The sequence below is a fragment of the Crocodylus siamensis genome, chromosome 12 (genome assembly GCF_052110815.1).
Source record: "Crocodylus siamensis isolate JL-2025a chromosome 12, ASM5211081v1, whole genome shotgun sequence".
Taxonomy (NCBI): Eukaryota; Metazoa; Chordata; order Crocodylia; family Crocodylidae; genus Crocodylus; species Crocodylus siamensis.
In genome coordinates this window covers 21489480-21560436 of record NC_143406.1, presented here as the reverse complement: position 1 = coordinate 21560436, position 70957 = coordinate 21489480, and the positions used below count along the sequence as shown (strand labels likewise).

The 70957-nt window shown below is 49.8% G+C and overlaps 2 protein-coding genes across 2 annotated transcripts; one reads left to right on the top strand and one right to left on the bottom strand.

The window, feature by feature from the left end:
* Positions 1 to 28589: 28589 nt before the first annotated feature.
* Positions 28590 to 52608, top strand: DNASE1L2 (deoxyribonuclease 1 like 2). The gene is made up of 8 exons (XM_090023144.1): positions 28590 to 36828; positions 38525 to 38613; positions 40009 to 40092; positions 45483 to 45583; positions 46425 to 46537; positions 48255 to 48409; positions 49086 to 49182; positions 52096 to 52608. Exons 1-8 carry the CDS (start codon positions 36682 to 36684, stop codon positions 52147 to 52149), a joined length of 840 nt encoding a protein of 279 aa, XP_089879270.1. The 5' UTR covers positions 28590 to 36681; the 3' UTR covers positions 52150 to 52608.
* A 141-nt stretch (positions 52609 to 52749) lies between these two features.
* ECI1 (enoyl-CoA delta isomerase 1) lies at positions 52750 to 68166 on the bottom strand. Its single transcript, XM_090023143.1, has 6 exons — positions 67312 to 68166; positions 64784 to 64911; positions 62935 to 63081; positions 58158 to 58279; positions 56681 to 56859; positions 52750 to 53325 (listed from the first exon to the last, which is right to left on the bottom strand). The coding sequence occupies exons 1-6, from the start codon at positions 67757 to 67759 to the stop codon at positions 53159 to 53161; spliced, it is 1191 nt and encodes a 396-aa protein (XP_089879269.1). The 5' UTR covers positions 67760 to 68166; the 3' UTR covers positions 52750 to 53158.
* Between the last annotated feature and the right edge of the window lie 2791 nt (positions 68167 to 70957).

Sequence of the window (70957 nt, the reverse complement as noted above, 5' to 3'; positions counted from 1 at the left end):
AGGCAGGGCAGTCCCTTTGGGTTGATGAAAAACCAATGCAAAGTACCCATTAAGCAGGTTAGCTTTTTCCTGGGTGTTGGTTGTCAGTTGTCCCATTTGGTTTAGCAGGGGTCCAATGTTACCCTTTTTATTGTCCTTGATACATGTGGCCAGTTGGAGTTTGGTTGCAGCCTTGGCTTTCCTGGTTCACTCCCTACAGTTATGGACCAGTGCAGAATAATCCTCCTTTGTGGTGATTCCTATTTTCCCTCCTTTATAAGCCTCTCTTTTTGTACATAGGAGGTCCACGAGTTCCCTGCTGAGCGAAGGGGGTTGCTGTGCCCTTTTGCTACCTTTCATCTGAGATTGGATAGACATCCCTTGTGCTTCCAGGATCACTCCCTTAAGGAGTGGCCACTCCTCTTGGACTCCTCTCCCTGTCAAGTCAAGGCCGTAAGGGGCCATGACAACAAGCCTCCTGAGTGTATCAAAGTCAGATTTTCTAAAGTTGAGGACTTCTGCTTTGCTGACTGACTTGCCAGCTTTGCGATGGATAGTGAGAGTGATCAACTTGTGATCACTGTCTCCCAGGTTTCCTTCAATTTTTAGATTGCTGACTAGATTAGCCCCTTTATCGAGGTCTTGTCTTACCAATCTTATCTCCTTCTATGACCAGGTGAAATTGTCACTCATCATCTGGATAAGAGAGAGGAAGTCAACATTGTGTACCTTGACTTCCAAAAGGCCTTTGATTTGGTATCCCATGATGTTCTTGCTCAGTGGCAGACCAATGGGGGAGGGGAAGATGGGAGGGGGCCATGGCCTGGTGGGGGGGTGCCAGAGCTCTTTAGAGCTCTTATCACACAGGTGGCAGCCACATTTTTTGTTTAACCTGCCCAGCCTCCCCACAGGTTGGATGCTTACTTACCTGTTCTGGCTGGCAATTCTGGCCACCATCCCTCCCCATGTGTCCGGTGTGCTGGGACTTTCATTTCCTTCCTGGCCAAAACAGGTAACCAAACAGGACCGGGGCAGGAGCGGAGGAGTTCCCAGTGCAAAGGACCGGGCCGGGGGGGGGGGCGAAGAGCGCAAATGCAAGCATTGGCCCCCAAACACTGGAGACCCATGGTAAGTCACTATTCTCACAGGAAAATTGGAGGATCATGGGCTTAACTGCTCGACAGTTAGGTGAATAGGAAACTGGCTGCAGGGTAGGAACCAGAGTGTTCTAATGAATGGATCTGTGTCATCCAGGTGAGAAGTGGCCAGTGGCGTCCTTCAGAGGTCTGTGCTTGGTCCAGTTCTTTTCAACATTTTTATCAATTATTTGGATATGGGGATAAGGAGCTCACTCTCCAAGTTAGCAAACAACACCAAGTTATGGGGGATTATGGTCACGCTTGAAGATACGCTTCTTTAAATATATAGGAGGTAAAAAGAAGGTTCCGGGTAATGTGGGGCCCCTGCAGGACACATTTGGAAATTTGGTCGTCACACCAGATGACAAAGCCAACATATTTAACAATATCTTTGCCTCTACTTTCCTAAGCAGAGACTGGAACAGTCACCCCTCCCCTGGGCCCCCCTCAGGCCCCTGGGGAGGTGCACCTAGGCCAAGGGTTAGTGAGGAACTAGTTAGGGAGCTTCTGAAGGGACTGGATGTATTCAAGTCAGCCGGTCCAGACAATCTTCACCCTAGAGTACTAAAGGAATTGGCTGAGGTCATTACAGGACCCCTGGCATGACTTTACAAGCACTCATGGTGCTCTGGTGTGATGCCAGAGGACTGGAAGAGGGCCAACGTGGTTCCCATCTTTAAAAAGGGGAAGAAGGAGGACCCGGGAAACTACAGGGCAGTTAGTCTTACCTTGATCCTGGGCAAGATTTTTGAGAAAATTATTCTGGCACATATCCACGAGAGGCCAGGAGGGGAGGTCATGCTTAGGGGCAACCAACATGGGTTCATCAGTGGCAGGTCCTGTCAGACCAACCTGGTGGCCTTCTATGATCAGATCACCAAATCATTAGATGCAGGGGTAGCAGTGGACAGTCTTCCTGGACTTTTGGAAGGCCTTCGACACTGTCTCTTACCCCGTTCTCATTAAGAAACTGGGGGACTGTGGTGTCGACACCCACACAGTCAAATGGGTCACCAACTGGCTGGAGGGCCACACCCAGAGAGTGGTAGTGGATGGGTCCTTCTCAACCTGGAAGGACGTGGGCAGTGGGGTTCCCCGGGGCTCGGTCCTCGGGCCCGAACTGTTCAACATTTTCATCAGTGACTTGGACGAGGGGGTGAAAAGCACCCTGTTCAAATTTGCTGATGACACTAAGATGTTGGGGGATGTGGGCACACTAGAGGGAAGCAACAGACTACAATCGGACCTAGACAGGTTACAAGGGTGGGTGGACGAGAACAGGATGGGATTCAACACAGACAAGTGCAAAGTGATGCACCTCGGGAAGAACAACTGGTACCATACCTACAGGTTGGGGAACTCCCCTCTTGTCAGCACGGAGGCGGAAAGGGATCTGGGGGTCATCTTTGACTCCAAGATGAACATGGGCCGGCAGTGTGGGGACGCAGTCAGGAAGGCCAACCATACCTTATCATGCATCCAGAGATGCATCTTGAGCAGGGCCAAGGAGGTGATTCTCCCCCTCTACGTGGCACTGGTCAGGCCGCAGCTGGAGTACTGTGTCCAGTTCTGGGCGCCGCACTTCAAGAGGGACATGGACAGCATGGAGAGGGTCCAGAGGAGGCCACTCGCATGATCAGGGGACAGCAGGGCAGGCCCTATAAGGAGAGGCTACAAGACCTGAACCTGTTCAGCCTCCAAAAGAGAAGGCTGAGGGGGGATCTAGTGGCCTGTTATAAACTAGTCAGGGGGGATCAACAGGCATTGGGGAAGTCACTGTTCCCCCGAGCACTGCCAGGAGTCACCAGGAATAACGGTCGCAAGCTAGCAGAGGGTAGATTTAGGCTGGATATCAGGAGGTGCTACTTCACGGTTAGGATGGCTAGGATCTGGAACCAACTTCCAAGAGAAGTGGTGCAGGCTCCTACCCTGGGGGTGTTTAAGAGGAGGTTAGATGAACATCTTGCTGGGGTCGTTTGCCCCCAGTACTCTTTCCTGCCATGGCAGGGGGTTGGACTTGATGATCTGCTCAGGTCCCTTCTGACCCTAGAAACTATGAAACTATACAGAAAATTGAAATTGTTGGTATACCCTTACATTTGTTTGAATCATGTGATCAGTAACCAAAGAGCCTGATCCGCAATGACCAGAAAGTAACTCATTTCAAACACTTTCTTGGGTGAATTCTCCAGCTCCTCCTCACCTCTCTTTCATTTCATATATTGTTCTCTGAATTTAGGCTCAACGCCCATTCCAGATGCTATTTCTGTTGCTGTGTTCTTGGCTGAGGCCAATCCAGCATTCCTGTGTTTTCGGAAAAAGTCAATTAGTCCTTTGATGTGTGCGACAGCCACATCAAGCTTCATTTCCCTGGATTGAAGTGTCTTACTCACAGTGTTCATAGTTTCATAGTTTCTAGGGTTGGAAGGGACCTGAACTGATCATCAAGTCTGACCCCCTGCCCTGGCCAGAAGCAAGTGCTGGAACAGGGCAGCGGGAGCGAAGTCAGGCTTGCTGACCTCCCCACCCCGGCCCTTCTGTCTGCTCTGTTGCTGCTGCCTCCAGGAAGCAGGGTGTTGGACTCGCCCCCTTCCCTCCCCGCCGCTCTGTCCCCTGTGTCCCCACCATCATGGCGTGGGCTGCCTTCTGTCAGAGTGCTTCTTTGCACTCTAACTGGCTATTTGTCAGCCAATCAGAGCATGAATAAAGCGTTATGGGCAGACAGACAGATATAGGCTTCTATAATATTAGTATTCACCATACAGTTCCAAAAAATGTCATGGCTTTTGAACTACATTTCAACATATCTCCCAATACCAGATTTAAGTTGTGGCAGCCACATGGAGTGAAAAAGGCTTGGCAGTTGAATTGGGGGATGAACACCTGTACACCTTGTTTCTGGCCTTCATATTTGCCCCATTGTTGTATCCCTGACCCCTACAATCACAAATATGGAGACCAAGTCCATCCAGTGCAGCTATGAGAGAATCTGACAGTCTTTGTCCACATTTGTCTTGAACCACAAGAAAGGCAATAAAATGCTCCTCTTTAGAAGTCACATCAACATAAAGCACAAGAGACATCTACGCTTGGTGACTCAGATCAGGGGTACAGTCAAGAATAACTGCAAAGTATTTTTCAGTCTTCACTTTTCCAAGAATTGTTTTCTTCACCTGCATTGCCATCATAGAGATCAGCTCATTTTGAATATGAGGCCCAAGGTAATGGTAATGGATTTCTTCTTTTTTAATGCATTGGACATGTTCTTGCATCATAGGATTGAATTTAGCAATCATCTCAATTAATCCCAGAAAGTTGCCATTGCTATGTTCATAAAGCCTTGCATTTGTTCCACAAAATGCTAAATTATGCTCGGCTAGGTACTGCACAATTGCTATAACATGTGTCAACACTGATTGCCAATGTTCCTTTTCCTTGTTTATTTCTCATAGTGTATACTCATCCATTGTCTTCATTGCAGACAATCAGGGTGAGTGTTGGTGGGGTACAAGGTGAGTCCTGGTAGTGTTGGCAGTGGCACCTGCTGCCACTTCTATCTCTGCTGTGTGTGGCTGGAGGTGCTGATCTGGCCCGATGCCACCTGCCCACCCCCAGCAAGAGCCAGCTGGGTCCTGCCAGAGGTGGGGCAGGTGGCGTCAGGCCAGATCACCACATCCAGCCACATACAGAAGGATAGAAGCACTGGGAGCTGCTGGCCAACGCATGCAGGGTCCCGCTGCCAGACTCTGTGTGACAGGAGTATGCACCTGGGGAGCTCTAGGGTGGAAGTGTGGGCCTCCTCCCCAACACCCACCTAGGTCCTTCAGATCCTAGCAATGTTGCCACCACTTGCTTCCCTACTGCACATGGTGCAGGGTGCCGACCCAACCCAATGCCATCACCTCAGGCAGGACCAGGCTGGTGCTTGCCATGACTGCGCTAGGTGGGGTGTTTGGCATCTGGTTGGGTTGGCATCCTGTGCCATGTGTAAGCCCACAACTCAACACTGATGGTCCTGCAGTTACCTTTTGCAGGCAGCTGTGGGGCTGTGCATGGCTGGGGTTGGGGCAGGAGTGTGGCGACCCCACCCATAAGCCCCCCGACCCCACACATAGTGGATATTGCAAATGTGAAACACAAGCAGGAGAGAGGGGTGTCACTGTCAGGAGCCACCAGCCTTTTGCAGGTGGCTTTGGAGCTCTGGGTGGCAGGAGTGTTGTGGGGAGGGCAACCCTACAGTGGCACAGCCAGGCCCTGTGGGCATGCACCACATGCAGCAGGTATGCTCAGATGGCAACTGGAGCCACTGGGGGACTCAGGCAGCAGCAGGCAGCTACTCCTGCAAGGATCCTGGAGTTGCCTGATGCTGACAGTTGCGGAGGTTGTGGGGAGGGGGCAGGGGTGCATATGTGGCTTTCTCTTCCCCCCCACCCCCCCACCACATAAAATTGTCCAGATGTCATTAAAGCACTGTCCTGCTTTTTTCCTCTCTTGCTTGCTGTCCTTTATATATGTGTATATAGTTGGGTTCCAGGTTACTTGTGGAAATTCCTGGGTTTTTGGGGTTTGATTTCTAATGTGTGCTATAGGGATTTGTTAATCTGAGGTTTTGAAATTTGTACACAGGAAATCTCAGGATCCCTGCTGGTGAAGCAACTGGTACAACCTTGGCACAGGAGCCTGGCCAGGGCCAGCACTGGGGACCTACCTGGAGGGCAGAGGAGGTGGCTGGCCTCCTGGCCATTTGGGGCCAGGAGGACACACGCCAGCAATTTATGGCAGGCCACCATAACAAACACATCTATAGAGCAATAGCTGCCCAGATGGCAGAGCGGGGGCACTGGAAGATGTGGTGGCAGTGCCGTACTAAGGCCAAGGCGTTGCAGAAGCAATTTACTGCTGTCCGTGATGCCAACCAGCATTCAGGAGAGGAGTGCACGACCATGCCCCACTATGAGGAACTGGCTCTTATCTTGGGGCCCACAGCCACTGAGCTCCCCCCCACCTGCTACTCCTTTGCCACTGGGCAAAGGGCAGCAAGAGGAGCAGGCAGTGCAGGAACCCAGCTGGAGTTCCCAGAAGCAGGGCCATCCTCTAGACCTGCTGGCCTACCATCGCCGAGTGTCAGGAGCAACAGCAGCGAGGGGCAGACACTGCCAGTCACAGCCAGTGCCACTACCATGCCTGAATGGAGCCCCAAGTGAGAGGACCCCTTCCTCCTGCTGAACAGCAGTAGCAATGAGGAGGGACAGTCCAGGGTGTCAACTACGTTGGCGGAAAGCATACCCTGGCAACCTTGCCACCATCCCTCAGTCCCCCTGGAGGCTGGGTCTAGCTCTGCAACCTCAACCCAGCCACCTGTCACCAAGACCAGGTAAGTCCTACACATGCCATGGGGAATTGGGAGCTTATCCCCCAACCTGCTCCTCTTCAAGGCTTGCATGTGCCTCATGAGTGTCCTTGCCACCTCCCTCCCTGCCTTCCTCCTCTCCTGACCCCCACCCCTGCTCCTCAATCAGCCATGCTGAGGCCTACTTCCCAGCATGGCCAAGACAATCCCCCCACCTTGCCAGCACTCCCTGCTGGATGGAGCTACCCCTGGTGATGAGGGCAGGGGGAGGAGTAGGACTCACCCCACAAGTCCCTGGGGCCCCAGCTCCACAGCACTGGGGCCACTACCTGGGGACCTGGCTCTCTTAGAATACACCCAGAGAGTGGTGGTGGATGGGTCATATTCAACCTGGAGAGGGGCGGAAAGTGGACGAGGGGGTGAAAAGCACCCTGTTCAAATTAACAGATGACACCAAAATTTAGGGAAAAGTGGGCATGCTAGAAGGGAGGGACAGGATACAACTGGACCTGGACAGGTTACAAGGATGGGCAAATGTGAATAGGATGGGATTCAATACTGAAGAGTGCTGGGTACAACACTTGGGCAGGATGAACCAGCAGCATACCTATAGGCTGGGGAACTCCCTTCTTGAAAGCACAGTGGCAGAAAGAGATCTTGGAGTCATTATCGATTCCAAAATGAACATGGGCCCCAATGCGAGGACGCGGTCAGCGAGGCTAACCGCACCTTGTCATGTATCCACAGATGCATCACGAGCGGGTCCAAGGAGCTGATACTCCCCCTCTATGTGACACTGGTCAGGCCACAGTTGGAGTACTGCGTCCAGTTCTGGGCACCACACTTCAGGAGGAATGAGGCCAGCATCAAGAGGGTCCAGAGGAGGGCTACTCACATGATCAGGGGGCAGCAGGGCAGGCCCAATGAGGAGATTCATAGATATAGGGTTGGAAGGGACCTAAGTAGATCATTAAGTCTGACCCCCTGCTCTGGGCAGAAGAAAATACTGGGCTCATATGACCCCAGCTAGGTAACAGTCAAGCCTCCTCTTAAAGACCCCCAAGGTAGGAGCCAGCACCACTTCCCTTGGAAGTTGGTTCCAGATCCTAGCTGCTCTGACTGTGAAATAGTGTCTTCTAAATGTCCAGCCTGAACCTACTCTCAAACAACTTATGGCCGTTATTCCTTGTTACTCCAGGAGGTGCACGGGTGAACAGGGTCTCTCCCATTCCCCACTGGTAAGTTTGTAGATGGCCACCAAAGTCCCCTCTCAGCGTTCTCTTGTGAAGGCTGAACAGGTTCAGGTCCCTCTTCTCATAGAGGCTTAGGAACTTGAACCTGTTCAGCCTTCACAAGAGAAGGCTGAGAGGGGATCTAGTAACAAGGAATAATGGCCACAAGATGATTGAAAGCATGTTCAGGCTAGACATCAGGAGGCACTACTTCACAGTCAGGGTGGCCAGGGTCTGGAACCAGCTTCCAAGGGAAGTGGTGCTGGCTCCTACCTTAGAAGTCTTTAAAAGGAGGCTTGATAACTACCTAGCTGGGTCATTTGAGCTTAAACTTAGTAGGGGTCATAAGAGCCCTGTATTAATTCCTGCCCAGGGCAAGGGGTCAGACTAGATGATCTGCTCACCATCCCTGATTCAATTCAGTCGAATCGGAATCTGAAGATTTGATGCTGTGATGGGGCAATGCCCTGAGAGAAAGCTTACACCAAAAAAGAGAGCTCCCGAAACAGAGGGACACTGATGAGAAACAGAAGCCCAGCAGGAGTGAAGCCATGGTGGGGAAAAATGCTGTGACAACAAAAGTAAAAAAAAAGAACAATGGGTCCAGGAAGAGCCGGGATCAGCTCTACCCCTGGCATGGACCCACTTTATGGCAGCATGCTGATGCTGATTTACCACCCGGCCCCTTAAGGAAGGGATAAAAGCTCCACTGGGATTGGAGCCAGGGAGATCAGAAGTGAGGCTTCCATTGGGGCCAGAAGAGCCCTGAGGAGGAGAGAACTCGAGAGAGAAGCAGTGGTGGCTGCCCCAGGAGGGGGCACCTGGAGAGGAGACAAGCCTGCAGGGGCTTACCTGAAGCCGAGTCATGGATCCCGGATGTCTTCAGACTTGACTGGACTTCCAGGGACCCTGCAAAGGGAAAAGAGAGCCAGAAGTCCGGAACACAGTACAGACACAGCTGGGAAGTAGAGATGTCCCTGGAAACAAGGTAACCCGGGGATGGCAAAGACCATAAGTCATTTTTCACTATAGCCTGGAGCCCAGGCCGAGTGAGGTCCACGTCCTATTTATTCTGAAGTCAAAAGGCCAAGACAAAAATTACCACTGTGGCTCACCCTAGTGGTGGGCAGAAGATAACAGCTTAAGGTCGGTGTGAGGTGGGGTGTAGGGGAGGTGGAGCCCCAAATCAGGAAACTGGACAAGCAAAGTTAAGGAGGGTCCCAGGTGTAGGAGTAATTTAGTTGGGCTTCTGACCTATTTGATTAGAAAAAAAGACAGAGACCAGAAGTGCTGATACTTCTTATTTCAGTTAAATGTTCTGAGATAAGGAATTCTGTACGCCTTGTTTTTGTCTTGATATTACTCTGCATACGGATGTTAAGTTTATTTTTCTCTCTGAGAAACCAGAAACTGATAACTATTTCTATAAGCACAATGTTTCACTCTCCTTTAAGTAAACAGCCTGTATGTCTGTGTGTGTGTTAATGATCAGTGATTTACTGTCCAAGGTCATATTTTTTTTTATCTCTTTGTCTGTCTTAAGTATAAATATGCTTGTAAACTTAGAGAGTCTGAGAAATCCTTTGAAACAGACAAGTGGGTGATTCCCCTTGCTGTATGGAATTCTCCCTGTGATCACAGTATAGCCCAAAATAAAGAAAAGCTGGCTCTATCAGTTCTGATTCAACACAACAAGAAGTTTGAGTTCTTCCACACAGGGAAGGTGAGACATAACAATCTTACTCCTGATATACTTGTTTTCCATCAAAGACATGGCAGGTGAGAACCCCCTTAAGGCCTTTCAAGATAAATACATTAACATCAAGCTATCCAATTCCCAACAAAATGGCGAGAACTTAAAGTTCCATAAGTGCCAGACGTACCAGCAAACACCACGGGAATTTACAGATGCTGATTCAGAGAATCAGCAATTTGGGCATAGACACAGCATTAAAGTTTTTTTCTACATACCTTGAGGTAGCACAAGTGGCTCATGATCACTGTGATGCTGTGGTATATGAAGTGTCCCACAGGAGCATGGGGGGATCCTCCCTGTGCTGGATGACAAACTTGGAAGTGGACCGGAAGTAATTCCGGTCCACTTCCGGGTCTACTGGGGAGCGCATTGGGACCCCCACACGCACACCTTCCCCACTCAGCAATCAGCCACAGGGGAACCCTGGCTGCACCCCCCTGATCCAGGAGGTACCAGTCACTGAGCTGAGGGGATGTGGAGGGGGCCCCAATGCACTCCCCAGTGGACACAGAAGTGGACTGGAAGTGCTTCTGGTCCACTTCTGGGTCTGCTGCTGAGCACGCTGGGGAGCCCCCCAACGCTTTTGTGGGACACTCCATGTGCCCCAGCATCACAGTGATGATGAGCCCCTGCTACCTAGAGGTACAATGAAACACATTTAAAGCTGCGTTTATGTCCAAATCTCTGAATCTTTCCAAATCAATTCAGAGGGTTCCAATTTGGAGAGATTAAAGGGTCCTCTAATTCAATTTGAATTCGGAGATTCAGCCACCGAATCAGGCCAAATCTCCACCAAATCGAATCAGGGACTGAATCTTCACACAGCCCTACTAGATACCAATCAATTCCCCCCTCCCAATGTCTTTCCTAATGAATTACAGCAGGAGGTGCGTGTGAACCAGCCTCCACAGTCTCTGCCCCTGCTGGGAGTCTCCTGCTAAGCCCCCCCCCCCTTACCCCACAGCTGGGCATGTTCACCCCAAAACCCTGCCACTTGCACCCACCTAGGCTCAGGCTAGTCTCCCAGTATGCAAACCCATGGTGATCCCAGCGACAAGCCACGTGAATCCTCCCCTTCCATCCCTTTCCCTTCCCCCCATGTTACACATATATGGGGTTTTAAAAATATAACTGATGTGCTACTAGAGATGTACTTGGTTAAGAGTAGTGGCAGAAATGTATAGGGTTGAGATTAGTGGCAGGGTGTTGCTTGGCTATTGCATCTGGTGGTGGTGGTGAGCTCTTACTTTTTTGGCTTTTTAGGACTACATTTCCCAGTATTCCTAGGCTGACAGGGCTTGGAACATTTTCCATGGGATGCATCAGTGTTTTCCATGGGGATGAATGGTGCTGCTCCCCCCACCCCACTTCCTTGCTCATGTTCCTCCTTGAATCTGTTTGTGTAGCGCAATGTACGGCTTTTGGAGTGGTGTTGTGAAATATTTTTGAAATAGTGGGTTGCTGCTGGGCTTGGGGTGCAGCATGCTCCCCTCTACACCAAGTCATTATCTGCACACACACACACACACACCCCCAGCTGGCCAGGAGAGGTATAGTTAACCCACAGGGTGAGACAGACAGACAGACAGACAGACAGACAATGTAAATTGTAAAAGAATTTATTCTAACCTAACCAAAACCTAACCAGCCTGTGACCAGGGAGCCAACAAACAGGGACTGCCAAGAAGAGCAGTTTCCAGGCAGTTGCTGGAGGCAAGAGGAGGAAGAAGAGAAACCAGGCCAGGCACTAGATCCTGCCCAGGAAAGGTAAGTGATCCAGCTGCCTGTAGCTCTGGCTTAGCTGACTGACTGTATGTTTGTGCTCTGAGAAGTGAGTGTTGATTGCTGCTTGTTTGATTGCTGTGAGATAGCTGCCTGGGCCTGAATCAGCCTGGCCCACAAGGGTATAAAGAAGATGCCCCAGGCAACCAGGGACCCTGTGACCAGGGAGCCAGTGAACAGGGACTGCCAACAGGAGCAGTTTCCAGGCAGTTCAGAAGCCAGTTGGTGGGTAGGAGTACACTCCCTCTGTAGGCGTGTGCTGGCATTTGCACAAGGCGGGCACGCAGAAGGAGCCAGGTCAGAGACTTCACCAGTGGAGAAAGGAGGACACTTCACTCTGCAATAATGGTGAATACACAGCAGACTGCCAGGCCCTGGCCCAGCTGGCATTGCCTGCCTGGGGCTCCTCTGTGGCCTCCAGCCCAACGGAGCCCACGGGAGGGGGCTTGAGCCACCCTCCCTGCCCATCTGTGGGGGCTGCCTGGTGGGGCCTTGGGAGTTCCCTTGCCTGTCCCACATGTGCCCACTTTCAAACCTTGGAGGAGCAGGTGAGGGAGCTGTACGCTGAGGTCAGCAGGCTGTGGGGAATTAGGGCGGCCGAGGACTAAATTGACAGGTACTTCCGTTTTGTGCAGGGTCAGGAACCTAGAGGAGAAGCCACCTGGGAGGGACCTGCCACAGAGGTATGACAAACAGTCACCTCCAGAGCCAGGGCTACTCATGCTACCTCAGTGTCAGCTCCCCAGGTACAGCTGGGGAACAGGTATGATGCCCTGGAAGTCGTCGAGGAGGAGGTAGGAGAGGATGCCTCCAAGGGAATTGATGCCACTCCAAGCATGACACAGTCCAGAGTTACCAGAACACCAAGAGGAAGAGACACCAGGTCCTTCATTGGCAATTCCATCCTGAGAGGAACAGAGGGGCCCATCTGTCACTCTGACCCCATGGCACGTTAGGTTTGTTGCCTTCCTGGACCTCAGATTCTGCATATCGCGGAGCTGATCCTGGACCTCATCTGACCCTCTGATCAATATCCTATGGTCCTCATCCACATAGGAATGACTGACGTGGCCAGGGGCAACCCAGACCACATCATGAGTGACTACAAGACTCTAGTAGCAGAGCTCAAGGAGAAATGGGCACAGGTGTTTTTTGTTCTATCCTTCCAGTGAGCAGATGCGGATGTTATCACGAGACATGCATTGGCAAGGTTAACTGGTGGCTTCTGAGCTGGTGTTACCAGGCAGGCCTTGGGTTCTTGGACCATGACTCACATTTCCTTACAGAGGACATGCTCGGCTGGGATGGGCTTCATCTCTTCACAAAAGGTAAGCATGTTTTTTCTTCCAGACTGGATGATCTCATATGGTGAACTTTAAACCAGGTTTGTCGAGGGACAGAGATGCAGAGGAACATGAGAAAACTTCACCGTCAAGCCAGGTGACGTACACAGGTAGCACCCAGGTAAGTGACAGGGGCCAGGGCAGACTTAGGAACAAGCGGGCAGCATGGGCACCTACAGGAGGCCTCAAATGCCTCTGCATAAATGCTCATGGCATGGGGAAAAAGCAGAAGAAATTCACCCTCCTGCTAGCTAGCAAAAACCCAGACCTAGTGGGGCTCATGGAAACCTGGTGGGATTCTACCCATGACTGGGCAGTGGAAGTTGAGCAATAATTTCATAGATTTAATTTTCATAGACATTAGGGCTGGAAGGGACCTCGGGAGATCATCGAGTCCAGCTGGGGTCAGGTTGTACAGGTTGTACAGGTAAGAGAGCAGGGAAAAGGGGGTGGGGAGGTATAGCATTATATGTCAGAGAGCAATACACATCCTCAGTGATCAGGATGGGGTCAGAGGAAGGGTAAAATAAAGCGCTCTGGGTAAGAATGCAAGGGGGGCATGGGAAAAGGGCCTTGAATGTGGGACATGGGAAAAGGGACTTGAAAGGGACTACTACATACTGCCTCACCAGGGGGACGAGCTGGACCTGGAATTCTCAGGTCAGCTCACAGAGGCAGTAAAGTCAAGGGATGTTGTTGTCAAGGATGACCTAGACTACCCAGACATCTGCTGGGAGAAGCAGTCAGCCAGGTCCAACCACTTGTGTATGTTCCTAGCTGGGATACAGGACCTCCACCTAACCCAGGAGGTGCATAATCCCACCAGGAGAAATGCCTCACTGGACTTGGTCCTTGCCACAGGAGATGACCTGGTGAGGGGTCTGTGGGTACTCAGCCACCTGGGTGACAGTGATCATTGCCTGCTGAAATTTACTATCCAGCACAGGATGGTGAAAGCAAGCAGCAAGGCAGAGGTCCTCGACTTCAGGAAGGCCAACTTCTGTAAGCTCAGGTTAGTAGAAGAGGCATTGAGGTCTCAGAGCTTCAATGAGATGGGAGCCCAAGACGGCTGGTTGTTCCTCAAGGAGACAATCCTCTGAGCTAAATGGGAATCAGTCCCAGTATGCATCAAGGGGGCCAGGAGTGCTAAGAAGCTTCCATGGCTCAGAAAAGGCATCCATCTTGAGAGCAAGAGGGGGTATACAAACAGTGGAAGCAAAGGGCTATCACCAAGAAGGATTACATCTCCATTGCTCAGGAATGTAGGGAGGCTGTTCGGAAGGCCAAGGCAGAGACGGAGCAAGCGACCAGAATTAAGGATAATAAAAAGTCCTTTTTCAAATACATAGGAAGTAAGAAAAAGGCACCAGGTAATTAGGGGCCCCTACAGCATAGGCTTGGCAATCTGGTGATTGTGGCAAACAAAAAAGCTGACCTCTTTAATGAATTCTTTGCCTCTATATTCCTGAACAGGGACTGAGACATCTCCCCCACTAGAACTGCGGACAAACCCAGGGGAGGCACCGCTATGCCTAGAGTCAGGAATGACCTAGTTAGGGAACTTCTGGAGGGGCTGGATGTGTTTAAATCAGTAGGTCCAGATGCTTTTCAGCCAAGTGTGCCGACAGAATTGGCAGGAGTCATAGCCCCTAGCATGGCTCTATGAGTACTCATGGGTGTCACGGGACAGAGACCCAGGAGCAGCCGTGATCTCTCCTGGTGCCCCTACTGTGTCAAATTGCCTGTCTGGCACCCTCGTTCTCACCCGCCACGACTTTGATGGTTCCATAATATTAATGGGAGGCTGCCTTTACTTGGCCCCTTGGACCCAGTGCTCTTGCCCTTCTGGTCCCTACTCTCTACAAATAGGTTCTGGTGCCCCAACCCTATGGGCGTCGCATGGCTCCTTTCACCCCAATACCATGCCCCAAGCCTCTCAGTTGTTCCGGATGTTATCTCGTCTATGCTGTTTCCTCGGTGGGCCTCTCCGAAGCCTCTAACCCTATGCTCACCCTCACCGGGCTCCTTATTCCCGTACTTGCCCTCACCGGGCCATAATTGTACTCTCGCCCTCACCGGGCTCCCTAATCTTGTACTGGCTCTCACCTGGCTCTGGCTGTATGCCCGCCCTCACCGGGCTCTCTAGTCTGGTCCTCACCCTCCCCTGGGGCTTCTCGGTGTCCTCGCCCTTCTCCGGGCTTAAGCTCGCACACGCGCCCTTCTCTGAGCTTAAGTTCGTGCTCCTCGCGCTCCCTGCCCACACTCAGGCCTATGCCTGCACTCCTTGCGCTCCCTGCCCACGCTCGGGCCTATGTCTGCACTCAGGACTCAGGCGGCCTCGGCCTTACCTGGCCCCAGACCCCTTCCTCGGGTCCCACGCCCACTGGGCTCATCCCAATAATCGCCCACACTGGGGCCAGGGTCAGGACACCCCAAAACACAGTGCCCTCAGCGGTGCCAGGAACCCCCCCTTCTGCTGGGGAGCTCCCCCTGAGGCCTCCTCCAACCCCTACAGCCTCACCCAGTCCTCCGGTATTACACAAACAACCAAATCAAAACACAAAGCCATAAGCCAACCGGCTGTAATGCAAAAGAAGCCTCCTGGCTATAACATAAATTCTGCGCCACCCTGGCTCTCCGTCATACCTCCCTGTCAGGGTTCTTTTCACCCCGTACCAACATGCAGATGCTCAGGTTGCTCTGCTCTGCTCTGCAGCAGAGCTTCCGCTGCTCAGGCTGCCAGAGGGAAACTGCCTGCTAGGCTTCAGCCTGGGCTGTTTATATACTCCAGGCCCTGCCCCTTCCTGGTCAGATGACCAACTGCGGTTGCCCCAGCAGCCAGCACCTGTATCCCTTCATAGGAGCAGGGCACCAGAGTGCCCCTGTGACAGTGAGGCACTGGCCAGGTACCAGAGGATTGGAAAAGGGCCAATGTGGTCCCCATTTACAAGAAGGGCAGAAACAAGGACCCCAGAAATTATAGGCCAGTCAGTCTTACCTCAGTCCTTGGGAAGACCTTTGAGAAAATTATCAAGGAGCACATCTGCAAGGGTCCAGCAGGGGAGGTAATGCTCAGGGGCAACCAACATGGGTTCATTGAGGGCAGGTCCTACCTGATTAACCTGGTTTCTTTTTATGATCAGGTCACAAAGTCCCTGGATGAGGGTTTTGGGGTAGATGTCATCTACCTGGACTTTAAGAAGGCCTTTAACGTAGTTTCCTACCACATTCTCTTAAAAAAAAAAAAAACCTAGGTGACTGTGCCATTGATGCCTACACAGTCAGATGGGTGGCAAATTGTCTAGATGGTTGCATCCAAAAAGTAGTGGTAGACAGGTCATTTTCAACCTGGAGGGATGTGGGCAGTGGAGTCCCCCAGGGCTTGGTCCTGGGGCCTATACTTTTCAACATCTTTATCAGCAATCTGGATGTGTGTGGAAAGCACACTGTCCAAATTTGCTGACAACAAGATGTGGGGCGAGGTGGACACGCTGGAGGGGAAGGCCAGAATCCAGCTAGATCTAGATAGACAGGTTACAGAGGTGTGCGGATAAGAATAGGATGGAATTCAACACAGACAGGTGCAAGGTGCTGCATCTAGGGAGAAGGAACCAGTAAACACACCTATAGGTTGGGGAACACCCTTCTTGTCAACACAGTGGCAGAAAGGGATCTTGGAGTCATTATTGAATGGATGAACTGAACAATTTGGTCAGTAAAGCTAACTGCAACTTGTCATGCATCTATAGATGCATCACAAGCAGGTCCAGGGAGGTGATCTTTCCCCTCTGTGTGGTATTGGTCAGGCCCCAGTTGGAGTACTGTGTCCAGTTCTGGGCACTGCACTTCAAGAGGGATGTGGCTAGCAGGTGCAGGAGGGTGGCTTGTGGTCTGGAGCCCTGTCTAGCTTCATTCAATAGATGACCTCTGCTTTTTCAACAAGTCACCCCAGGGCATAGGGGCATTTGTGCAGCCTTTTGGTCCTGTTATTGCTGAATAAAACAAAATTAATTTATTCACCAATTTAAAAAACCCCAAACAACAAAATGCCCTTTCTTATTGTGCACAAACAGGGGAATGGGGGAACACCAGGGAAGTGGGGCACGGGGCCGGAGGCAGAGCGGTGGCACTGCAAGGTGCTGGATGGCAGCACTCTGCCCCCGCCCCGTCATTCATATCGTATTATAGCACTGCATGTTGGTTTTCAAACAAATTCCTATGCTCTTATGCTCCCTCCCTCTAATTTTTAGCTACCATTCGCTTGCTAGCTGCATGCTGTTCCCAGTGCAGGAAGATAAGAGGAAGAAGCAAAAGAGCTGGATGACACTTAATTTAGCATTCTCTCAAATAGTATACTATTATATATTATAGTAACTATTATACTTATAGTAGACTTATTTTATAGACTCATATATAGAGTTACATTGTATATACTCCGATGTCTATAGACTGATAATATGAATCAACACAGTAGACTTATAGTATTACATAGTGGCCAGTTCTACCAGTGTATTTTTCAGCTAAAAAGCAATTCTTGGTCTATGAACACTTCCAGTGGTAGAAAAAGCTTTGGAGTTAGCAGTCGTTTTCACTGAATTTCATGCATTGCACTGACAAGTTCTTTTCTCAGGTCTAATGCCAGGTAAATCTGTATGAGGGCCTCAGTCCCTCTTTCATGCTCTAAATCCCTGCTGCCTGGGCACTCTTCCCTCCCTGCTGCATGGGGCATATGCGCACGCACATACACACATATATACATAATAATCATGAGTAATAATAAGTAAATACAAGAGTACCTGAATATGTACAGAAGTGAATATGTACAGAAGTAAATATGTACATAAGTTAATACATACATAAGTAAATACAGTTCTGCTACCCCATGGCTCCCTCCCCATCTCCCTGTTGCACCCATGGCTGGGGCCTCATTTCACAATTCTTATGGATGTTTGGGAGCTACCATAATATATCTTATTAATAATAAACATATGTACACACAGCCCACTCCTTCATTGTTACAAACAGCCACAGAAAGTAATGCCTCAGGGGCCTCAGCACCCAGCTTCTCACTCAGGAAACCACCCCTCCCTAGCTGCCTCTTGCCTCATGGCAATGCACACACACTTGCAAAAATATAATAGCTTTCTGAGGTACAAAAAGAAAGAGAAATGGTCACTGTCACGGCATGGGGTCTTGCAGAATGGCCATGATCTCCCCAAGGCCCCCTTACCGTGCCAAGTTGGCCTACTGGGCACCCTTGATTCTCACCCACCACATCTTTGATGGTAAATATATAATAGGGAGTCTGCCTTTACATCATCTTGGACATGGTTTTGCTCTACTCTCTGACCCCGTGGGCTCCTGCACCCCTTGTGGGTCCCATTCTGCAATGGGTGTTTCAGGGCACCCTAGCCTTATGGGCTATGCGTGGCTCCAACCACCCCTTTACCACACCCCAAGACTCACAGATGGAACTGATGTTGTTCGGTCTGGGCCTTGTTATAAGTTTGGCCCCCTGGTCCTCCCTGGGCTCTCTGCAGCCATCTCAAACTGTGCTTCCCTGGCACTGGGGTTGGTGCACCCTAAATGCTGCATTTTCTCTGGTGTTCAGGTCCCCACGCTGCCATGGGTCCCCTATGAGGCCTCCTCCTTCCTCTAATAGCCTCACCCAAACCACCGGTCTTAAACAGTAAACAAAACACAAGCCCCAGGCTATAACATAAATTCAAGCCACCCTGCTATAACATCATTCAAGCCACACCAGGGATGCTCCGTCCCTCACCAGTATTGGAGGCTATACCTGTCGTCAGGCCTCTCCCCTTTAGTTGCTCAGACAGAGCTCCTTCCCCCTTGGCTGCTGACAGGGAACTGCCATCCTGGCCTCAGTCCTGGGGTTTATACATGAGCCAGGCCCTGCCCCTTCCGGTCAGCTGACCGCTGGCAGACATGGGCTACTAGCTCACTCCCGTTGCCCTGGTAACCAGCAGCTGGGGCACCCCACTCACTGCTAGGGCTCTTTCCCTAGCATTTCCACTCTTTAAAGGAGCAGGGCACCTAAGTGCTCTGTGATAGTCGCTCCTTCCTTGTTACAGCCACAGAAAGTAATACTTTGATTTGTACTTGCAACTGTACTTGAAAAATCACTTTGATTTGTACTTGATCCCCTACCTAGTCCCTCTTTCCCTTAGGCTGTGGCCTTATCCCCAGGGATTCTGGTTTTCCGTGATAAAAAAGATCACAAATTCTCTGATAAAAAACTGCAAATTCTCTGGTAAAAATCCCAAAATCCATGGTGAAAATTAAATGCCCCCTACAGCCCCCCACAACCTTCCTACAGCCTTGCTTGTGTCCCTCACTCAGTGCCCCACAGCCTCCCAGCCCTGCTTGTGCTCCTTGCCCCCAGCCACAGCCCCTGCCTCCAGCTCTGCTGGAGGGGACTGTTGCCGGCACAAGGTGCCCGAGGGAGGCAACAATTGGGTTCATTGCCCGGTGTGCGTCGTGCCAATAAACACACTGGGGGGAGAAGTAGACAGAGTTTATTTGAGCTCAAGTAAAAGGCACAGGGAGACTGTATTGTCTCAAATCCTGCACCCCTAGCCCTGCAACAGTGTATATTTATACCCTGGTCACTTCCAGCAGTATTTTTCCACTAGCTGGCTCCCACCCCCCTCTTTCCCTCCTCCCTTCTCTCTCTGAGTGGTGCCCTTGCATTCCACAGATAACGGTTTTAGGGAGTTTCAGCTTGCCTGCTACCCATCATGTTTTCCAGTGTTACAGGAGGTTACAAAAAGTTCGGGGCGGGGCCCTGGCTCACCTGGGCCTAGACCAGAGGGGCTTCATCGACACTCGTGGTCTTCCATCCCTCTGAGTTACCTAGGGTTATGCCCAGTGACACCAACAGGACCCCAGCTGCCAGGGCTATGGGGCCAGGGACCCACGTCCACAGCTCCCTGCACCCAGCAGAAGGCAGTGGCTGCTGCACCAAAAGCACAAGCCAGCTCCTTTGCTGTTGCCTGTTTGCTGTCTGCTGTGGGCTCAGGTAGGGCCAGCTTCCAGCTGCAGATGCAGTCCCCGGGGGCAGAGAGGACCCACGCCCCCAAGATCTGTGGGGGGTGGGGCCAGGGCGTGTGTGCATTGTGGGTTCATGCTCCCCCCCGCTGCCCTCTGGAGTGTGGCATGTGCAACCCAGCATGGCAGTGCACAGAGGGACATGCACGAAAGCTGCCTGCTACTGCAAGCTCTGCACTGCCCTGACCAAGATTCCCCTGCAGGCAGGGGCAGCAGTGAGGGGCATAACTCTAAGCTGCCCCCATGCAGAGGAAGTGTGGCCAAGGCAGCTTTCCTGTACAGCCCCACTGTGCCTTGCTGTGCCAGTTGCACATGCTGCGATCCAGAGGGCTGGGGAGAGGGCAGCAGGGTGGGGAGCGCAGCATTTGTGACCAAGGGTTTGCAGCCAGCCAGGCACTCTAGCCGGGAGGTGGGGGCAGGATTTGCAGCCTCCCTGCTCCCAGCTGGAGTGCCCAGCCAGCTGCAACCTCCCCCCACTCCCGGCTGGAGAATGCCCAATCTGGCTGGGGGCTGAGGAAGCGGAAAGGCTGCAACCCCCCTGCCTCCTGGCCAGAGTGGCCAGCCAGATGCAAACCTCCCTGCTCCCTCAGCCCCCAGCTGGCTTGAGCACTCTGGCCAGGAGTGGGGGAGGTTTGCAGCCCCCTAGGCACTCCAGCTGAGGGGCAGAGATGTTGCAGCCTCCCCACTTCCTCAGCCTTCAGCTAGCTTGGGCACTCCCCAGTTGGGGACTCCAGCTGGGAAGGGGGATTTGCAGCTGGCTGGGAGCCGGGGGTTTGCAGCCAGCCAGGCACTCCAGTATGTGTGAGGGGGAGGGTTTGCCCGCAGCTGCCCCATGGCAGGCAGAGTCCCCACCAGTGCTCCTCCAAGTCCAGGCTCCGTACTCCTCCTGCTCCTGCCCCTGGGGCACCAGCATGGCTCCGTACTGCTGCTCGCAGCCATTCCCTCCCAGTCTGCCACGACTGCCTTTCTGCCACTTCCCCATCCCCTGCCCCAGTTGGCTGCTCCGGCACCACATCCCAGCTGCACAGCAGAGATCACAGGATGCAGCAGGAGCTGGACCAGCCCAGCCAGCACTGCATGGAACCAGCTGAGACTCACAGGGGCCAGCCCAGCTTTTGCTGCAAACTGTGGCCCAGCACTTCAGCTGGGAACCAAATGGTGCCAGAGCAACTAGGTGGGGGTGGAGGTGAGTGGTGGCAGCGTTGCAAATGGCTGCAGCAAGAGGGATTGGGAGCGAACTGGAATGGGGAGTGCAGCTGGGTGGAAGTGCAGGGCCCATGCAGTGCACCAGGGCTAGCATTTATTACCAGATTTGCCCACTACTTTGGGGTGTTCTCATTTATTAGGGCTAGGGTCTTGGTAATTCTATCAATGAGCAGCTTGTGTTACTTGTGTTTCTATACAGAGCTGTACCTCTCCCTTCTGCAAGCCCTCACCCCCAGTGGAGCTACTGTTAGAAATATTATTGAAAATGCATTATCAATAGTGTTGTTAGAACAGCACAGCTGCCAGCTCTCCCTGCTGGGAGGGGGAGGTTGGAGGAGAAGCTACTAAGGGCTCTTTGTATTAAGGTATCACTCTCTCTTTGTTTTGCAAATTTACTATCTCTTTGTTACAGTAAAGCATATACTCCTTAGCGTTCTCATGCAGATAAGAGTAAATTGCAATTTTTAATGGTCCTGGCCTTGGGGCAGAGAAGGTTTGAACTTTTTGTAACCTAAAGTACTTTCTGAGCAGGCGCAATTAGCTAATGCATATAAGCCTATCCGCCCCGCATACTTAAGTAGTTAATTATAATGCACATGCGACGGATGATGTGACGTCATTTCATATATGTTTGTATGAACCGGAAATGAGTTGTAAGAGTTCCTGCTTCTGCACACGTGCTCAGGAGAGAGGGGATAAAGCCTGCTGAGAAGTGTTCCCTGTGGGCAGAGGGTGGTCTTTTGTCTTCGCTCTGACCCTATTTGCAAATATATACCTTTTGTGTTACTAATGGAGTGTGTCTGAGACTGAGAGTTCTTCGCCTCCCGAGAAACGAACCGCAGCCATTTCTGCAACACTACCTTGCAGGACTCAGTTCAGTGGGGCTGGGTTCCTCCAGTCCCCAAATCAGTTATACACACAAACACACACAGATTAACGTGACACGCCTGACCTGGCTGGGTTGATCAGCACGGACAGGCTGACACCCTCATATGCCAAAAATCAGTTCATCAGAGCAACAGTAAACTACAGTCAGACACAAGCACACAATTAAACAGAATACCTCTGAATCCAGCCGGGTGTCCAGATGACACCCTCATGGGCCACCATTCAGTTCATTAGGGCACGTCTGAGCCGAACTGGGTCAATCAGCCTGTACAAGCTGATCCCCTTATGCGTTTCAAACTCAGCACGTCCCAATCTTTTAGTTTTTTTGATGAGCAGAGACCCCACAGTATTTCTGGGCTTCACAGGGATCTTTAGCTTAGGTAAGAGGGGCGTTGCTACAGAGCAAGTCGGGAAAGAGAAGTAAAGAAGGTGAAATATACCCAGTTACCACCAGTTTGACTATAAAAGTTATTTATTGCTAAGTAGATTAAATATATATATTGACACTAGTAGTGATAGACATGCAAAGGAAAAACAAACACAAACAGTCACAGTATACCCTGGTTTCACTAAGTATTTGGGGAAACTTAGCTCAAGCTTAACTAATACAGTTCAAGTTCAGAAATCTACGCTTGGAGAGAGAGAAGAGAAAAGAGAGAGAGCTGGGATTTCACCAGTCCAAGGCACTCGGGTTGCAAAGCTGACAGGTTAAAGTTTTCAGCACGATCCTTGAAGGGAGATGATGTTCCTCCTGCAGCCTTTCCAGAAGAAAGTGAGTGGTGTCAGCACCCCCACTGCTGCTTCTTTTTACAGATTTTATACCCTCAGTTTAGTTTCTTTCAAGCATTGTCAATATTGCAAATCAAATTGTTTTGACATTTTTATGGATAGCAGATATCTTTCTTGGTGTTTTCAGAAACAACCTCTCCATTGACTAGGGGTTATCTGAGTGGAACATCCCAGGAACTTGATTGATACTCAGTAAAACACCTACTGGGAGCCAGCTTGACATTTTTATGGATAGCAGATATCTCTCTTGGCGTTTTCAGAAACACCCTTTTAATTGACAAGGGGTTTTTGTATTTTTGCTTGCTGTGAACAAGCCTCAGCTTAGCATGACTTTTTAGATCTTACTATAGTCTTTTAACATACTTAAGACACTTATTAGAGTGTTCATAACCTATTGTGGAGAGGACTTCCACCAGTCGTCTCCGGAAAAGTATAACAACACTTGTGGTCAGGGCTCCAACGGGCTGGATGTTGTGATGAACCCTGTGCCATTGTTCAAATGTGGCCCATACCCCCTCTGACTCAGTCTATTGACTCAGCATTCCCTAACCTGGCACCCGAGTTTTAGCCAATTAAGTTTACATAGGCCTCCCATAGTGGGACCGGGGAATGTATGACCCAAGATGCCTATTAAACTTACTTTTGCTTAGAGTTGTGTGTGTGGGGGGGGGGGGGGGGGGGAGAGGGGGGAAGTCCTTTGTAAATCCAGATTAGAACTGGTCTGATAAATGCTGAGCTGGGTGTAAGGGTCGATTAGCATTTGGAACATAGCTTCCTTACCGTGCAGTACTCCCCTGCTTCGTTGATCCCAGAATTTACTGCAGTCTCTGCTTCAGGTTTTCTGTTTAGGTTGCGGGGGTGAGTCTTTGTGAGTCAGACAGTCTGTGTCCTGTATCAGGGTTCCCCCAAGAACATGGAGCTGACAGGTAACACACTGGAGGGCTCCAGAGTGGGGCAGCAGGAGTGCGGGGGGTGGGGGGGGGACCAGCAGGGGCTCTATGGGACCAAGCCGGGCTGCACCGGCAGGGTGCAGGGGAGCTGCCCCAGCTCTAGAGCCCCTGCCGGCCTCGGCATCACACTCCTGCCACCCTGCTCTGGGCCGCACCAGCTCTGGCCCAGGTGCACCAGCGCGGACCCCGTGCAGTCTGAGCTTGTGGAAGCTCTGATGGCAATTATCCTCTGCTCATGCAGAGCAATGGGACATTTAGAAAGAATGGGAGAAGCTATTAGTAGAAAATGCTTTTTCATGTGTGTATTATATGGTGGAACGCACAGCCACAGGGAGTTACTGAGGCCAAGAATTTAGCAAGATGCCACAAAGGGATTTGACTCCACAGTGCTCAGAAACCCCATCCCATGTGCTTGGTATACATGCCCTGGACTCCCTCTGTCAAGTCTTGGGTCAAGTCTAGAGAAGAGAAGACTGAGAAGAGATTTAATAGCAGCCTTCAACTACCTGAAGGGGCCTTGAAAGAAGATGAAGCTAAACTGTTCTTAGTGGTGGCAGATGACAGAACAAGAAGCAACAGTCTCAAGTTTGACAGTACAGTAGAGGAAGCCACAGTCACAACCACCACCATGCAGGCTGAGGGTCAGCCAGGCAGCCAAAGGAAGAGATGCTGAGTTATCATGGTGGGTGACTCCCTCCTGAAAGGAAGGCAGGCTCCCATCTGTTGCCTGGATCCCATGGCATGGGAGATGTGCTGCCTGCCTGGAGCCAAGATCAGGGACATCACTGAGAGACCTCATCTGGCCCTCCAACTACTATCCCATGGTCCTCATCTATGTGGGCACGATGCAGCCAGGAGTAGTCCGAACTGTATCATGAGTGACTACAGGGCTCTGTGGGCCAGGCTTAGGAAGATGGGGGCACAGGTGGTCTTCTCATTGATCCTCCTGGTCAGCAGTCGTGGTCAGCATCACACCACCTGCATCAAAGAAGTCAACCTGCGGCTCTGGAGTTGGTGTCTGTAGCAGGGAGCTGTTGGCCCTGTTACTGAGACAAGTGAAGGAAGAAACTTACCATGCTGGTGCTGAGGTGGCAGAAAATGCTGATGTCATCAGCCAGCGTCGGGAGCATTCACTGCACCTGGAAGACAGGAAGCACTGTTAGTTGAGAAGCAGAAATGACAAAAGGATAAAAGGAATGACGAAAGAACAGTAAACCCCTGGAAGGGGAAACTAGAACCGTGGTGACTTAACAAGTGTGGATTTTCATGTGGAGGCACAATAGTGATGGAGAGTAACACCCCTCAAGAAGCAGGTATTAAAGATATAGAAGCTGCCTGCAAATTAGGAAGAGTTTTGGTGAACTCCAGATCAGGTAACAAGAAGCAATTAGAGACTTTGTTAGAAATTAATAATTACATAATGGGACTGTAAAGACTTTTTTTGATGTTACTGTACCCGAAATGGGGGAAGAGTCCTGCTGGACAAAGAAGCTGTTTTCTTAATAATTCCCTTTCTGTGTGGGTTTAAAGTGTGGTGATGAAGTTATGAATAAGATGTGTACATGAATGCCCTGAACCATGTTACCTGTTGTGAAGTGAGCAGATCTCTGGTCACAGAGATGGACTAAGAAAGTAAATATTGAGATTAATTTTCAACTGTGACAACAACACAGAGTAGCCCACATGTTCTTTTCTGAAAATAAACTCCCATCAACTCATGGCAGGTGAGTAAAACATGGGAGAAATTCTGAATCGAAAAATTTTCTCTCTATAATTGATTTAGGAATAGTAAGTGTCATCAAGTGGGTTTTGGCTTCTTTGACCATGATCTGCACTTCCACAAGAGGGGCATCCTGGGATATGATGGTCTTCATCCCTCTTCAAAAGGTAAGAGTCTGTTCTCTTACAGGTTGGCTGATCTCCTACATGGGGCTTTAAACTAGATTCGTTGCGGGACAGGGATGCAGACAACAGAGAGAACCTAGGATCAACAAACCATGAGTCATGTGCTGGAACAGTTCACATAAGTACTAAGGGGCCCGATTGGCATCGGGGACAGGGGGGCACCAAGAACACCCATTGTGGGGGGGTGGGGCTAACTGAAATCTGGTGGGACCCTACCCACAATTGGGCAGTAAGCATTGAGGGCTATACACTGTACAGATGTGATAGAGTAGGGAAAAAAGAAGGGGGTGTTGCTCTCTGTGTTAAGGAGCAAAATGCATCTTCCATAATCAAGATGGGACTAGAGGAGGGGCAAATTGAGGTATTGTGTGTCAAAATGTTGCTTCTGGGGTGGGAGATGTCTGTCAGAGTGGGCAGCAGTTGCATTGCTGTATCTCTCTCTTTTGTCTGGCTTATGTGTGCCTAGAATCTGTCACTGAGCATGTAGCACAATTACAATGCACAGAGCCCTAGGGGGGAAATAAGTGAATTTTCTTCTCTGGTCACCTTGGCCCCCAGAGGAGATTCTATTTTTTTTAGTTGTCTAAGTGGCAGTTTGGTACAGGTACAGATTCTATTCCTGAACATGTGACCCGACAGGTAAAGACAGCAACATATGCAGATAATGCCAAGCAACGCAGTGGAGTGGGATTCAGCCTTGTTTTAGTTCCATTGGCTGTGTGGACAGGGCACTCACCTGGGTAGCTGGAGACAGGCTCTAGGCTGTTGCACTTAAAAACTGAATTTCTAAAACTAGCGCTCTAAGGATTGACACAACACTTGGTTGATGAATAGCAGAAAGGCTTGCTTTAATAACAACCAACAAACTACAAAACTAAATGACAGAAAAAGACTCTTTCTCAATATAAAATGAGCTATTAGTCCTTGTATTATCTTAGCTGAAACACTGTTTTCCCACCAATGCAGACAGGGAAAATAATCCAGTCTTGCAGCCTTTACTCGTGGGCTGGGTGCAGTAGGCTTTTTGATCTTTCCTGGACTGCAAACCTTGCTGGCAGTTCTGCTATACAATTAAACAGTATAGCTTTAAAGTATTTTTCCTTGATGGTTGACAGATTAAAGTCTGAACAAAACAGGGAGGAAAAGGGTGACCGTCATATTACAATTGTTAAATTGCTTGGCTCCCCTTTTTAGATTTATTTATATGTGAGGGCTTGTGTTTCTCACAGCTTCTGACTAGCTCAGCAATTTGATCTTGAGTGGTCAAACAGAACTCTTAAAGGCATTGTTTACCAGACCTGTCTTTGGGTATTTGTTTATCAATGGGGAAATTTGCAATATCTTGTACCAGAGATGGTCTGTTTACAAAATTCTAGACATACATTAAATGATTGAGTCATTTGTAACACCTTAGACATTGGATGCCTGTTTTGAGAGATGTGAGGATGTCATGTATAGGACATTTTTCCTGTATTCAATGTACCTTTTACAGGTTTTGCTTGAAATGTATATTTAAATTTTTTGTTTTCTTTAGTTGCCAGTTCAATTGAAATGCATACGTAGTGTCCTTGCCTTCTTTAATTACACTGGCTCAGCCTTCTCTCTGGCTTTCTTAGCATGTAATGAGCGTGTCCAACCTCTGCCAACAATTTTCTTTTAAGAGGAACCATCCTTCTTCTTATTTTATGGTATGAGTCTGGCATTGAGTTCCACAAGCTCTACTCTCTTATGCCTAATGGGTTGCAAACCATTAGCAGAGTTTAATATTCTTTCTGGCAGGCTTGTTACCACAACCCAGTCTTGCCCCAGTCACTGTCTTGCATTTTTGTGCAAGAGACACTGTTCTAAGCATTCACAACTTTTCATAGCCAGCATAGGCTCCCTCTCACCCAGAGGGGTTTTGAGCCTGCGTTCCTGAGTTAATTCAGAACAGCACTTGAACCACAATACTACAGGTAAGGATCATGCAGAGCCCTCTCCAGCACACCTTTCAAAACAGAGCCACTGTCCCTTGCATTTAATATACTGGTGTTGACTTGACACACATCAAATCAATGCTCAGGATCTCAATATTGCACTGTTAGGGAGGAGCACAAAATCATACACATACAAACTGCACATACAACACTGGATCCATACACATATACACACACAAACATGCACTTCAGTGTCTGTGTGTGTTAACACTAGGGGGCACGTGGAGTTACTTGGGGTCACTGTGCCCCAGGGTTAGTCAGGGTTACAGTGCTCTGAGGTTACTCAGGGTCATGGTGCTGGGGTTACTTGGGGTCAACATGCCCCAGGGTTACTTGGGGTCACTTGGGGCCCAGGCAGAAGAGAGGGGAAAAAGCCAGGGCTGGAGACAGCGGAGTGGGTGGTGGAGCCAGGGAAGAAAGCCAGGGTGGCAGTGAGAAGCAGTGGAGACTGGAGGTAAGGGGCAGTGGGACAGAAGCCGGAAGGCAGCTGGGAGGAATGGGAAGAAGCAGTGAAGGTAAGGGGCAGTGAGGCAGAGCAGAGGCTGAGGGAGATAGCTGGGTGACAGAGGGAACCAAATGGTGGAGGTAGCCAGAGGAGGCAGAGGAAAGGTCAGGGGAGAAACTGGGGCAGCGGCGGAGCAGAAAATGGGGGAGAAAGCTGGGAATGGCAGAGACAGGGAGAAAGCTAGAGAAGCGACAGAGACAGGGGAGAAAGCTGGGATGAAACTATGAAACTATGAAAGCCGGGGCAGAGGTGAAGCAGAGGTCAGGGGAGAAAGCTGGGAAGAAAGCTGGGGCAGAGGTGAGGCAGAGGTAGGAGGAGAAAGCCAGGAAGTGGCAGAGATGGGAGAGAAAGCCAGGTGGCAGCCGAGAGAGAGGGAGAAAGCCAGGAGACAGCAGAGCAGGTGAAGCAGAGGGCGGTGGAGGAAGCAAAGATGGGGGAGATCAGGAAAGCAGCTAGCCAGAAGATAAAAAGGCAGAAGCCGGGAGGTGGAGTGGAGGTGAGGGGCAGTGAAAGCCAGGGTTTGAAGGAGAGCAGAGTCGGAGTTTAAGCTAGGAGGGAGAACAGAGAGACAGGGGTGTTGGAGGTCAGAGGCGGCAGGGAAGCAGACAAGATGACAGAGAGAGAGAAAGAGACAGAATGAAGGTCAGAGGGGCGGAGAGCAGAGATTGGAGCAGGGCCAGGAGGTCAGCAAGACAAAAACCCAATTCAAGGTTCCAAAATAACAGTTTTATTAAACAGGCAACACACTATACAGCTCCACAAAGTTATTGGTTCACACACACACAAACACTGTCTCATGCACACCCACACAATGGTAGCAGGAGAGAAAAGACTTAATGGAGGGATTTGAGGTCCAGGTGTGCAGAGACAGAGTTCAGGTCCCTTGCTTGGGGGAAGAAGGTGGGTGATAGCTATGTATCTGGGCTGTGAGTTGATCCTCGGTGGGCAGTTGGGGTCTTCTCCAGCAAGGTGTTTTCCAAAGGGGGTCACCAGCAGGGCCTCTGGATGAATAGGTGGTAGTGCTCCAGATGGAGAGGGCATCCCAGGGAGGTTACACTCTATCACCCCTATTCTAGGGGTGGGCTACCTGTGACTCCAATGGGCAGAACATGCCCAAGCAAGGGTCAGTCCTTTTCAGATGAGGTCATGCAGTTCTAGGTGTCTTCATTGTCCCGTGGTATACAATAGTGGAATTTCTGGTTTCTATTCTGTTCTTTGTTTCTATGTTGCTGGTTTTTAGGAGGGTCTTTATCTTTCAAATATTGGGTCCTGGGAGTAGGTCTGTGGTTTCAGGGACAGTCAAAGCAAGGCAGTGGTCTGGCTGTTGAGTAGATGGTCCAGTCGTTGAACTGATGGTCTGGTCACGGACCATGAGCTATTTTTAGGCCTGCTCCCATTATGTCTCAAGCACCCTCATTCATCCTCATTCACCCAGGAACCAATTTACATATGAGAGGTAGGTAGGAGTCATAGTTGCAACACAGTTACAATAGGGTATTCCCAGTAGACACAAAATGGAGACATGACATTACAAGATGGAGGGTTGACATTACTTTGGTTAACTTACAGGAACAGGCCTAAATTATACAATATCAATATAAAACAGTAAAAATCAATACAAACATAATAGGAATACAATATAAAACAGTAAAAATGAATACAAAAATAACAGAACACTATTTACAATATAAAAAGGAGCATGTCATAATAATGGCATTCAAGAATTTAGTTTATCTATGACTACTTATAAGTATTTGTAAGAGATAGAGAGGGCAGAGAGAATGTCAGAAATGGTTTCTTCCTGGCCCCATATATCTTCTTTTTATGGTTGCCCAGAGAGCCAACTTCAAAGGGAATGCCAGAGAAGGCTTTGAATAATGCCTTCCCTATGGTGTGGTAGTTCAAGTACTATACCAGGAAATCTGAATAATACAAGTTCAACTCCCTTCTGGGTTAAGAGGGCTCCTAGCCACTCAGCTGTTATGGCTAAAACACTGCATGGCCCTCTTTCTTCTCCATCATAGTTTTGGTTATTAGACTGACTACAGTTTTGGACCTTACACAATGCTATCCATTCATAAAAGGTGTGCACACCTAGCTGAGTGTATGCAATGCCAGTGTGTAGCCTAGTCAGATGTCCAGTCTGTGCATATCCACACACATGCATGCTATATGTTCACATTTGCAGAAATAGAATGCCTACCTACCTGTAAGCACCAGAAATGCCATGTAGATGACCAAAAAGCTGCCTTTTGGATGACTAGAAAAACACCGAATGCTATCCCTGGTGTGCAGGACTACCTAACAAGCTCTGGCTAAGACTGACTAGTATTGCCACTCCTAAATGTTAACAAATCATAAATCAAGCCCCTAAAATAATGTGATTTTCTTTAAAACCTCTATTTTATGGGATCTTTGTGTTATAATTTCTGAGTCTTCTAATTTTGAAATTCTCTGCAATTATGAGGCTTTTCTTAATGCAAGTTCAGATTCTCCCATAATCAACTGACTGTAGGAGCTAGCTAGAAAAGCAAAACACCAAAAAACTCATTCTAGAACCTCAAGAGCTAATAATAATGGGCATTTGTAGATGACACAGGGGTTTAATTCTCCCTAACTTGAAGCAGTGGTTTTTTAAAAACACCACTTCAATTTAGGGAGAAGTAAACCCCCATGTCATGTACCCCCATGTTCTTACCTGCCTTTCTGGCGGCAGGGAGGGGAAAGCGAGCTGCCAGCAGGCCAAGAGGTCCCTGAGCTGCAGGGTGGGGGAAGCTGGTGTTTCCCTCTGTGGCATCAGCAGCCCCCCTGAGGCGGCACCCAGCCCAGGCAGTTCCGGAGGACACTGCAACTGCGGAGGGAGCACCGGGCCACTGTGCAGCTCAGGCAGGAAAGCAAGGTCTGGGGAAGGGAAAAAAAAAGATCAGGCTCACAGCTTTTTTTTTTTCCTTTAGTGAAGCCTGCCTTCCCGGGCTGCTGCTAGGCTACCTGCTGAGGTAGCCTGCAGAGCCCCAGAGCCCCACAGGGCCTGGTGATTCGCTCTGTGGCTGTAAGGTAGCAAACTAAAAGTTCTTGGAGGGGTTTTAGTTTGCTCTGCCCCGAAGTCATTTGCTGCACCACTAAGTCATTTAAGTGCATTATGCCACCTAATTTGCTACAGCAGCTGAAATTAACAGATAACACGCCGCCGAATTTGCAAACTTGTGCAAAAAACAACACCATTAAAGGCAGTGCAAAAGGGCATTTAACCCACTTTAATGTGTCATCTACAAATGTCCATTGACTGAGCCTTGAGGTCTTGGCAGAGTTCATTTAAAGAACATGGATTTAACAGCTCATCACCGATATTTTTAAAAAGTCGATGGAGTTCTTTGTCAATATTGTCATATTTCTGCATAGGAGCATGGCTTCTTGTTGTTGAGACTGGCCTCCCTGGCTGAGCAGGATTGGAGAAGTTATTTCTGGGCATTTGTTAGCTGAGTTCCTGATGAATCATTTCTGAGATGGGGTAATAGTGATGCAGCTAGATCAGCCTGACTAAACTGGAGAAGGTAATCACTCCTTAACATCCTTGGTTTCCTTCTAATTATCCCTTACTTTACAAGAGAACTCTGAAGGCTGAATCACTTTTAATAAGTTTTACCTTTTGATGCTCTCATGTCTTTTCAAATGGCAAATGTCTTTGCACATTCTTTGCCATGGTTATCAGGGGGCTGGGCCTTTATAAAGCTAAGAAATGATTTCTTTGACACTATTAAAGAAAAATAACCTACCTAGCTGTCCTTTTGTGCCTGGCTTTGTTTCCTAGCACATAGTGGGAGTTAAAATCCCACCTATACTATGTGTTCTGTGGTTTGGGCTTCCATCAGATGTGGTCTGGAAAGGCTTTTTTTTTCATTCACATCCCAATGTAATGGCAAGTGCCTCCTTTGTTTTCCATTCCCTACATCTTCACTCAGCAAGTTTCTCACCATACTCTTTATTGTTATACCATAGAGCCTTGGCATGGCCAACCAAAAGCATCTCCCCAGCACCCTGGCTGCAGTGCTGAGATACACTAGTACATTAATACTTGTATTTCTCATCCGTTGCTGCTCAAGATCCTTAGTCTTTTTGATTCCAGAACTTCTCGCCTCCTCTTTGTCTATTTGGATTGAGGCTTATCCGAAAACCCTGAGACAATAGTTTGGGACCCTTTCTGTTAGATCTGGAAAGATGGCAGCATGTGGGGCTCATGTTGCCCCCATACTGTGATACACATCATGAGCAATTTGGTCCCTCCCACTCTACTGGGCTAAGTGTCTGCACACTGCAATAGTTGTGTGTTGGATACCTGTTTGACTGCCACCCCCAAGATGGGTTAGTTACTCCCACTTATGCAATATCTATGTTTTTCCCTTGAGCTCTTTATTAAAATCTGTGTTCAGATGCTTATTACAGTGGCCCCTCCCAAGCAATGGGTGTATATTTCCATAAATCTGAAGGAGCTCCAGTCAGGCGCTATAGCATACACTGAGGTGTCCATTTCATTCTGCCTAACCTCCTTGTTTGTATTTCCAGGGAGGCAGTCAGAGACCAGGAGAACATCTGCTGAGTTCAGGAGGGCAGAGCTGCCTTGTCCAGGTCCTCAGACCTGTCCCTTCAGCTGGAAACTCAACTCACAGTAAGAGCTCACCATGTTTCTCAATGCATGCATCTAGGTTTTACATTCTGAAGCATACAATTATCCAAACGATTTTTTTAACTTGGTGCTGGGCTGTCAATTAATGTAACTAGTGTTTGTTCAGAGGCTGATCTACATAATTTAAAGTCTGGAGATTATTGTTGCAGTTATTAATCACACAGAAATAAATGCCAGAGGTACCTGCTGCAAAGCTAGAAGAACTAGAAATAGTCAGGTATGGTGGGGGGAGTAGGGACTTGTCAGCATCACCTTGGGCCTTGTGGGAAGCAGGCAGGGAAAGGCAGATTGATTTAAGACAGCCAGCAAGGGACGTGGATTCTACTGGAAAGGTCTGAAAGGCAGGGAGGGGACAGATTTGTAATCAGTTCAGAGACGAGCAAGGTAGAATTGCTTATATAGGTTGAGCGCTGGAGATGGCAAGAGGCACTAAGAAAAACAGCACACCAGAGACATGGTGTCAGGAATTAAAATGTGAAAGAAGAATTGGGGGAATAATGGAGATTCACCTGGTGGGAACTTAAAAGAGACTAGGGATAGGTTACAAGAGAGTCCCATGCACCCTTACTGCCCATGGATTGGCTGAGAGCAAACATCAAAAGCAAAATATGCCAGGAGGGATTGGGCATATCTCACTGGGTGTGACAGGGCTGTCATTATTGTGCACAGACTAATGTAGGTATATACAGGACCTTGGAGTAATTAACGTGTCAAAGAAAGGAATCCCTGCCCCGACCAGCTGAGGTTCACACCATCTAAGGGATTTAGGTGCTTAAATGCCATTCAGGTTTGGACCCTTGCAGATAAAAAGAGAGCCATGCAGCCCAGGCAAACAACAGGAGCTGGTGTGTTACTGCAGGAATCCTCCATGGAACTTGGAGGTCTCAGAGTGTTTGAAAGGAGGAGAAAAATGGTGCTATCTGGGCATAGACTAATCAGCAGTAGGATGTGTCCTATTCTCCACGGGCAGTACCAGATCAGGAGAATTTGGGCACAAAATACCAAGAGGAATCTGGTTATGAGATTCACATCCTTGAATAGGCACAAGCCAAATGACAGCAAGCTCCCAAGCTGGCCAAAAGTGGAGACCATACATCAGGGGCCTTTTCTAGAGTAGCCAAGTTCCATGGAGATGCCTCAGATCTTCAAACAGAGCCATTCTGTCAGTGCTGCCTTTCAAACTGCCTGCAAGCCTATGGAGGGAACTGGAGGGAGTGGTTTTATAGCAGAAATGGTGCATTAGCTCTCTATAACCTCCTCCTTGCGGTTCCTTCCAGATGCTGCTGCAGGTCACTAACAAATCAGAGGATCAGATACACTAGGAGAAATCAGATTGTTCTCCTTAGCTGAACTCCTCCATAGCTGGAAACTATTTACCTTTTACAAGGGACACAAGGACCACTGCAGACATCCGTGATATCCAACATAAACTCTGTAGAAATCTATTCCCCCAGGGGAAATGGCTGCAAGGGAAAGCTATAATTCAAGTTCCCTATGAATGGTAATGTCATGTCAGACTGATTGCTCTTAGTGCAGGGGCTGATAGAGGGCTGCAAGGAATGGTAAAAACATACTCAGCTCTCAGAATGGGTCTGGTATAACAATGCTGCCACACGCTCAAATAGGAGCCATGGGCCCTGGTACACCCTCCCTGATGTAAGGAATGGGCATGGCACAGAGCTCAGGGAAGTGATTGTGTGGAAAGAAGGGGGAAATGGTAGGAGCATGGAGAGCATTTCAGCCTTGAGCCTTGTAACAAATGCCTTGTACAGAACACTAACCCTGAAGGAGGTGCATTGGCTTCTCCATGGTGGTCAGCAGAGATGGGACAAAGTGGCAGATCTCAGCTCCAGATCTAGTTCCTTAAGTACTAGTATGCATAGATCATAGCTCAGGAAGAGGGTGCAGGCTGGAACGGAAGGGTTTTGCTCCCTTGTCCCAGCTTCCCTTCTCTTTTGGGCCCCAATTCATATTAGCACCTCAGCCTTAAGGCCTAAGGCAGTTACTGAGAATCATTGCCTTTCAGTGGGATGCCTTTATGTGTTCCCTCTGGAGTGCAGAGTTGTAAAGGGGCCTTGAGGAATGGATTTCCCACATCTTGTGGTAGTTTAGAGAGTGTTGAGTTAAGATAGATGACCAGGAATCAGGACTCCTGGGTTCTTTTTCCATCTGTCATTGATTTGCTGGGTGACCTTGGGCAAGCCCCTTCCCTTCTCAGTGTCTCTATGGAAATAAGGGATAGAGATAAAGACTGATCTTCTGAGAGGTTGTGACACGTGCTTTAATTAGCAGCATGAGGGAAGTGCACCTTCAGATAGCAGGTGTCATAGGTACGATCCAGATGTGAGGGTTCATGGGTAAGAGTACAAGCCTGGGATGTCCAAGAGTCAAGGGTCACATTACCATGGAGTTCAAGCACAAAGAGGTAAGCAGGATCTGGGGACTAGGAGTTAGGTAAAGGGGTTGAGGCTAGGCAAATGTGCAGGTAGCAGTTAGGCAAGAATTTAGGTAGGAGCTACAGGTTAGGAGCTAGAGGAATAGCAGGAACCAGATCAGACAACAGGGAACAAAACATCAGGAACCAGATTAGGAAACTCAGAACCAGAAATCAGGAACCAGGGCCAGGAATCAAGGACCAAACTAGGAGCAGAAACCCAAGACCCAGCATCAGGAGCACTAAGAGCATTACAAGGGATACTGCTTATATGCAGCAGCAACATCCAAACATTTGAGCCAGATGGGAGCACTTAGGCAGCTGGCAGTCAGGCCCCCCAGGATATCAGAGCTATCTGAGGCTCGTCTGTCTGCCCACTGCTCAAGCCCCCTACAACGGGCTAGCAAGGGACACCCACTCTGAACCCCGATTTCCAGATTCTGGTGTCACTTGCTGGTTTGCTCAGTCAGACACTGCTTTGCATTTCCCCATAACCTGCCATGACTGTCCATGGTGGGGATAGGGCATATGGGCATTGATAAGTGATGGCCATGCTGCCAAGTGCTTCTGTGCTGCCATTTTAGGGGGGTGGGGTAGAGAAGCCATCCCCAGAAGTATAGGGCAGAAATCTGTTTCACCTAGTGGATAACCAGAGCACAGTCTGGGACTAAGTCTAAGGGCCAGATTCTCTTCTACTTATTAGGCACATAAATGAATTTGGGTACCTCAGTGTACTCCATCTAGCTCCAGTCTATGAAAAATAGTTAATGCAAATGATGGGTGGGTTCTTCTTTTCCTCCCTGCATTTTTGTGACACAGTCTGAAGTATCAGATGACTGTGTGTTACAAGATTTGATGCATTCATGGATTTTCAACTACTTGAGCAGGGTAGAATTAAAGTCCTGAAGGGTTAATTAAAGCACATGTCACAACCCTTCAGGAAAGCCAAATCACTTATGTATCTAACAGGTGGAACAGAATCCGGCCCTGAGTTAGCATATTGTTGTGCAGGAGTAATGCTATTACCCCTCTAGGTGTGCAAGTGTCCTCATCATAAGAATAGGATTTGCTCTGGAGACACACAGATATCTCTTTCTAGAATGGGGGCACTTACATGCCCCAGGGGGTAAGAAAATAACTCCTACTCAATGGCTGAGTAGCTTTCTGCTCATAGTCACTGCTGGAAGTGGTGGGCTCAGCGAGCATTGTTGGAGAATACAGGTCCATTTGTAGGGTCAGCTCCTTGCAAGGTCAAACTAATCACCCTCCTTCTGTTCCTGTTGTATACATTCCCCACAGGGATAGCACAGCACAGGACACACAGGATTCCAGTACCTTCAAGCAAAACTACAGGTGGGAATGCCCACGGAAGCCTAGGCAGCAGACACTGGGGACTCTTGCTGCGGGATCAGTAACAGGCCTTCCTGAAGGAAATCAGGCTCCTTCTCTCCCCCCCACAGATGATGTTTAATGACATTCATTTGCTTCCCTGTTTCCCATATTGGAAGCAGTTTCACAAGGCAGAACAATCCACAGCTAGGCCTGATGCTGAGGTGCTGGAACTGTATTGTGAGCAAATCACATGGTCCATCTGCCTCACCCCAGCAGTGCCACTAGGATGCAGCTTCCTCTGCCAGGGCTGCTCCTGCTACTTTTCAGCCCCATGCTGCAGACTTCAGTTTCCCTTTTCCCTGCAGGATGGGTGCCAGGAAGCTGGTGCTACCACTGCTGTCTGTGGCTTCCCTGCTGCACATGGTTGCCACACTGAGGATCAGTGCTTTCAACATCCAGGCATTTGGAGACAGCAAGCTATCCAATGACACTACTGCAGATATTATCATCGATGTAAGTGCTGCTGGCCACTGTGCCAATGCTTACTGCTTTTAGGAGTTGGGGCCAAGGCATGGTCTGTGCCCAGTATTGAGCCAGCTCAATAACCTCTATGACAGCTAGCAAAGGTTTATGCAGGTGTTTAACTGAAAAAAATGGCCCCACTCAGGATTCAAGGGGGAGAGGTTGATGGCCTGGGAAAGTTCTCCTGATCTAGAAGGGAGCATATCTATGGATTCATCTTGGTGTCACAGTATAGCCTGATACCAGCAAGAGGAAAATCAAAATGGCACTGAATATTAAGGTGACAAGACCGAGCGGATCAGGGGTAGATGCATTCTGTCTGAGGGTCACCTGTCAGCACTTACCTATGGCAGGCACTTCACTGCTTCCCCTCTGGAAAGGGGAGGCAGTGAACCCAGCATTCATGCCCTGGAGGCACTTCTGTCCCTGCCAGGGAGGAACTCCAGAAAGGGACTCTATACTGAATGGAGGCAGCCAGAAAGGTGCCCACAGCCCCTGTCCCAGACCTGGTTTTGGCTCCATATCCCTGTGATTGGAAGAACCCAACTCCTGAGCTCAGTGGTCTGAGCTCCCCTGTATGTTGGGCTGGCAGCTGCTCTTTGATCCGACCCAGGGCCTGAGCTCTTACTCTGATCATGTCTGGGTGACCCATATGTCCTGGTTTAGCTGGGAGAGTTCTAGATTTTGGAAGCCGGTCCTGGCTGTCTGGTGAGAATTAAAATGACCATCCCAGAAACACAGAGGTGCAGAATGCAGTCTGGCAGAGGCAGAGCAGCATGGTGTGCCACATGTTGCCCTGCCCCTGACTCTGCCTGCAGCAGCACTGCTGACTTGGCTCGGATGGGGATGGGGATGGAGATGGGGATGGGGAGGGAAAGCAGTGTCCTGGATTTCCTTCTGGTCAGCTCAGACTGAGTTCTGGAGTCTGGGACCAGGGGTTGGGAAAACATCACAGTGGCTGATGCATGGAAGATTCTTGTCTCTCAGCTCACAGGGGGCACTGTCACAGGACACTCAGCACTCAGGCTTTGGAACTGGCCTGATGGGTGACCTCCAGTGTGTTCCTTCCCCACAGAGCCTTGGTGTTCTCCTCTGTGAGATAACACCCTTACCCTTTAGCGAAATTAGCAGGGACAAGTGTCAACCACTGCTCTGATCTTCCAAGTATCAGAGTGGGGAACTGAGCCTCTTTCTATACTCCATGGAGTTACTAGTCCTTCCCTGAGGCTCTCTCATTGAATGTGCATCAATTTATCTGTTGTGATGGAGATAGCCTGGTGATTTGTCCCTGGCTGGGGCTCTCAGCACCACTGCTAGCAAACAGGCTGTGTTTGGGTTGGGAGGAAGCCAATTGCTGTACCACTGAGTGTTGTTGTGGTGCTTGTCCCCTGAACATGCAGTCTCTCACTTTGAGCCTCAAGTCATCCCGGCCAGCTGTCTGACCTAAGCCAGGGTGGGCAAATGCAGCCCACGGGTTAGGTGCAGAGCACCAAGCCATTCTATCCGGCCTGTGGGGCCCCCCCAAATTTAAATATTTTTTTATCTGCCCCTGGCTGCCTGTCATGTAGCCCTTGATGGCTTGCCAAAACTCAGTAAGCAGCCCTCCACCTGAAATAATTGCCCACCCCTGATCTAAGCCCTGGTCTTAGCCATATCACCTGCTGAGAGCTCCTGCCATCATCCACAGATCCTGTCTAGGTACGATATTGCCCTGGTGCAGGAGGTACGGGACTCTGATCTCAGTGCTGTGACAAAGCTCATGGACCAGCTCAACAGGTAACTTGGTGAGAGCATGGCCCCTGGACCACAGGTACAAAACCAGTAATGTGAGAATTGGTGGGTGAGGTGGGAACAAGCCCTAGGTGCTGCCTAAGTGGGGGGGCACCAGAAGGGAATGGAGAAGGTGCCTTACCCTCCCATCCCCAGCTCCACATTCCAACTCCTGCCCAGTTAGTGCAGTAGCATGTGTCACTGAGTGAAGGGTATTATAGGGAATGTAGTACATCAATCAACAACAACCGGAGGTCGCTGTCACCACTGGAGTTCACCACTGATGTCAGCCCATTTTATGCCCCCAAAACAGCTGTTAATAGATCTGTTATCCATGAATTTGTCTAGTCCCTTCTTCAATTAGTCTATGCTACCTGCCTCCACCACCTCCTGTGGCAATGATTTCCACAAGTTAAATACACATTGTATAAACCTGTCTCCTACTAATTTCTGTGGCTGCCTCCTAGTTCTAATATTCTGGGACTTGGTGAAGAACACCTGGTGAAGTTCACTTGGTCCACACACACTTCATGATTTTACAGACCTCTATCATATACCCGCCTCAGCCACTTACTTCCCCAAAACTGAAGGGTCCCCCTGCCAGCTGTGCTCCCTCAGGCTACCACCAGGTCCAGCAGAACCCATGCGTTCCAGAAGTGGAACCTTCTGGGTGAAGAGCACTGGGCTGAGCATTTCCAGAATATAGAGGTTTCCTGAGGAAGGGATTCATGGTATATACGTCATCAACTGGCACCAGTCATGGCTGGGGCTCCCACAAAGCATCAGAGACTGCCTAGGCAAGAGCAAGGGAGCCTGCCTAGCAGAGATGATCAGGTGCCACATAGTGAGCACAGTGTAGAGGAGCACTGTGGACTGGCTGGTTTGTAGGGCGTTTCATTTGGCCAACCTCAGGAGGCAGAGTCAGACCCCCAAGCCAGGAGGTCCATCCTAACCTCCAGTGACTTTAAAGACCTGTGGTTTGTAAATCTGCACTTGAGTTTGCCCGTCCTCCACTTCTGCGTCAATGCAGATGGAATCACTGCAGGTGGAAAAGGCAACTCCAGAGAACCCAGAAATACCTGGGTCTTGAGAATGACTCCACCTGCCCTCTGCTCGAACTTAGGCAAGGCAAAGTGCTATCCATAGAGAGGCTCCTTACTGTTTTGCCTAGGGGCTGGCTTCAGTCTGATGGAAAACAGTGAAGGTGCCCTGGCCCTCAGGACCCGACACAAAATAGCCAAGGAGAGAAGGTTGGGGCTGAGTGGGGCAGGCACTGGACCATGCTGGTTGGGTAGCTGGAATGGCCCATACACAAAGCCTCATTATCTCATCCTGTTGCTAATGTCAGGTAAAGGAAGAGTGCCCCCTGCTCTTTTCACTTCTCCCTTGTGTCCCCTGTAGCATGACAATGGATGCCTATTCCTATGAAAGGAGCAAGCCCCTGGGCCGGGAAAGCTACAAGGAGATGTACCTATTCATCTACAGGTAACGTCTCATTCAGGTCTGCTGGGCAATGTTGCCAAAGAGCTGGGGGCCCACTTCAACCCTCCCACAGTTGTTGTCAATCACAACCCCCCAAATTCTGAGGGTGATCAGGGAACAGCTCTTCCTTGTCCCATGCACAACAGTACCTTCAGCCCTTTCTGACCTATATTGGCATCTTCCCTAAGGCTCCTGTAAGTGTCAGAGCTGGGTAACTGAGAATTGGGCCCCCACATGTGGGTGAGATGAGGGCTGTGACCAGAAGGGTCAGAGCTAAGGCTGTTTGAGATTCCACTCACACATTCAACTTCCTAATACAGTGCAGGCCATATGTGGCATTTCCCGCTAGTCTTTACTTGGTTAGTGCTCTTAAACCTACAGCCTGCTTCTTCATGCTTCTCCTTGTACGACTGAAAATGCTGAATCCCAAATTTCCCCAGATTTTTGGTGTGGAAATTTCCATTGGCCTTAGGATAAGGTACTCTTTCATAGCCACTGTGAGGCTCTAGTTAGCCTGCATATGAGTCTGTGCCTGCCCAGAGCTGATGTTAATAACTTGAGTCATAACAGGGAACACAGAGTTATGGATTCAGATGAACAAAACACATTAGCGAATCATCAAGGTCTGAAGCCGTGACAATTCTGGGGGGCACGCAGCATGGTTATTGACATGGCCCATGGATGGACCCCCACAGGCAAGGTGTGGTGTTCCAGCCTTGCTTGCCCTGTTGTCTGTGTTGCGGAAATTCACCAACAGTGAATTTGCAGGGAAAGTGGGGAAACAGGTGGACCATAGGCTGGGACAGGGGTGCAGGTTACAGCTGAGAAGCATCAGCATGTACGTGCATGTGTGCATGGAAGGAGAGCCCAGCCTGGAATCCAAGTGGGCTAGGAGTTTCATAGTTTCATAGTAGCTAGAGTCGGAAGGGACCTAGGTAGATCATCTAGTCCGACCCCCTGCCTTGGCAGGAAAGAGCACCGGGGTCAGATGACCCCGGCAAGGTGCTCATCTAACTTCCTTTTAAAAATCCCCAGGCTAGGAGCCTGCACCACTTCCCCTGGAAGCCGGTTCCAGGCCCTAGCCGCCCTGACTGTGAAGTAGCGCCTCCTAATATCTAATCTAAACCTACCCTCCGCCAGCTTGTGACCGTTATTCCTGGTCACTCCTGGCAGCACACGGGGGAACAGGGACTCCCCCAATACCTGCTGATCCCCCCTGACCAGTTTGTAGCAGGCCACAAGGTCCCCCCTTAACCTTCTCTTGTGGAGGCTAAACAGGTTCAGGTCCCGTAGCCTCTCCTCATAAGGCCTGCCCTGCTGACCCCTGATCATATGAGTGGCCCTCCTCTGGACTCTTTCCATATCGTCCACGTCCCTCTTGAAGTGTGGCGCCCAGAACTGGACGCAGTACTCCAGCTGCGGCCTGACCAGTGCCGCATAGAGGGGGAGGATCACCTCCCTGGACCTGCTCGAGATGCATCTGTGGATGCATGACAGGGTACGGTTGGCCTTCTTGACTGCCTCCCCACACTGCCGGCCCATGTTCAACGTGGAGTCAATGACGACTCCAAGATCCTTTTCCGTCTCCGTGCTGGCAAGAGGGGAGTTCCCCAACCTGTAAGTGTGGTGCCGGTTCTTCCTCCCCATGTGCAACACCTTGCACTTATCAGTGTTAAACCCCATCCCATTCTCATCTGCCCACCGCTGCAACCTGTCAAGGTCAGCTTGTAGCCTATTGCACCCTTCTAGTGCACCCACATCCCCCCACATCTTAGTGTCATCAGCAAACTTGAACAGGGTGCTTTCTACCCCCTCATCCAAGTCACTGATGAAGATGTTGAACAGCGCGGGCCCGAGGACCGAGCCCTGCGGAACCCCACTGCCCACGTCCTTCCAGGTCGAGAAGAACCCATCCACTACCACCCTCTGGGTGCGGCCCTCCAACCAGTTGGCGACCCATTTGACCGTGTGGGCATCGACACCACAGTCTCCCAGCTTTTTGATGAGGACAGGGTGAGAGACAGTGTCGAAAGCCTTCCGGAAGTCCAAAAAGACTACATCCACAGCAACCCCTGTGTCTAATGATTTGGTGACCTGATCGTAAAAGGCCACCAGGTTGGTCTGACAAGACCTGCCACTGATGAACCCATGTTGGTTGCCCCTGAGCATGCATTCCCCCGCAAGGCCCTCCTGGATGTGTGCCAGGATAATTTTTTCAAAGAGCTTACCCGGGATTGAGGTAAGACTAACTGGCCTGTAATTTCCCGGGTCCTCTTTTTTTCCCTTTTTGAAGATAGGGACCACACTGGCCCTCTTCCAGTCCTCCGGCACCTCGCCAGAGCACCACGAGTGCTCATAGAGCCGCGCCAGGGGTCCCGCAATGACCTCGGCCAGTTCCTGTAGAACCCTAGGGTGAAGATCGTCCGGACCAGCGGACTTGAACACGTCCAGCCTCTCCAGAAGTACCCTAACTAATCCTCGCTAACCCCTGGCCCAGGCGTGTCTCTCCCGGGGCCCGAAGGGGGCCCAGCAGGGAGGTGGCTGAACTGGTCCCTACTTAGGAAGACAGAGGCAAAGAAATCGTTAAGTATGTTAGCTTTGTCATCTGGCATGACGACTAAGTTGCCCATCGTGTCCTGCAGGGGCCCCACAGTACCCGGGACCCTCTTTTTACCCCCTATGTATTTGAAGAAGGACTTCTTATTGTCCTTAATCCAGGAAGCTAGTCCTATCTCCATCTTTGCCTTGGCCTTCCTGACTGCCCCCCTACATCCTCGGGCGACTGTAACATAGTCCTTCTTGGTGATGACCCCATCCCTCCATTGGGTGTATGCCTCCCTTTTAGCAAGGAGACATTTCCGGATGCTCCTAGTGAGCCATGGGGGTTTATGTACCCTCCTGCTCCCTTTGCCCCTTGTTGGGATTACCTCCCTTTGGGCATGGAGGATCGTCTCCTTAAGGAGCAACCACTCACCTTGGACATCTGGCTCCCTTCCCCTCTGGGTCCTCAGCGCTTCCCCAACGATCCTCCTTAGCTTGTTGAAGTCAGCCCTCCTAAAGTCTAGGGCTGTTGCCTTGCTGCAGCCCTTTGCCACCTTACGCTGGATGGTGAATTCCAGCAAGCGATGATCACTGTCTCCCAGGTGGCCCATCACCCGCAGCCCCCTCATCAGGTTGTCACCCGTGGCCAGCACCAGGTCCAACAAGGCGTCTCCCCTGGTGGGGCTGTGCACCTCCTGGGTTAGATGGAGGTCCTGCACTCTGGCTAAGAACCAACGTGAGCGGTCAGACTTGGCTGACTGCTCTTCCCAGCAGATGTCTGGGAAGTTCAGGTCCCCCATGATTTCGGGACTGAGCAACATGCTGTGGTGGATTAAGATTTTTTGGGCCCCTTCTCCTCCTGGTGCTGACACTCCCAAGGGCCTTGATGCCCCACCAGGGTGGCTGGATGGACTTGGCCAGGCTGGGGGTGGTGTGACAAATGCCCACCACTCCTCCTTGCTCCCTGCCAGACCCCTTCTTCACCCCTCCCTGCCGGGCTGGAGCAGAGCCGAGCAAGGCAACAGTGGATCTGGGATGCCTACTGTGGGCTTGGGGCTCTCTGCCCTGACACCTTTGCCCCAGGGACCCCACACTGGCCACACATCCCCTGCCTGACTGGCAGCAGGAGGCACAACTTGCTGCCTCTGCTTCTGGGTGGGCAAGGGGCACGAGGCTTGCATGGGGCTCCCAAGGGAAAGGCTGCAGAGTGGAGCCCCAAGCCCACAGCAAGCAACCCACATCCACCCAGCACACAAATTCAGGAGGACACGTGCTCCGCCTCCACTCGGGAGCGTGCACAGTGGTGGAAAGCCACTCCCCATGCCCACTGGACAAGCCAGCCATGGCTCCATCCCACTCCCTACCCTGGCCCTAGGTACCATGCACCGCCTTGGCTGGGCAGCACTCCCAGCCCCTGTCCCTGCCCCACTCCCTCTCTTCCTCACTGTGGCAGCCTTGCCCCCACCACAAACTTACCTGCAGGTTCTGGGCCATGTTCATGCAAGTGGCCGTGCACAGGCATGCGACCCCCCCGTGTCTCACTCCCAGCACCCCCAAACAGGATCCCTTGCAGGTTATAGTGCTGCTCACCTACGAAGGGAAACCCATCATTTCCCACTGGAATCCAGGCACCCAGAGGTCCCCGATTGGCAGGGGCCCCTGGACCACCAGCCTGTGTGTTAATCTGCCTATGGTAGCATAGTGTGACAGGTGTGCCTCTTCGGGGTCTGCTCATTAGTGACCCACAAAACCGATTATGGGCCAACTGCCCGCCTTCTCATCTGCCATGCCTTGTTGTTACTTGCTTAATTAGAGGATATTAATCAAGTGGGAGGCTGCCCATTTTCTGTCTCGATACCTGGGGCACTATCTGCAGCTCCTTTCCTCCCCTTACACCGCAGCCCAACCCTCGCAGATGTACCTGATGTTGTTCGGGTCTGTTTCATTCTCACCTCGCGGCTCCACACGCTGCCCCCTTGCCTTGGGGCTCCCCACGCTGCCCCCTCGCCTTGGGGCTCCCCACGCTGCCCCCTTGCCTTGGGGCTCCAGTGGCCTTTGCTGTACCTGGCCCCAAGTCTCCTCCTCAGGGTCTCAAACCCCCTTCTGGGCTCAGGCAGCCTCAGCCTTACCTGGCCTTCAATTCTTCACTCACCTTTTTGGGACTGGGGTCAGTGTACCCCCCAAATGCTGCACCCTCTCTGGCACTGGGGTCCCCACACTAACACAGAGCCCCTATAAGGCCTCCTCCAACCCCTAATGCTTCACCCGGTCCTCCAGCTGAAACAACAAACAAAAAACACAAAGCCCCTGGGCTATAATGTAAAAAGCTAACACCTCTGGCCAAACAACATTCAATCCCTACCAGGCAATACTCCAACCCCAGCAGCACCCAGGGGATGCTCACGCAATCAGTGTTGTCCCCTCTGTCTGCACTGGCTGAGCTCCTTCCTTGGGCCAGACCCCACCCCTTCCTGTCAGCTGGCCCCCCAGCGGTTGTCCTGGCAACCAGCACCTGTTACTCTGGCTGCCCAAGCAACTGGCAGCTGAGCCCCTCCCCACCCCCACATTTTGCCAGAGGGGTCTCTCCCGAGCTGTTTTCTGCTCTCAGGTGCAGGGCACCTGAGTGCTCTGTGACACATGGGCACCCCTGTCCGAGAGGCTGTCCCTGTGCCTGTCTGTGCGGGGCTTTTCCATGCATACAGCTGGATCCAGTTCACTTGAAAGAGATTTGTTTTCCCCATAAGAACTTTCCCTTGTAGGCCAGTCCCTGCAGACCAAGCCTTCTGCAAACCCTCCTGAAGCTCCCTCCCTCTCGTCTTGCTCTGTCCAACCCTCTTTATCTCCCTCCTCAGGAAAGAGGTGGTGTCTGTGGTGGACAGGTACCAGTATGAGGACCCAGAGGACATCTTCAGTCGGGAGCCTTTCATCATGAAGTTCTCCTCACCCTATTTAAGTAAGAAGAGTGGGTGGATGGGAGATTAGTGTCTCACCTACAGTGCTGCCTGGCCCTGGCCATACCCAGGCCTGTAGGGCATCTTACTCTGGGCGCTTCTGTTGCACTGTGACATCCTCAAGCTTAATTCACCAGTCCTGCTCCTGAGACTTATCTATGAACCCAGCTGGGCCACAGTGCACTGGTGAACCGCCACTTACAACAAGGGAATGAATAGTAAGGGAACTCTGAGCCCTATGGGAGCCTATTCTTACCCATGCTGCCTTGTGCACTGTCCTGAGGATCCATGTTTTTGACAAATGAGCTACGCCTGTGTTGAACGCCACAGCCATTAGGGACTTCTTAGCACTGCAGCATCAGCCCCAGCCCCTCACGCTCCCCAGCACAGGAGCTGCTGGAGCACCAGGGGGCATTGTTAGCCAAAAGGTCCATGAAGCTGGCTGGGCAGTTCCACTCCCCCAGCAGAGGTGCTGGTGCCAGCTGGGCTGGATCACAGACATGGGTACTGCTGCAGTTCAGCCACATCCGGGCATGTTCCCACAAGAAGAGCTGCAGGCCTGTGTCCCCAGCTCTCATTCATATCCTGGATGCACAGAACTTTGTGTGGCAGGGGAGGCTCGGTAAAACAGAGGCAATAATGTGTTGATGAGGGGCAAGAAGGAGCTCAATCCATCGGTGGGGAGTGAGGTCACTCAGCTCTGTGGAGCCAGGACTCTCTTAGGACTGGTTGGGGGAATCCTGAGTTGTGTTAGTGGAGATGACAGATAACTGTATGCACGAGTGCCGGTGTGCATATGCATGTATGATGACTTTGTGTGTATAACTGCTGTTTCTCTGGCAGAGGTGAAGGAGTTCGTGCTGGTGCCCCTGCACACATGCCCCCACACAGCCGTCACAGAGATTGATGCCCTCTATGATGTTTACTTAGACATCATTGACAAGTGGGAGACTGATGTAAGTAGGCAGGTCCAACTGTACATGAATACTCATGTAGGCTCTACATTCACAGGGTCACAGTTGCCAATGCCAGACAAGGCTCTGACCATACTGTCTGCCTCTTTGCACAACACAGGCCAAGTCCTGGCCAGTAGTTTCTGCACTAGGTCAGTGCCGCTTTGCCTTTGGTTTGAGCTTCAGTGGGATTAAACAATCAATCCTTGGGGCCCCTATCACCGCTATTGCCTGCTCCTTTGGGATAACCACAAAAACCAGTGCTGTACAATGATGCACGTCTCAGGTGATGCCAAGCATTAGCCTTCCAGGGGCTGGATTCTTTTCCTAGATATGCTTGCAGTGATTTAGAATAGCTCCCCTGCAGACAGCAGGGTCATCTTGGATTTAACCGGCGTAAGTAGGCCTCAGACTCCAGAGTGCATGGGACTAACATCTGTGAAAATACACATGGAATAGCAGAGTGGTTCTCAGCTATTTGAGGTATGAGGCACCCCCTCATTTGACTTCAAGTGCCCCTCCACAGCTTTTGTGAATTGAATGCTACCCATTTCAAAAGCTCATGTATTTATTATAGGGCTTACCTCCTTGCCAAAGGGCCAGACAGTGGGGGCAGGACAGCAGTCAGGCAGAAATGAGCCTGAGCCTGTTCTGGTCTCCTCACACCTGCTTATTTCCTAACACCTCATAGCACCCTGCAGAAGCTCTCATGGTATCCTATGGTGCCACAGCACCCTGGTTGAGAATCACTGGAATATCACAACCTGTGGATGCTCCTAGACCTAGACCATATGCTGACACAACACACTCCTAATGCCTCTGGCCAGAAGAGTGTCCTGTCTTCTCTGCCTGCAGGATCTGAGAACAAGGTGCCTGGTGTCTCATCCCTAACATGCACTTTTCAGGCAGGTTGGCTTTTCCCACCCTGACCCTAGTTCCCTAACATTCACCCCAGCAGTGCAGGGCACTGGCATGGTCCAGGCACTGGGTCCATTGGCATTCTAAGGACTGAATCACATAACCCCACTCTGAGAGCTTCAGAAGGCCATACAGGAAGTGGTTATGGAACCAATGCCCTTAGGCTTCTTTGGAAATCCCATCCACAGTGCATAAATTACAGGCAGTCATCTTGAAGCCTAGTCTGAATGCAAGCTTCCAGCAGTGCTGCCTAGGGGGATGGATTGGTAGAAGGAATGGTGGAAAACTGATGGATGAAAGGCCATTTCTCTTAGAGTGTGCTCCTACCTTAGGCAGGCAACCATCAATGCTCTGAAACTAATTTCACTGCAGTGCTTTTCACTGGGTATCATGGGAGATTTAGTGTGCATGTTGGGGTAGGGTCAATAGTGAGGACTGGGGCAGGAGGCATCTGAACTACAGCTGCCAGGATATTCCATGGCAGCAGAGACACGAGTGGGTTAACATCTCACCCCAAACTCAATGTCCAGCTATTTCTAGATCAAGTTTTTCCAGAAACTTCATTTCATTATATTTGGACTTTTCATCTCAGTTCCAAACAGAAATGTTGACACACTGGAAGTTCTGATTCTTACCCATCCTGTATACAGGTCTCGGTGGGGGCGGTCTCCACCTGGCATAGTCCAAAGGCATCTGGGCTGGACCTTCAAGCAGGACTGTGGCATGTAGACTATAGCTTGTCAGTCTCCCCTGTACCAGCCAGCTCCAAACACTCAACCCACTCCCACTGTTCCTTCTGCAGGATATTATGTTTCTGGGGGACTTCAATGCTGATTGCTCCTATGTCAAAGAAGGGGACTGGGAGCATATCCGCTTGCGCACCAGTGAGGTGTTTAAGTGGCTCATTCCTGATGATGCAGATACCACAGTGGGGAAGTCAGACTGTGCTTATGACAGGTGAGTAGCACTGGGCTGGGAAGGGAGGGAGGACTCACTTCCTGTAGGAGCCCTTGAAGTTCTGGGGCCTTAACCCTACCCTGCTGTGCAAGCTTTAGAACAGGGGGAGACCCCTCCTCCAGACAGGGCAAAACGTTAAGACTTGAAGTTTTAGTGGTTTTAACCAGCCACAAAACAGGTGAAATGACTTTGGTCCCTATATGATGTGCTACGGGAAGGACTGGCTGCAGCTGGCAGGCCTGTTTTGTAGGCACTAAAAGCACTGCAGAGAGAGGATGGTACAGTGCAGGTACCCGAGGGCAGGGAGGGGTCTGGCTGATCTACAGCAAATCTGCCCAGGACTCCACAGGGTACTCACTCCTTGCTGGCTGCCATACCTGCAGCAGCACAACAGCATGCTGACTGAACTGGTAGAACTGCAACTGAATGTTTGCTCATCTTTCTCAAGGTCCTGGCTCCAGTTTCTCATTCATGGGAATCTGGCAGAACACATAGGAGACAGTATTGGGCAGGAACAGGAGAGAAGGACAGAGAACTGGCCTGGTGCCAAGTTTACCTGCCCCTGCGCTGATCCAACTGCTTGGCTTGGCTGAGTTCTGCTGTGCTTGAACATGACATGCAGCCTGAATAAAACAGCAGGATTTCAATCCCAACCCCTGTGTTTTTTACATTGCAGGATCGTGGTATGTGGCTCTAAGCTGAGGAAAAGCATAGTGCCCAAGTCTGCAACCATTTACAATTTCCAAAGAGCTTTCAAGCTGGAGCAGGCAGAGGTATGTTTGTCTAATGGACACCTAACGAACAGCAAAGTTTTTTTGGTAACATCGCTTCTCTTTGGCCAGCATCGCTCCCCAAAGTCCACAGGCAAGGCAGCCTGCCTAGTCATTAGAGGAGGATCCTTAGAAAATTGTTAAAGGTGGGAGCTGCCCTCTGCTCCTATCTAAACATCTATATTTAACAAGTTTAGCCAACTTGAAGCTCAGTGTTTAACAGCTTTATTAAAACACTGTTCTAAATGATGAAACTCCACTGCCAACTGTATGGCAATTCTGAATCCCAGTCCTTGAGCCTGGGAAGTCTCTCTGTGCCACAGCCCATCTTCCAATCCTTTCCTAGTCACAGGACTGAACTCACATTGTGCATTGTCAAAAAGAGCAACACCTATTAGGAGGAACCATGACAACAAGTCCCTCCTCAACTCCCTGGGAAACAAGCAAAGGCACTGACAGGACAGGGGCATACACAATAGTGTTTGGAAAAGATTAAACCTGTGCGAGTCACCAGTGATCCAATCCGGCTTCAGATCTGGCCGCTTCAGATGGCCGCGATCCGATCCAGAGCTCCGGACTGGGTTTCCACCTTGATCTGGCTGAAGCCGCTCTGAAGCTTTGGAGCTGCCTCGGAGATCCGGCCATAGGGTATAATGAGGAATCAATGAAATAGCTATAACTTTGTTTTTTGTCCGATTTGGATGAAACGAAGGGATGGTAGCCTCTGCTGAGAACATAAAACCTGCCAAGTTTCAAGAAGATCGGTGCAGGGGTTTGGGGGGAACTGTACCCCAAATTCTTGGAAGCCAAACTCCTGTCATGACTGTGTGTTACAACACAGGGGGGTCAAAACTGCAGGGCTGGTAGCTCTTACTGAAGCCACAAAGCCTGCCAAGTTTCAAAGAGATCGGTGCAGGGCTTTCGGGGGAACTGTACCTCAAGCTGCGGACAAGCAAAACTCGTGCCATGGGTGACACTGCGTGTGTTAAGGCACAGCGAGGTGACAGCTGCAGGGGTCATGGCCCCTGTGGAGGCGATCTGTGCAGGGGGGTTCTGGGGCCCTAGCTGTCCCCTAGCTGCTGACAGACAAAACTCTGTGTCTGTCTTGGGGCAGTTGATTGTCTATATTGATTCTTTCCTCTCCTTAGCCTGGCTTTGTAGGTGCTAATTGCTGCTCCTTAAGTCATTATGTAGTAGCTAGATCCTGTGTATTGAGCTGGTCCTTGAGTGAATCATGATTGATTGATTGGTAACTGGTAACACAGCAGCTTAGCAGCCAGGCCTGCAGCAATGTCTCCCCTCCCCACCCCACCCCAAGACAGACACAGTCAGTCCCACAAGCACCCATGGCTTGAGTTTTGCTTGTCTGCAGCTTGAGGGACAGTTCCCTCCAAACCCCTCCACCTATCTCCTTGAAACTTAGCAGGCTTTGTGGCCTCAGTAAAAGCCACCAGCCCTGCAGTTTTCACCCCCTATGTTGTACTGCCTAGATGTGACATGAGTTTTGCTTTCAAGAATTTGGGGTGCAGTTCCTCCCAAGCCCCTGAACCGATCTTCTTGAAGCTTGGCAGGCTTTATGCTCTCTACAGATTCTACCACCCCAGAAAATTTCTTCCAAATCGGACAAAAAAACAACAAAGTTATATATATTTTATTGTTTCCCCATTATACCCTATGGCCAGATCTCCGAGGAGGCCCCAAAGCACTTCGGGAAGCCTAATGGGGCAGCGCTTCAACCCAGATGTGCTGCTTCGGACCCTGAAGCCTCCGAAGCTTCTCTGGATCCGAAGCTCTGTCTGAAGCCTCGCACAGCCCTAGAAAAAACCAATGTCTCTGAGACAGTGTGGTTTCAAGACTGCTTCATCAGAATACTCACATGACCTGTGAGTGGGAGAGCTAAAGAATGCATGTGTGAGTTACCGAAACACCGTGAAGCACAGCTCCCTACCACCTGCCTGCCTGTGTCCTGCCTGAGAGCCACCACATGTTGTGGAAACCATTTTCATGAACCTTCACTAGTAAAACCATGTGTCCTGGCAGGCAGAGTCCATAACTAGACAGAGCTCCAAAAGCAAGGAAACAGCACACTGAAAACTTCATTAGAATACCCTGGAAAGGCTCATCCATTCATCGAAACCCAGCTTCCTGGGACTTCAGGACCTGACACAGGCAGCCCACATCTAGTGAAACACAGCTGGGAGACAGTGCTGGGATCCTAGCCCTTTCACTCACAAGTGAGCAGGATTTACAGGGAGTTAATTTGAGGTTGGGAACAAAATTGCACATTTGGGGATCATTTTTGTGGCTGACACAGGATTTTAATCAAGCAGCAGCTCAAGGCTGTTGGAAATGGCCCTAGGAGACAGAATAGGAGGCAGCTAAGCATCTAACATAGATTAATTTAGACCTAGTTCTGCACATTGCTCCACATCTGTGCTGTAACTCACCTGAGTGACAGCTGGACCCCTACATGCCAAGCTCCAATTTAGCTTTCAGAGGCCTGGTGCCAAGCCACTAGTCTGTCAAATGTAGGCTGGAAAGGTTCCCATATTCTCTGTAGTTCTTCTCTGTTTAGACAGCATAGGCACTACCAGCACTATCTAGTTGTTATTAATAGCTTGGAACCAGCACTCCCTCATCCCCCACCTTCCCTGCCAGAGCCAAGCATTCCCTGAGTGATGCAGGCTTTCAGCTGCTGTGTGGAGCACCAAGGGCACAGCTACAGAACTCTCCAGCCACAAGAAAGGCCAGGTTATCAGGCGTCTCAGGAATATTTTTACAGACATACAGTGGAGGGCCTGGCAAAGTACATCAGTCCTGTCCCGCACTGTATCTCTGGGAGGCAGCTGCCTTGGGAAGGGAGCGAGCCCTGGGTAAAGTTGTGACACTACCTGTTCCCTACTTGTTCACGTCTAGGCCCTGCATGTCAGTGACCATTTCCCTGTCGAACTGACACTGAAGACTCACTGAAGCATCCTACTTCATACACCAATGCTGCTCCGATCTTCATCCCCTCTCCTACTGTATTAAATGCACTCACCAGCAGCAGCATGCACAGTCCCAGCAAACCAGCTGTTGCCTCCTTCTCAACTGGCTGGCATTTAAGTCACTGCTACACTGCTGGAGGGTGCCAATCAGCCACTCAAGCACCCGACATCTACTTAGCAACAGAACAGACCAGCATAAGCAGCAACACTTCACTCACAAAACTATACACATTGATCTTCATGTTCCAAAGGGACCCAGGCTCCAAGACCCAAGCAGCCCTTGAACCCTCTAGCTGGAAAGGCTTGCCCAATAGCTGTTGACCCTCCATTGGTCAGAGCTCATGGCTGGAGCTGAACTGCCAATCTAGAGACTAAATGATTTCCCAAAAGCAGCCCCCTTCAAGCAGCAGTCAGTCAACAGGCCATTCTTATCCAGTCACAGCAATGGCTACACATCACTTTAGGATTTCAGCTGCAGGCTCTGCAACTGCTACATACAAACCTGCTCCAGTTATTCAGTAACTCACTGCTATGAAGTACAGATGGACCCACAAACCCCAGATAAAACAAAGCTGCTTCCTCCTTCTCTCCATCCTCACAAAACCTTTTATTGACTCTTCACATAAAAAGTAATAATGAAGATGAAGAAAAAGATAAAAGAAACCACCCCTTTTTAAGAAGGCATATATCCAAGTACCAGGTGGCCTCAGACATCCAACCTCCACCTCCAACTCCCCAGCTGCTTTTGCTTGCACGTCATTTATTACTCAGATCTCCAGAACAACTAATGTTTTCTTCAGAAAGTTGGGAGAAAAAAAGGCATCATTGGCATCAGACTGATTTAGAAACAGAATGCTAAAAGGGACAGACTGTATAAATCTGATGGCTTACATGGGAAAAAAAAATATTTCACTTAAAATCTTCAGCTACTGCAGCATTTTTGAGAGATTTGTGAAGAGGTCTCCTCTCTCTCAGGTCAGCAGGCTGGATCCTCAGCCTTTCCTCTGTTTTAGCCTTTCCATGTATGTCTGAAGTGACTTCTGAATGGAGTCCCTTGTGACAAAACTGACAAAGTTCTGAATGTCAGATTCACGGTGGGTAAGCAGGCGATCCACAGTTGGCTTTCTCATCATGGACTTGCTGATCTGACGGGCATAGTCTGTGGAAGAGAGAGAGCTGGCACATTGGCACTTACCCTTCATGGCCATAGACATTAGAGATCTAGCTTCTGGAAACAGAATGAGCAACGAGTATAGTATGCAGTAGGGGTGTGCAAAGTGGGCCCTATTCGATTTGGATTCGCATTCGGCCTGAATCAGGGACAGTGATTTGATTCATTGATTCGGATCACTGTCCCTGATTCGATTCAGCCGAATCTGAAACTGAAGACTTGATGCTGATTCGGCAAATCAGTGATTCGGACATAGAGACAGCTTTAAATGTTTAAATGGCTTTAAAAGACACAGCTTTAAATGGCCCTCCACGTATTCAGTGGCAAACCTGGAAGTGGACTGAAAGTACTTCCAATTCACTTCTGGGTCCGCTGGGGAGCGCGCTGCCCCCCTCCCCCACCCCCCTCCGACTCGGAAATCGGCTGCAGGGGGACCCCGGGTGCCCTCCCAGACCCAGGAGGCACCAGTCACCGAGCCAGAAGGACACTCTATTTTGATCCAGAGATTTGGCCACTGAATTGGGCCGAATCTCCGCTGAATCGAACCAGGGACCAAAGCTTTGCACAGCCCAATGCAGCATTGGCTGTCAGGGTGAGAGCCCCTTACAGATTGCTTGTTTGCCAAACCCACACTGAGAGTGTAACAAGAATGTGGTGAATATTCTGGGGGGACTGAGAGGTATTAATATGTTAAGTGGGCTCGTTCCATCAAGGTGCAACTTCCTGAGTGACCTGGAACTTGATAGTCAAGGAATATGAAAAGTGGGTTGAAATGGTAATGCACTGATATGCAAGAGACAGGAATGTACTACTGGATTGCCAATTATGATGAGCCTGTGATTAGATGGCTCAAACAATAATGTATGTAGAAACATGTATGCTCTCAGGAGATCTCTGTATTTGCGCACCCTGACACTTATCTCCTATCAGTTGGGCTGACCAGCCCTTTACAATGAATAAAGGCTATTTGGTCTATTCAGTTTCTTTTACTCACTAGCAAACCTGGAGCACTGAGATCAGGAGAAGTGTCCCTGTTAACATGCAACATGCATGGGACCATGGCCCCACAGAAGACATAAGAACCACGAACTGCTGCAAGGTGGAGCCAAATGTATTCATATTAAAAAAACCTGTGCCTTATTTTGGACAGTGCAAGTGTTTAGCCATTGAAAAACTACCAAGAGAAATAATGGATTCTACATTTCTTAATGTATTTACTTCCAGACTGAATGTTTCTCTGGACCAGATACTTTATCCAGACAATTTACTCAGCAAAATCTGGGGCAACTGGGCAAAGCTCTCTGGTTTGCAATACATAAGTCAGGCTGGATGATCTAGTGAGGCCATTCTGTCCCTAATAAACCACAACCTCTGGAAACAGCATTATGTAATTGCATAAAAATATTGACTCATTCTTTTCCCAGCACAAATGCTCCCTATTTTTTTTTTTGGGGGGGGGCGGGGGGGAACACAGCCCATTTCTGGCCTTATAACCTAGTTTCCAGTTAGCCCATAGCAGCTTGAGACTCCCCTGTGGTAAACAGATTTCTGTGGAGGCTGCGACCCCAAGTGGCATTATGACCCCCAATTTACAAACTATTGCCCAAAGGCTTGCCTCAATACTGGACCCAGAAGAGCACTGCCAAGCCAGGTTCTCAGCTGGTATCACTCAGCACAGCTACATGGACTTCAGTGAAGCAGCACCAAGTTACAGAAGCCAAATGAGAATCCAGCCATTAACTTCAAACACAGATTACTTCATTAAGTAAAAACAAGGTATTTGCCCATTGCTCACCTATTAACCAGGGCACCTTGCAACTTACCCTACCGCTTTCCCGTTTCACTTTGGGCCCCTCCACTGTCCTCATAGCACCTCCCACAGAACTTCTCACAAGTCCCTAATTGTAGAGGTGCACTGATACATTGGTCCATATCATATCAGTACCGATAAAAAGGAAAATTGACATTATCAGCAATCAGGGTTTTTTTTGGCTATGTGGCCAATAATCTCACCAATAAATGACACATGCATGAGCATAGCTGCAGCATGCATGCAGCCAGCTCACCAGCTTGGAGAGCAGCGTCCAGCTGGTAAGTCTGTTGGGGGGAACAAGTGAGGGGGAGGGGTGCAGAACCAGGCCCCCACAGATGAGGAAGTGGGGCTGGCACTGCCCAACCAGGGCAGGGCACAGGACAGAGCCACATGCAGCTCACTGGGGGGGTGCCCCCCAGATCTGTATGCAGAATGAGGGTAGACTGCTGCTGCAGGGTGGGGTCAGGAGTGGTGTCAGGCTCTTCCTGGAGAGAGGGAGGGGGGACTGGGCTGCGGCTGTGCTCAGGGCAGGTGGCAACAGTTGCACTGGAAGTGGGGGGGAGGCTACAGCCACCCCAAAATTTGCTGTAGTCCCCTGAAGCACCCCGGCCTCCCAGTGCCATCACTGTCACCCACCCCAAGCACAGCCCTGGCTCAAACCCCTGCCAGGAAGAGCCCGGTGCTGCCCCAGCCTTTTATTTCCAGGTTTCAAAGGTTCTAAGGCAAAGCCAAAAGGGAGAGGAGCTGACAAGGCCCACGTTCAACTTGTATGTCCTAGCCCATCCCCTCAGCTACACAAACATAGAGTGCAGTTCCCTCAAGCCATGTGCCTTCCATTCCAAAAGCTAAGAACATTATTAAGTCCAGCACAGATACTGCCCTCAAAGCTAGTCACAGGGGCTGTGCTTCAGAATGCAAGTTAAAACGTCCTCCCTGGTCCTCACATGCCATGTCCTGTCCCAGTTACTCAACAGTTTCAGCTATGCCATACATCATGCCAGTAATCTATCAGCCCTGGCTTATACACCCAATACATTCTTCACACTGTCAATATTCATAAAGCGTACAAACCTGTTCTTACAGAGACCAGTGGCAGCCTTCTCATTAATTTTAACATAGGGAGGCCTGGACCACTACCTTGGTAACTTCTCCAAGGGGAAGCACAGGGGCTTTATAAGTTTGTCAACTGTAGCTAAAAGGCACTGCAGTTCAGTGGGCTAGTCCAACTCCCTGTGTATTTTAAGAGTCCTCCTTCCAAGACCTTGCTTGCCTGCAAGTTCTGTTTGCTAGTAGTTCGCTTCCAATACTGGTCTGCCTATTTTTAAATACCGTAAGATGTATTCCACCTGGTCCTACTGACAGTAAGACATTCAGATTAAATGGAGCCCCATAAGTATTACTTTTCAATTTCACCTTGTAACACAGTCTCTCACTGTGCTCCATCAGTTCAGCATCCTCTGCTCAGGGAGCTCTAGGCATTCCAAGAGGAATAAGAGCAACACCTGTAATGCAAGGAGAGCAGTTTCTTACCAGGAATAGCCAGCCACTGTGACATGGTAGCAGCAGCTGCATTCAGAACCTTCTCCTCTGGTACCAATTCATCTACTATGCCTATCTTAAGGGCATCAGATGTAGAGTACAAGAGTCCCAGCTGAAGGGAACGCTCAGTAGCTCTGTGTCCAATTGTGTTCACCATTGTATCCTTGAACCTAGGAGAAAAGAAGTTCTAAGACAGGGAAGAAGCCACGGGCCAACCAAAGATTGAAGAGAAGCATTTAGGTTTTAAAAGGAAAACCAGTATTAACCACCACATCCTTTTTAGGACTTCTCTCCTGCAATGTCTATAAAAAACTTAATCAGGGATCACTGTTATGGACACTACTCCCTTACATGGATCTGCATATTGTCTCCTTGTACTGCAACTGTTGGCTCTCTATGGCATGGGTGTCCTGATACATATTTGTCCAGCATAACAGGCCTGGAGCCACTTGGTACCTTAACAGGAAGCCGCTCTACTCTGACCTGCACAAATCAGAGCAACACCCCTTCAGCACATACACACTACAGCTGAAGCAGTGTGCAGCAGGCTTGTTTAGTAATCTGAAGCTTGTCCAATAATGGGGTAGACAATCCTCCCAGTCTATCTTAACTGCTGCCAGAGCTTGAAACTGACTAGTTCCTATCAATTGCCTCTGTAGCAGCCTTGAAAGGCTCCACCGTGCAGGGGCCAGGTATGAGACAGTGAGCCTTAATGATGCGCAAACTGCTGCATCAGAGACTGTTCCATCATATATTAGTTGGAAAATTAAATTACCTTCAACTGCATCTTTAATACTGACTTTAATGGGATCTGGTAAATTGTACTACTTGCACATTTTAAATGACACCCCACCTTCCCCACAGATGTCTTCAGTGGCCTATGTTGTAGAAGCCAATGCAAGATTTATGTACCGTTCCTAACATCATATACAGAGAAGGCCTTTATACAACTTGTGTTAAATCCCAGGAAGACCATACACATGGTAAGATCTAAGCTATGCCAAAATATATTAGTGGCTGAACTATTGTCATTACTGCATTAACTGCAGGATATATCAGAAGCAGAATGTAGGTCCTTGTTAATTATATATGCAGAATGAAATGAGGGAAAGCTGTGAGCCTGCTCTTGTAGCATGGTAGTTTGAGATGCAGACAGGGTGCAATAAAGCAACATGTAAAGTCTGAGGTCCAAGAGTATTTTGTTTTAAAAGTTGTAAACACTGTAAGGATAAAAAGTACAGAGTTCTAAAACTGTGTTGAGCTGGCCTCCAGTCCACAGCTGCAACTGCTTTGTCAGCCCTTTTGAATCAGTAATGCATAAATAGGTCTTGTTGATTTAAAATGTAAATCAATCATTAAACTCAACTAACTGAGTTCAGACAGATTTGTATCATGAACTCCTTTTTACAAATTAACTCTTACTATGGAGGCGAGTAAAAATTTGGTTGTGGGTTAAACGTGACCTTACCAGAAAGGTGCAACAATGCCCAGTTGCGTTTCGTTGAGTCCAATGCTGTATTTGGGGTTCTCGGCCATGATTCTGTAGTCACAGGACACAGCCATCAAACAACCTCCTGCAGGACAGTTTCCCTAGCACCGGAAGGAGAATATTGTTAATTGCCAAGGTTTTTCTAATTATAAAATATTCTCTGGCTGTTACCATCATAACATGTCATAATCAGGTGCTACATATAGCTGGCAAAAAAGCTATAGAGGAAAGACAGGATGAGCAAGTCCCTGCCAAACTAACTGAAAGAGTGAAAAAAATCCCAACCCCACAACTTAAAAATTCCTAACCTATATTACTCAGATGGCTGGGATTTAAAATGCTTCCTATTTAAATATTATTTATCATTCACTGTGCTATTCACTTCTCGTATTTTCCCAGCTTGGAAAACAGTCTATTCAAATTAAATTTGTTCCTACCTAAGTTTTACTGTCAGGTTCTCAGACACTAGCAAAAGACTGTCTCGTTTGGGATGCAAACTCTGTAGTGGATTCCCTACAAGAAAAGTCTATTCCTAGTACAAGTTTAAAACTCCACGGGAGCATGTCTATTGGCTTGGAGTTTGGAAAATCTTGCTCTCACAAGGCAATGAAACCAGACTTAAATCAATTGTGTTCTGTTTAAAGAATCTCAGCTGCGTTTTTTCCTCAAATATGGCCACATGGTCACCTAACTAGCAAGCACTGAGATACGACCTGTAGAAGCTCTTATTTTGTTGAACACATTAAAAATGAGGCAGTTGACAAATGCATAGGAGTTGTGCATCTAAAATACATCTGAGTACAGAAAACATTTTCCCTAATTTCCAAGAGCTACTGGATGAGCTAGCATAGCCCTGGCAACCAAGGAATTACTGCAGATTATCTTTGGCAGACTCAAAACTTAAAGGCCTTTAGATTCATAGACGTTAGGGTCAGAAGGGACCTCAGTAGGTCACCCAGTCTGACCCCCTGCCCTGGGCAGGAAAGAGTGCTGGGGTCAGACAACCCCACCTAGGTGCTTGTCTAGTCTCCTTTTGAAGACCCCCAAGGTAGGGGAGAGCACCACATCCCTTGGAAGCTCATTCCAGATTCTGGCAACTCTTACTGTGAAGTTCTTTCTAATGTCCAACCTAAGTATACTCTCTGCCGATTTGTGGCCATTGTTCCTGGTTACTCCAGGGAGTGCCCTAGTAAATAGAGCATCTCCGATTCCCTGCTGCCCTCCCCTGATGAATTTATAGGCAGCCACAAAATCACCTTTCAGCCTTCTCTTGTGAAAGCTGAAGAGATCTAGGTCCTTCAGTCTCTCCTCATAGGGCCTATGGCCATACCAGTGGCCCTCCTCTGAATTCACATCCCTCTTGAAGTTCAGTGCCCAAAACTGGACATAGTACTCCAATTGCGGCCTGACCAGTGCCACATAGAGGGGAAACATCACCTCGTTGGACCTGTTCATCATGCATCTGGTAATGCATGATAAAGTGCAGTTAGCCTTGTTGATCACTTCACCACACTGAGAGTCATCTATGACTCCAAGATCCCTTTCCAATGCTGTGCTGCTGAGAAGGTCATTTCCCAGCCTGGAAATGTGCTGGAGGTTCTTTTTGCCTAGGTGCAGCACTTTGCACTTATCTTTGTTGAACTGCACCCTATTTCGTTCTGCCCATTTTTCCAATCTGTCTAGATCCACCTAGATCTGTTCCCTACCCTCTGGTATGTTAACTCTGCCCCATAATTTGGTGTCATCTGTGAACTCGGATACGGTGCTCTCCATGCCCTCATCCGTCACTGATGAAGACACTGAATAGCACCAATCCCAGGACCAAGCCTGCCCACATCTTTCCAGGTCGATATCAACTAGGCCTGTGTGAAGCGGCTAGTATTTGCTTTGGATTCAGCTGATTTGGGGGGCAATGATTTGATTCAGTGATTCAAATCACTGTCCGAATTTGATTCAGCCAAATTTCCAAATCAGCCAGGCTAGGCCCATCCCCCACCCCTTTCCCAGCTGGCAATGGGTGCCCCACCCACCCAGCTCCTGGTTCTTAAAAAAAAAAAAGAGCCCTGGTTCACTGGGTGCTGCCGGGCAGGGGGCAATCCCCGCTGCCCCCCACTGCATGGAAGACCCTGCCACAAGCCCCTTGACCCCCCACCTCATTCCCCCAGTCCCCCTACAGTTGCCCTTCATGGGCCAGCTCTGGTCTTTTAAGAAAACAAAACCTGAAAAAACCCCTGGACTCACCACTCCAGCTGGCAGAGGGTGATCCCTGCTGCCCCCTGCACCATGTGGGGGGCTCTGCATGAGGCCCCGAAAGCACTGCAGGAACGGTGAGTCCTGGGGCTTTTTTTGGTTTATATTTTCCTTAAAGAGCCAGAGCTGGCCCAGGTGGGGCATCCATGGGGGGGATCTGGGGGAGGGGCTTCTGGCAGTCCCCCATGTAACATGGGGCAGTGGGGATCGCCCCCAACCCAGCAGGACCTGGTGAGCACTGGGGCTTTTCTTTAAAGTACCAGGAGCTTGGGCGGGGCAGCCATTGGGGGGCTGGGAGAGCAGGGGTGTCGGGGGGCTGGCAGGGGTCCCCCCATGGTCCTCCCCCCCCCCGCCCCGCCTATAGTACTTACCAGCTCAGAGTCAGCTGCAGCTCCCTGCTGCAGCCGCCAGGGACTGCCCGAATCATCAAAGCTCTCCAAAACTTTTTCGAAGATTCAGAGAGCTTTGAATCAATTTGGACCTTTAAACTGGTCCTCTGATTCAAATCAGATTCAGAGATTCGGTCCCTGAATTGGGCCGAATCTCCTCCGAATAGAATCACCACCCAAAGCTTTCCAGTCCTAAGATCGACCTGTCCACCACCACTCTCTGGGTGCGACCCCTAAGCCAATTTGCAACCCACTTGACCATGTAATCATCTACATCACAGCCTGTCAGTTTATTTATGAGAACAGAATAAGATACTGTATCAAAGACCTTCTTAAAGTCTAGGTAGATGACATCTACCTTGACTCTGGCATCTAAGCATTTTGTGACCTGGTCGTAAAAAGAAACAAGGTTAGTCAGGCAGGATATACCTGCAATGAATACGTGCTGATTTCCTTTCAGCATTATTTCCTGTGGGGTCAATGGCTAAGAATAATCACCTCTGACCTGATCAGATTGCATTCTCCCTGATTTGTTACCCTCATAATTAATAGAGCAGTTATCTAGAATCCTCTTCCAGACTTATCCATACAGAACTAGGAACCCCGGTGTAGCACACAAGCATTCTATTATAAAAGCCCAAGTCTGTCTTTCCATAACACTTTATTTGCACTCTGATTGGCTAATGGAAATAGCCAGAGTGCTCCAAGTGTAAGGGAGCGCCGCCATGATTTTAAAGCCACGCCAAGGACCGGACAGAGGATGGGGGAGCAGAGGCCAGCAGTGCTGGCCTCGGCTCTTCCACCCAGCACCCTGCAAGAGGCAGAACAGCGGCAGCATGGGGCGTTAGGTGGCAGCACTCCACCCCAGCCCCCTCTTCCCCCCCTCAGTCTTGACAGGCAATTCGTTAGTCTCTCATAAATGCCTGAATCCTTGCCTTTCTCTTGGGCCGTTCTACTATGCCCTGCTGGACAGTTTCTAACAGAGGGCTAAATTATCCTTTCCTGAAAAGAAGCCTCTGGAAAGGAGATCATCAGGCCAAGAAATTCCTCTTGAGTTAAAACTAGCAGTCTCCATGTAATCAGCCCTTCCAGCAAACCCGTTACAGAGTAAAGCATGTGTGGGCTGTGCATAGTGTCTTGGTTTTAAACACAGGGTCAGTCCAGGTGTCAAGGAAGTGTCTCCCTGGCAGGCTGGCCCCTCAGCACTGGTGTACCTGTTTCTTCTTTACTCTGGCAGAAAGGGTTCTCCAGATCTGTTGCCCCCCATGGACCATATCCCCTAAGGAGCAACTGCCCCATGGAGTCTCCACAGGAACTCATACTGCCCACAAGCAGCATACATTTCCAAACAAGTTTTCACCTGGAAGTGCAGACCTTAATATGGGCAACAAGGTAGGCTAGAATGATTCTTCAGCCTCCCAGACCAGATCAACAGGATCCTTGACCCTGAGACTTTAGGTCATGGAGGGATGCAGAATGGTGGAGATAATTCATCAGGAAGGTTTATGCTCCTCCATAGAGTTCTCTCCTGTTGGCCTTCACTCCTGTGCAGACCAGATGAGACACCCCTGCCTGGGGAGTGCTATCAGAGAACAAAGCTTTTGTCTGCCTGTGAAATATTCCTGTGCTGTGAAATGGACAATTCAGTCCAAGCAAAGACAATTAGTAAGAGATTCCCAAACAACCCAACGAGTCAAATGAAGAAGCTGCTGATTAAGTCCTTGACCAGCATTTTGTAGCTGAACATGTCACTGTGGAGCTTGGGCTTTTTACAAAGTATACAACAGATCCAAGGGAAGCTAGGTGCTAAGCACATCCCAGGTCAGGGTCTGAATGCTAGTGCATGGCTTTGGATATAGCATAGAACTAAGCTGAGCATTACAGAGCTTCTGTCTGTCTGTCATGACTATACTGGTAAAAAAATTCTGGTTGTTCTGGGTCTGCAGTGTTCTGTGCATCTCTACATATTTCCATGCTGAGGTGCATTTAACATTTTACCCATACCTCCCAACCCTGCATTCTTTCTATAGTTTGTTTATTCCTGGCTGCCCAGCATAGTTGGCGGATGACTGACTATGTAGGACTCTCTACAAAGTCAGGGTACAGAGAAGACTTGCATTGATGGCGGCGATTGTCACCATGTTGGATTTGTATAGCTTGAGCCACATTTCTTGCACAGCTCTCCAGAACTCGGCATAGTGCTCTACACTCTTCCCGCACATCTCCTTGATATCCAAGCCAGCTGAGAAGATTTTCGGGACAGCCTATAGCCGGGAAATGGAAATAATCAAAAGACAGTTAACATTCAGCAACTGCTCCAGTACTGAGCCACATAATCCAACACCTCTAGGACAGAGACTGTTTCAATTTAAAATTCTACCCAAACTGCATGAGTGTGGATCTTTCACAGTTATTAGATAAATACCAAAGAGATCATGTAAGTGACCTTTCCCCTACATGAACACTGTTGTTTGTTCAAGGTCATGTTACAAATGGGCTTGTAGGGCTGGGAACAAAAGCCAAGTGTCTGGATTTTCAGTCTAGCATCCTACCTACCACCAATTCTCCCCAAGAACTTCTGCATTTGGTTAGAGCACAAAACCTAATCTGATCTTCAACCACATACACAACATGCAGACATATCTAACCTTTCTACAGATTTCTCAAACATTCTTCAGCTCAAGGAATCTTGCTTTTAAGAACTGCTACCAAAAACGTGTTAGCAAGAGAGAAATCCCTTTCTTTGCAATTATATTTTAATTTAGAAAGCATTAGGGTATATTCCTACCTTGATATCAAAAATTCCAGATAATTTTTAAAAACACAGAAAACATTTCCCTTCCAAACCAGCCTGCTGTCACCATTTCCTGCTGTTCTCAACAGCCTGTGAGTCAGTGATCAGATCACTCCCCTTTTTTGACAGAGGTGGCTGAGAACATGGCTGCCTTGCAAGTTCATAATCACCGTCTTATATTGTGTGAAACAGTTGCTAAACACCAAAAGTACAGGTGCACCAATACATTGGTCAGATATCAGACCAGCACTGATATAAAGAAAACTAACTATATTGGAAATCGGTCTGAATTGACCAATAATTTCGCCGATAAATGCCCGTGCGTACGCACAGATGCAGCACAGAACGCAGGCAGCGAGAAGCACAACCCGTCAGCTTGGAAAGCTGCGTGCAGCTCGTAAGTCTCTTGTGGTGGAAGGGGGAGGGGGGGAGGGAAGGCGTGTGGGAGGGCAGATTAATAGGGAGGGGGGCAGCTCCCAGTGCTGCACGCACCCTGGGATGGTTGGGGCAGTAGCTGTGCCAGGCTCTTCCCAGTCCGGGGGCTGGGCCACACTGCGCTTGGTAGCAGTGGCATTAGGAGAGGGGCTATTTGGGGAGACTGCAGCCACCCCATATTTCACCACAGTTCCCCCATAACCCCCTCCCAATGCTCCTGCCACCTGCCCTGTGTGAAGCACAGGCTAGCACCCCCACCCCACCAGCCTAGCCCATGGCCCCAGCCCACCCCACACAGATCCAGGGGAACATGCCCTGCCCCTCATGCCCTCCCATAGTGCACACAGCAGCAGAAGTTGCACCACCACCCCGCCACAAGCCGTGGCTCTATCCTGTGCCCTGCCCTGTCCCAGCTAGGCAGTGCCTGCCCCAGCCCCCCCCTCCCTCACCACGGGGGCATTGCACCCTCCCCCATGCCTCTTCCCTTCTCCCTCCCCTTCCACTGCAACAGATTTACTAGCTGCACACAGCTGTATTGGAAATCCGCCAATATGCCTCCTTAAAAACTGGCTATCTGTATTGGCCCCCAAAATCTCTTATCGGTGTACCCACCCCTAAGGAAAAGGACTAAACTGAGCAAGAAACAAGGCTGGGTCCTGCATACAGCTGCACTTTGCATTCCCACTAGCTAGCTGAGGTGGCCCCAGAAAGGATCTTTACTGAAATATAACACGTACAGATGTCAGTATGACTCCACGGCAGCCTCGGTCATTCTCCAGTTTCTCTAGGCTTATTGAAAACTCTGTTAGGAAGTCTAAGGAGAGGCTGTTCACCGGAAGACTCTTCATCTTCATCACAGCTACTCCTGCACCCCAGTAAACATAAGAGGAATTAGAACCCACCGGGAATAACCTCAGTGATACCTGCAGGGCCACTAAGTAGCACACTCCAGTCTCACTCAATGGCATCTTACTGGGTATTGCCATTTGGATGCTCTCAATTCAGCTCACGACAGGCGTTTTTCAAATTAGCTACTAGGGATACAAACACCTGAACAATTCACAAGATTAACCCAGAGATCTGAAATAGACATCCATAGTGTCAAAAACTTCCTAAATTCTTTGCAACAGAAGAATTGCTCTATTACTTTTCTGTAGTCAAAAAATAAGTGATATCTGATAGCTTGCATTTCCTGAGGGCTACCTTGAATCTAATTTTTTTGAGAACCACTGTTCGCTCCTCAGGGCATTTTTCAGTTTAATTTTTTGGAATCAAAGCACCCACGTGGGGATAATTTACTTGTATAACTGCTACAATTGTCTTGTGTAGGCAAAGCCTAACTAACTCATAGTGTAAAAATGCACCCAACCGTGACTTGTTGCTTAGGAAGATGATGTCAGTTATGCTCAAGCAGACAGCTGTAGCTGGCCGCACTCTGACGAGGGGGTCAAGCAAGCCCTGCTCCTGAGGTGGGTGATACCTTAGGAAGGGTGCATGTGTGGGGTGTGGACACACCCATCAACACTATTCTGCATGAACAGGAATAACAATTCCCAGCCTCACTAGAGGTTTGTCTTCACAAGGACAAATCCATCAAGGTCTGCAAGATGCCTGGATATGCAGAGATGAGAGCCACAGAAAGTCTCCTTGGCATGCCATGAAAGCAAGAATAGAAAGAGATAGTGAATGGTTGCTCGTTGGCAGAGCACTATCTGCCCTACCAACCGAATGAGGCAAAAACTTTGTGACTGAAATAGCATGTGATCATGTATCTGAGGATTGTAACACAAGGAATACATGAAGGGAGAAGAGAGAGACAAGTTAAAGTTAAGGGGTTGACCTCAACTGCATCACTTCCTTGGTGTTAAAATCGCTGTACTTTGCTACCTTTAAAACTGTTAAGGCTGCAGTGTTCAGCCTTTCTCACCCAAGAGCTGAGACTTCCCCCTTGTCTGGGCTCACACTCTGGGTGAACAACTTAACACTGCCATTTCCCCCTCCTGCCTCCTCTTCTCTTCCAAGAACTTGGCAGTTTTGGGGCACCTTCACTTTAGATCCAAAAGTTACTTCCCAACCTCTTGGGAAACCAGTGGGCTGGTGCAGAGAAGAAAGCACTCCCTTGTTTGAGTCCTGTTACTAGTGCCACCTTCCCATTAAGCACACACAGCCCTGGCTTCTTTCCTACACCACCTCAGTGGAAACACCTTTCTTGGCCCAGATTCTGGAAGGGAGCTCTCAAGAGCCCTGGCCTCTTCTCCCTCCAACCAGCCACCAAGTTCCCCTGTATCCCCATGGTCCCAGGAAGGGTCCCACGCCAACCCTTTCCTTTCTAACCCCTATGCCTCTCAGAAACAATCCATAACACCCCTCCTTACTTGTGTCCTTGTGTCCTCTTGTGTCCTTGACCTGCTCCCTCCCCAAACCCTATTCAAGCCAGTTATTGTGCACTATGCGTGTCTAAAACTATCACTGCAATGTGGAAACTCTGCCTAGAGATCCAGGCCAACTGAGGGCTTCCCCACTCCCCTAAAACCAATCAGCCCCAGTCACTCAGGGTCTGCAGCTGCTCTGCACTAGCACACTCTGTCCTGGAAGTCTCAGCTCCCCCTACACTGGGGCCAGGCCTCTGCCACTGCCCTATCACTGCCCAGCCTCCCTTCTTTTAAAGGAGCAACAACTCAGACACTACTTTCCTCCTCGGCACTCAGGTCAAACTCAGCTTTGGAACAGAACATCGCAGAGCCCATGAAGCACCCTCAGACCGTGCACAGCGTCACATGCCAGCAGGCTCTGCTGCTCCCAGCAGTGGCAATGCACCCACTCCATATTTCTCCCCTCCCAGCAGCTCCAGCAGGAGTCAGGGCCACAGGGCTTCCCCCAGCACTCTATGCCGGTGTTTGCTAACCCACCAGTTATGACCCAAAAGTGGGTCCCAAGAGTATATGGAAGGGTCAGAACAAATTTTAAAAATGGATTCTCCTGTAAAGGAGAAAAATGTGGGAAACTGCAGCTTTTCCCTAGCACTGGCAGAGTCCCAGCCTGCCAGAGGCAGCTTGGGCCCCCCCTGCCCCACAGACTGGGGCACTGGGGCCTGCGGGCACTGGGTCGGGACTGCCCATCGATATTTACAAATGGGTCCTGGTACAAAAAAGGTTCAGAACCGCAGCTCTGCGCAGAGGGCCTGGGCACATGGGTTGGGCCTGCGCCTGCTCTAGCAAATAACCGTCCAAGAGCGAGGCCCGCGCCCGCCAGGAGCAGCGCTCACCCGCGCCCTCCTCCAGCTCCACCAGGATGTTGCGGTTGCTGAAGAGCCGGCGCGGCGCTCGGCCTGGCCCGGCGCGGCGCGGCAGCGACCCCGCCACGGCCCCTCGAGCCCGAACCGCTCCCGGGCCCAGGACCAGCCGAGCCAGGCCCGCCACCGCCATCTTGCAACCCTGCGGGCGGACGGCGCAGCCGATACAGGCCCCGAGACCCGCCTTCCCAACAGTCCCGCGCGCGGGTGCAGAGCCGGAGCGCGGGGGCAGGTCCTGCGTCCGGTCCCGCCCCGCCCAACACAAGGCTCGCGGGTGTTTCCGGGCGGTGCACGGGCCGCCGCGCGCGGGCCCGATGGGGAGCTCCGGAGCGGCAGGTAGCGGTCGCCCTCCCGCAGGGGTCACTGGGAACGAGGCTGAAGCGAGTCCTCGTTCCCCTTGGATGTCATAGAAATGAAACATATTTACTAATAAGATAACAAGAGTGCATCAAGTACATAGCCCTGAACGCAGACCTGAGATTAGGTTGGGATTATAGGGCAAAATCCTTTTGGGGTCACTCCAAAACAGACTCTACACCTCTGGGAGACATTTCTGAATAAATTGAGCAGGGCACTGTCTGGCCCAAAGCAACGGATAGAACAAAGAGGACAGAAACGCAACTGGACCTGGAAACTGCGAGAAGGACACCACCACGATCGACAGCAGCCGAAGTGACGGCGACAAAGACAGGGGCTTGGACTAAGTGACCATGTTTGGGTTAGGGGAGGGTAGAAGGTGCACTTATTGTAACGGGAATGTGGGTTTCTTAATGCAATTTAAGATGTGTGATGGAAAGTTTATGATAGCGGATGTATATGCATAATTCTCTCTCTCCCTCCCTCTCTCTCTCTCTCTCTCTCTATATATAAAAATATATTTTAAATAGTAAAAAAAAATGCATGTCAGGCTGCCCACTGATACCCCCCTAGGCCTGTGTGCTATGTATATAGCACTAAATAAAGAACTGTGTTTGAGCTGGGATTATGGGTGAAAATCCTTTTCAGGCCACCGCACTACATGCAGCTCTGACATCAGAGGACAACCCCAAAGAACCCTGGGAAGAGTCCTCTGATGCCAGAGACACATGCTTTGGGGTGACACAAAAAGGATTTCCACCTGTAATCCTAGCCCAAACCTAGCTCCTCATTCAGGTTTGGGAGCCTGTGAGCTGGCAGCCTGGCACTCAGAAACTGAGCTTTGAATCAGGTAGTTCCCTGCTCAGATTTATTCAGAAATGTCTCCCAGTGGTATAGACATGTGTTTTGGAGTGACCTGAAAGGGATTTTACCCTTATTTGGGGCATTGTACATCGAACACAGGCCTGGGGTGCTGTCAGTTGGCAGGTTGGCAGATGAAGACTGAGCAGCAGAGTCAAGTCAGGCATTGCCTATCTACACCAACCCACTGCTGCTGCTCTGAAGGCTGGAAGGAGGCAGGCTTTCAGAGGTCATGCAGAATTCTTCAAAAAGTCTTTTGGTGGTAGAGACCTGTGGTTTGGGATGACGCAAAAAAGATTTTACCCCATAATCCCAGCATAGTCTTAGTTCTTTATTCAGGGCAATATACATGATACATGCAGTTATTTTATATTTTTATTAGTAAATATACATTTTTGTGACATCCTAAATCTTTAGCATGTGTAATTCATTACTAAGAACCTTTAATTGTGTAAGGATTAGCGTTGATAAAGATCTGGGAATAAGGAACCATTTTCAGCCTCCTTGGAGCACTGCTGAGACACCCAAGGCAGGACAGCCTGTCTGTTAGCCAAGCATTAGGAGGTCCACCCAGTTTTCCTGCTGTAGTCCAGGAGGTCTCTGATCCAGAGATTGCCAGCTAGGACCAGCCTCATTCACACAAAGGAAGCCTCCAGTTGTGGTGGCTCAGGTTGGAGTCCCTGCACATAGGCATTTTTCTTTAGTGGCTGTGATGATCCTGGTTACCATGATGAACTTGTAGGTCCCGAGGAAGTCTGGTGAAAGACTGTCAGCTTGGAGGAACCCCCTTCTCCTTGGTATAGAACAGCTGCTGGTTATATTGGAGCTCTTGAAAAAAAAAGAAGAAAAAAGCATGCACCAAGATGCTCTGTTCTGGGTTATAGGCACCACAGAGACTCTGTAGGACAGGAGTGGGCAATTATTTGGGGTTGAGGACCACTTAGGGAGTTTTGGTGACCTGTTATAAGCCAAGTAAACAGCACCCTCCCCACCCATGTCAGGTCAGTGTTGCCCCTCAACATCCCATGAAAACTCCCAAAGTAGCATTGCTCCATTCTTGGCTGGGATGGAACCACAGGCAGGCAGTGAGCAGCATCAGGGAATGGTGTCCAGGAGCGGGATGGGATTGCAGGTCTGTGACAGTGCAGGGCTGGCCTGGGGCTAAGACAGAGCTGATCCCTGCATGCCCCTGCAACAAACACTGGTTCTGTGGGCAGAGGCATGCATGGAGTGGAATAGAGCGGTGCCCCAGGCCCCAGCCCTGCACTGTCACTGCCCTGGAATCCCAGGGTCTCCAAGGAGGCCAACTGGGACCTGCACAGGCAGGGCACTCAGCCAGCTGGAAAGAATGGGGCTGCAGATGGGTGGGGAGCTGTGTCTAGGAACAGGATGGGCAGGTAGGGTTGGGGTTCAGCTCTTGGGTTTCTAACTAATCATAGAGCAAGACATTTGAATTTTTTTATTTTTTTTTTGCCCCTGGAAATTGCTTCAAGTTGATGAGTTTCACAAAATTAATCCAGGCTCATGCCATGGACCAAACAATAAGATGGCTGTCTGTCTCTTGACTGATGGAGGAAACTGAGTTGCTCCTGGTATTTTAAAGGGAGAAACCAGAAAAAATAGACCACAATATCGATGGCTAACACGGAGCTGCAACCCAGGGTAAGGGGAAGCCTTGCTGCTCTGACAGTAATTTGGTGTTTATGCTTGGTCCTGGTACAGATTTAGTTTGTGCTGTAGCTAGCAGGCTTATGTTTTCATTATAGTTATTCTGGTGGTTTGGGATCATCAGGGATTGGCGGAGGTCTCAGTAGTGCAGGGGTGGGCCAAATCTGGCCCACCAGGCCTTTCTATTTGGCCCTCAGAGTGCCTCTGAAAAATAGTTATTACTGACTGTGGTAGCAGGGAGACCCGGGCAAGTGGCCCCAGGGTAGTGAGACCCCAAGAAGCACCCCGACTGGGCCCCCAAGATGGCGTTGGAATGCCTGTAAACCTCCCAGGCTCCAGGACTCACCTGCAGGGTCAGCAGTGGCATGGACTGGAGAGCCTCAGGCACTACATCCACCCCATTTCACCAGTCTGTGCCAGCGGCGAATAGGCAGACATGCAGGGGCTGACGTCACAAAAGCACACCCCGCACTGGCAGAAGAAAGGAGAAAGACCCAAGACTAGAGTGATAGGAGCATGGAGCCCAAGTGAATCCTATCCTGTGTCATATTGAATGTAATAGTTTGAATGGTTGTAATAAATACCCATTAGCCAGTTTAGAAAAAAAGGCAAGGTTCATCTTTTTATCTAGGGTCATTGCTTGTTTTTGCCTATGTGGTAAGTGTCTTGATTTTGAATTTTATCTTTAGAGGCATTGCAGCGAACCTGCTGAATGTCTTGGTTTTTTAATATT

Excerpts from the sequence above, each read along its gene's own strand:
- ECI1 (XM_090023143.1), bottom strand. The coding sequence starts at position 67,759 with ATGTTTCATTTCTATGACATCCAAGGGGAACGAGGACTCGCTTCAGCC. Across the intron at positions 63,082-64,783 it reads GTGGAGTCATACTGACATCT|GCTGTCCCGAAAATCTTCTC; the intron begins GTACGTGTTATA and ends TCCCGGCTATAG. Across the intron at positions 58,280-62,934 it reads TGACAATCGCCGCCATCAAT|GGAAACTGTCCTGCAGGAGG; the intron begins GCAAGTCTTCTC and ends TTCCGGTGCTAG.
- DNASE1L2 (XM_090023144.1), top strand. The coding sequence starts at position 36,682 with ATGGGTGCCAGGAAGCTGGTGCTACCACTGCTGTCTGTGGCTTCCCTG. Across the intron at positions 36,829-38,524 it reads CTGCAGATATTATCATCGAT|ATCCTGTCTAGGTACGATAT; the intron begins GTAAGTGCTGCT and ends CATCATCCACAG. Across the intron at positions 38,614-40,008 it reads CTCATGGACCAGCTCAACAG|CATGACAATGGATGCCTATT; the intron begins GTAACTTGGTGA and ends TGTCCCCTGTAG.